General features: G+C 46.5%; 1 protein-coding gene and 1 long non-coding RNA gene across 2 annotated transcripts in view; one reads left to right on the plus strand and one right to left on the minus strand.

Annotated features, from left to right (window-relative positions):
• Positions 1-11,369: 11,369 nt before the first annotated feature.
• Positions 11,370-24,460, minus strand: LOC113620841 (uncharacterized). Its single transcript, XR_003432947.1, has 3 exons — positions 24,223-24,460; positions 12,596-12,718; positions 11,370-11,863 (listed from the first exon to the last, which is right to left on the minus strand). It is a non-coding gene; the product is annotated as an uncharacterized LOC113620841 (long non-coding RNA).
• Positions 24,461-57,627: 33,167 nt separating this feature from the next.
• PLXNC1 (plexin C1) overlaps positions 57,628-72,089 on the plus strand; it is a 141,906-nt gene continuing 127,444 nt past the window's right edge. The window contains exon 1 of the mRNA XM_027107196.1: positions 57,628-59,028. Coding sequence (XP_026962997.1) covers positions 57,970-59,028 — 1,059 coding nt within the window. The 5' untranslated portion in view covers positions 57,628-57,969. The remainder of the gene's footprint in view (positions 59,029-72,089) is intronic.

A 72,089-nucleotide genomic window follows, 5' to 3' on the forward strand; every position in this document is an offset into this window, starting at 1 on the left:
AGGAATAGCCTTGCCAACACCTTGACTTTAGCCCAGTAAGACTGCTTTTGGACTTGTGACCTCCAGATCTGTAAGAATAAATAAATTTGTATTGTTTTAAGCCACTAGGTTTATGGTCATTTGTTGACCATTGGTCTATAGGAAAAAATGCAGATCCTGTGTAACTTACTCCACTTCTCAGAGGTTCTGTTTCCCCATCTCTAAAATGGGATCATCTGACGGCAGTAGGGTAGTTTTGAGGGTTAAATACATTGATTAGAAACAGAATGCTTGGTACAATGGCTTATAAACAGGGCTTACTGTGATGACCATGGATAGAGGTCTCATGAGGCAGAAAGTGATGTGAGCAGAGAGACTTCCAGCTGCGCCCAAGTACATTTCTACAGGACAAGGGATTGAGGCAAATGGAACAAAATTAGCAAAGGCTGGTGCAAAAGAGCAGCAGCAGCAGGATTTCTCAGCCCGTTGGCCTTTGGGAGATGTTTGCACCTGCCTATTCTGAACATCTGACCATATTCCCAGAGCTGTTGGGTCTACCCCCCGGACCTCATCTCCTTCACTGTAAAATACACACAGCAAGAGAGAAAAGGGATAGGCATCATCAAGACGCCAAAAAGACTCTACGATACAGGTTCCCCAGTATTTCATTCACAGTCCATATCCAGCCAGCAGGTCAATTTCTGAGCTTATAGACAATTTGGGGTTCTTAAACCCTCTCAGGAATAAAATATGTTTTCTACCTATTTAGTTTTGGTGGAATTATAACTAGTAATGTGTACTGTACCACTCACTAGACTCGTGATCTTGGACAAATGACTCTGTTCCTCAGCTTCGTCATCTGTAAAATGGGGCCAAGGATAACACCCACGTGTAGCGTTGTTATAAGCATTAAATGCTTTCTCCATGCAGAGGGCATTGTGAAGTGCCTGGCACACTTTCGAGTGCTCAGCAAGTTAGCTATTAACTTTCCTATCAGGGTTATTTTTATTTGGGGCAAAGAAGTGAGGACAGGTGAAGGGAACCACCCACTTAGAAGAGCTGACATGAAAAACAGTAATTTCCGACACCCTTTGATTGTTTTACTCAATTTCTTTTAAGGAGCTACAAGAGAAAGTAGTCTAAAATCAGAGCCATATACAGTCACTTGTTGAGTGCCTATCATGTACCAGGAATTCTTCTAGGACCTGGGAACCTAAAGATAAACAAGATCCATTTCCTATTCTCAAGGAATGTCCAGTCTAATGGTGGGAAGAGGCACAGTGAATTTCCATCACAAGACAGCAAGATACATGCTAGAATTGGGGTAGGTAGGGTGTGATGAAGATGTGCTTAGGAGAGACCTAAACCTTCATGTGGAGGAGGGGGCATCAGGGAGGCTTCCTGGAGAAAGGACATCTAAGCTGGTGGAGTGAGATGCTATGCGAAGAGTTTTAGAAGGAACCAGCTCTTCTGAAGACTTGAGGTCAAGAGCAAGCAGTGTTTTCAGGAAACAGCAAAGAGTCAATATGAGCATGATGCATGGGGCCACGGCCAGAAAAGTTGGGGTGAAGGTGGGGTATTGAGAGATTTGGCTGGAGATCTAAGTGCCATTCAGACAGAGCACAGAGCAACTTAAGAACCATGATAAGAAGTTTGGATTTTAGCTTGAGGACATTGAGGAGTTGCTGAGATTCTGTAATAAGACACGAACTTCAGAAAGATCACTCTCAGAGGAACAGTGGAAGAGGGACAAGATGAAAGTCAAAAGATAATGGGAGGTGACTGCAATAATCCTGGTGGAAGAGAACGGACAATGGAGCCAAAGTACTGGCAGTGGGGGTGATCAGAGGTGGATAGATTTAGACATATTAGGGCAATAGTGCTGCAGAGTGTGTGGTGAGATAAGAGAAAGGGAGGAGAAAACCCCCTGATATCCACTAAGTCAGGAAATGCAGGAACCAGCAGTTTGAGTGTCAAGTGATAAGCTCCAATTTAGACATGTTGATCTGAACACAATGAAGACCTGGAGGACCTTCAAGTGGTTTTATGTAGTTGGCAGTAAGACATGAGTCTGGAGTTCAAGAGAGAGATCTAGGATGAAGACCTAGGTCTGAGAATCATCAGTCCATAGGTGATCTACTTGAAACTACAGAAGTAATGAGACCACACAGGGAGAGTGAAGAGCAGGTAGAGAAGATGGTCAATGATCTAAGGTCGGGCAAAGGAAGAAAGGACAGTCAGAAAAGGGAGACTAAGCCTAAACACCCCAAGAGATCGGGGCAGCCAGGAAGTCCAGGAAGTGAGTGCTTTAAAGGAAGGAGTGGTTCACAGTGCTGAGTGCTTCATTGAGGCCAAAGGAAACAAGGATATGGACTTGACTAATTCAAGGCCATTACCAACTTTGGCAAGAGTGGTTCCAGTAGAGGGATTGGGGTGAAAAAGCCTGATGGATGTGGGCGAGAAGTAGAAGACAAGCAAGTGGAGAGGGCAAATGGGGGCCTCTCAAGACGAAGACATGACATTCTCTTGCAAGAGCTTTGTCTGAGAAGGACAGCAGAAAGATAAGGTAGTAATTGGAGGGAAGCAGGAGGTAGAGGGGTTTTTTTTAACATATGAAAAACTTGAGAATATTGAAATGCTGCTGATGAGGAAAAAGGGAAGAAAGGAAGGGTTGATAGTACCATGGATCTTCATTATTATCAGATTCTGTATTTGCAAATTCTCCTACTTGCTAAAATTCACTTGTAACCCCAAAAGCAATACTTGCAGCACCCTCATGGTCATTCCTGGACATGTACATGCTCAGAACAGCAAACAATATGAGTCTCCCAATACGCTTCTTTCCAGCTGAGGTTGAACAACTGATGTTCTGCCTTCTTGCTTCAGCTCTCATGCTGTAAACGAGCATCCTTTTCACAGTATATATAGTGCTGTGTTTTTCACATTTTGGTGCTTTTTGTTGGTGATGTCACTTTTTAAAGTTGCCTCAAGTGTGGCGCTAAAGTATTATCGAGTGTTCCTTAGTGCGGGAGGGCCATGATGTGCCTTATGGAAAAAATACATGTGTGAGATAAGCTTCTTTCAGGCCTCAGTTATAGAGCTTTTGGTTATGAGTTCAATGTTAATGATTCAACAGTATATATTAAGTAAGGTGTCTCTGAACAGAACCACACATAGAACTAGGTTATATGTTGAATGGTTGATAAAAATGTTGTGACCAGAGGCTCACAGGAACCTAACCCTGTATTCCCTCTAGGAGCAGTGGTGCAGGATTCACGAATTCAGTGTTCACGGTGACCTTATAGAACATAAATATTGTGAATAATGAAAGTTAACTCTGTAAGAGAAAAGGAGAGTCGGGAAGAGGTCTCAGAAGTGGACTTGGGGTGGGCATGCCTTTGGGTAATGGAATGGTCATCTGGAGTCCCCGATCTTGTCATCCAATAAGTTTACTAGACCGACACATTCCTTTCCAATAAAAACACAGGCAATAAAAACACATGGATAAAGAAGATGTGGCACATATATACAATGGAATATTCCTCAGCCATAAAAAGGAACGGAATTAGGTCATTTGTAGAGACATGGATGGGCCTAGAGACTGTCATACAGAGTAAAGTAAGTCAGAGAGAGAAAAGCAAATATCGTATAATAACGCATGTATGTGGAATCTAGAAAAATGGTACAGATGACCCGTTTGCAAAGCAGGGATAGAGACATAGGTGTAGAACAAATGTATGGATACCAAGGGGGAAAGGGGTGGGGAGAGAGGAATTGGGAGACTGGGATTGACACATATACATTATTGATACTAGGTATAAAATAGACAACTGATGGGAACATACTGTATAGCACAGGGAACCCTACCTAATGCACTGTGGTAACCTAAATGGGAGGGAAGCCCAAAAGGGAGGGAGTATCTGTATGTGCATGGCTGATTCATTTTGTTGTGCGGCGGAGGCTAACACAACATTGTAAGGCAACCATACTCCAAGAAAAATTTTAAAACACAAAACAAACAAAAAAAAACACAGGGAGATAGTTGTCAACTGGGCTTACTCTGAACAAGCGGTCCTGGTATATGAAGAGCAAGAGGATGAGGAAAGGAGGGAAGTGATATCAATAAAAGGACATTGAAACTAAGACGTGGGGAGAGAGGGGAGGTCTCCTTTTGTTGTTCTCTCTCTACATTGTACAATTTATCAAGCTAAAGTTTATCAAGTTAAAAATCCTTTTCTGAGGATTTCCCAGGGAGTCTCAGGTTTTACCTTCCTGCCCTTCTGGTGACACCATATTTGTTTTGACCCCTCCTCTAAAACAGTGTTGTTCAGTCTTGTCTTTGCCCATACCCGGATTAAGGAGGAAGTTAACCGCAGACGTTGAGACTTGGTGTTACGCAGTAATCTCTTTTTTATTAACTCATCCCAGTAGTTGAAAGCATTGGAAAAATACTATTAAAACACTGGAAACAAAAACAAAAACAAAATACTTCGCAACCAAGCACATATCCTGTGGGAAACGCTAAGAGCCTTTCCCTTCCCACCACCCTTATCCTATATTACAAGAGCAAGTCTTCTCTAACTACTCCCAAAGTGAGGTCAAGGGAAAAAACTACTTTGTGTTAAATGGTGTCGTGCACATTTTGAAGAAAGGACAGGATGTCAGACAGGAAGAAAATGAGTTCTCAAATATTGATCATCCTTGCTAGGCTAGCTGAAGTTACAGTGAAGTTTTAATATTGGGGGAAACGGACACCTGATGTATTTCCATGTCAGGTCACAAAAGGCGGATTCCTTCTGTTGAGAAGTATAGGAAACCACACTTAATCACACTTAAACCACACAGTCATAAATTGTGATTTATGATTATTCAGAGAGGATGGGCCAAAGCTCACTTTTGTTCTACTGTATAAAATCTTTTCTTAGCAGATTAACAGTGTAAACAAGTTCAATTTATTTAACAAAATATACCTTTTGGGGGAAGATCATAAATTTAATAGACTGGTAATACTGAGGAACCTTTTTGATCTTTTTTAATTAACAGACTTTATTTTTTAGAGCAGTTTTAGGTTTATAGAAAAATTGAACAGAAAGTACAGACAGTTCCCATATTCCCCTTCTCCCTGCCCTCAGAGACAATTTCCCCTACTATGAACATCTTGCATGTCCAAATGTGGTACATTTGTTACAATTGACAAACTGATACTGATACATTTTTATTATTAAGAAACCAGGGTCCGTAGTTTACATTAGGATTCACTCTTTGTGTACAAAATATATTTTTAATGTGTTTTAGAAGCATAGAAGTCAGAATAATAAAGCTAACCATTTATAGAGGCATCTCTAGGTCGCAATGCACTGTCACATAAAGGGAGCTGAAGTTCAGAGAAGCCAGTGACCTGCACACAGCTGTTTAGTAGGAGAGACAAGATAAGAACCCAGGTCTTCTTACTTCGTCTCCAGTTATGCTGGTGCGAATATTTAAGATACCAGTCTTAACCCCATGTCTTCCTTAAATTCAGGTTTACATTTCTAAGCAGAGGATTTAGGTGCACTGCTAGTGTCTCCACTGAGAAACCACTGTGACAAGGTGAACAAGATGACAGTTGGTCAAAGGCTTGGCAGGTGGGGGGACACAAGTGTTAATCCGTCTTTTGGGCTTGAGTATTTAGGGTCCATACTTGCTGCCAATTTATGTGTCTGTTTCCTCCTCTCCACAGGACACTTTAGGAGAAAAGGAACCAGGTCTATCTTGTTTACTGTTGTCTCCTTTTTGCTTGCATATTACTTGGAATATAATAGTACGCAAACAGCAGTTATTAAGCAAATGAATGGAAGGATGAATGAAGCATGTATATTAATCAGGGTTTTCCAGAGAAGTGGAACCCATAGTGTGTGGGGTGTGTGTGTGTGTGTGTGTGTGTGTGTGTGTGTGTGTGTACAGAGAGAAAGAAAGAGAGGTTGATTTATTATGAAGGATTGGCTCACCTGATTATAGAGGCTGAGAAATCCCGTGATCTGCCATCTGCAAGCTAGAGGCCCAGGAAAGCTGATGGTGTCGCTCCCACTCAAAGCTGAAGGCCAGAGAACCAGGGGAACCAATGGAGTCAGTCCCGGTCTGAGTCCCAAGGCCCAAGAACCAGAAGCACCAACGTGTGAGGGCAGGAGAAGGTGGATGTCTCAGCTCAGGCAGACAGGAAATTCACCCTTCCTCGGCCTTTTTGTTCTATTCAGACCCTCAATGTATTGAAAAATGCCCACCCGGATCCGTGAGGGCCACCTTCTTTACTCAGTCTCCTAATTCAAATGCTAATCTCCTCCAGAGACGGCCTCACAGACACACCCAGAAATAATGTTTGACCAACTCTCTGGGTATCCCTCAGCCCAGTCAAACTGACACAAGATTAACCAGCACAGATGAATACTGTCATCTGTAAGTGATAATGGCCATATGTAATTGCCCCTGGGATCCCTTTCTGATATTTTCCCTTTTGCTTTTCTGATTGTTTTCCAATTACTATTTCAAATGACCTTTTCTACTTCTTACGATATTTTGGTCCTTACAATTTCAACCACATCCTATAATTGCAAGATAACTTGAACCAACACCAAATTTCCCAGTCATTTTCTTTCCTTGCTATATAACAAGGTTCAGACACAAGCTACCATTTCTCTTAAGATAATATTTATACCTTTGAGCTGCTTCCAGTACCAAAATCCATGTGCATGTGGGCACGTCAATGCAAATAACTTTTGCCTGGTGCCCTCTCGTTACTATGAATGGCAGAAGGAGCTGATGGAAGACGTACCCTGTACAGAGTCAGCAAATCTATGTTCTAAATCTAAGTTGCACTTACAGCTCTCTTAAGTAATGAAAACTTGTTTCCCTTTGGTTTCCTTAGCCACAAAATAAAGATAATATCATGCATTCTTAGGATACCCCCTAAAACTATTTTTCCCATATAAATGTTCAAAAAGGGATGTTAACATGCTTTGGGTGTTTCATTAAGCTGTTTATTAGTTTTAGTAAACACTGACTCCAAGGCGCTAAGGCAAAGGTTACAAACTGGTAACCTGAGGGACCACATTGAGTCAATAGAAGTGTTTTGTTGGTCCAGTAGTGCTAATTTTTAAATTTAAGTCAGTTACTGAAAGGTTTAAGATTTGAGAGACTTCACATTTATATTCCGGCTTCCTTTGAAAAATCTGAAGATTTGGAGCCCTCAGTCCGCATTGCTGCTTGGCAACAACTTGCTGGAGCTAAGCAATGATTGCTTCCTTGTAAAGGCATAGGAGCGCTGTAATTTGCCACAGCCCCCACCACTCCGTAGTCTACAACACCTAGTCTTGACCACAGTCCCCACCACTCCCTAGTCTACAACACCTAGTCTTGGCCACAGCCCCCACCACTCCCTAGTCTACAACACCTAGTCTTGGCCACAACCCCCACCACTCCCTAGTCTACAACACCTAGTCTTGACCACAGTCCCCACCACTCCCTAGTCTACAACACCTAGTCTTGGCCACAACCCCCACCACTCCCTAGTCTACAACACCTAGTCTTGGCCACAACCCCCACCACTCCCTAGTCTAAAACACCTAGTCTTGACCACAGTCCCCACCACTCCCTAGTCTACAACACCTAGTCTTGGCCACAGCCCCCACCACTCCCTAGTCTACAACACCTAGTCTTGACCACAGTCCCCACAACTCCCTAGTCTACAACACCTAGTCTTGGCCACAACCCCCACCACTCCCTAGTCTACAACACCTAGTCTTGGCCACAGCCCCCACCACTCCCTGTTTTACTGCATCCAGTTGCTCAACTTACTTCTTTTGCTGTCTGGTTCCTGAAGGCATTTGAATTTGGAAGTTTCCTGTTTTAAAGGGATATTACACAGCACATAGTTGACTGCCCAATTTGCAGCCATCAGATTGATCCTATTCACAAATAGTTCCAAAGAAGAAAATCTATAATATTATCTGGTAATCCATTGGGACATTGGAACGTCTCCCTTATATCCAGAAATTTTTCGTCACCATAAATAAACCAACAAGAATAATACAAGTTTAGAGCTAGATGACATCTTCTAGCTCATCTGGTCCAATCCCTTTATATAACAGTTGAGAAGACTAAAGTACTAGATAGTGAAGATGCTTGCTTAAAGCCCAGTAGCCCAACAGATGCAGAACTAAAGCCACAACTAGACCCCCAGTGGAAAGCTTTCCAGGGTAGGCATAGAAAACAGCTGCTTACTTTTCTTTATGAAAAACACATTAAGCTTGGACTCAAGAACAATAAGTGTTTTTTCTCTTGTTCTAGGCTTTAGATTCTCAGACAGCTGATTTTCCTAACCTTAAATACCATGAACACTCTCCTTTGAACCCTGTATTCGTTTCCCAGGGCTACCATAGCCAAATGCCACAAACCAGGCAGCTCAAAACTGCAGAAACCTGTTCTCCCACAGTTCCTCTAGGGGCTAGAATTATGAAATGAAGATGTCAGCGGGGCCACGCCCCCTTTGAAGTCTCTCAGAGTGACTCCTTCCTTGCCTCTTCCTAACTTCTGGTGGCTTCCTTGCCTTTCTGGGCTCGTAGCTACATCCCTCCAATCTCTGCCTCTGTTGTCACACAGCCCTCTTCCTTGTGTCTGTCTCTGTGTCCTCTCTCTCATAAAGACATCAGTCATTGGGGCTTCCCTGGTGGCGCAGTGGTTGAGAGTCCGCCTGCCGATGCAGGGGACACGGGTTCGTGCCCCGGTCCGGGAAGACCCCACGTGCCGTGGAGTGGCTGGGCCCATGAGCCGTGGCCGCTAAGCCTGTGCGTCCGGAGCCTGTGCTCCGCAATGGGAGAGGCCACAACAGTGAGAGGCCAGCATACCGCAAAAATAAGTGACTAATTTATTTGATCTTCTCGATACAATAGGCATTGTTTCAGAGAAATAGGTTAAGTAACCCAAGGTCCCATACAAATTAAGGGCGAATGTCAACATCCCCCAGGACAAAGCTTTAGAGCCCCAAACCTGGTTCTGTGGCCAACCTGTGTCTCATAGGTGCCCATGTCAACTCAGACCTCCAGCAGGCTACTTCAGACAGTTTGGTCACTGAACTAGGTATGCGATTCTTAGGGTTTTTTCTTCCATGGTTGTAAACATCTCTTCCCAGTTAGCAGAACATCCCAGATGAACGTTCTTTAAATTCTACCTCTGTGTTAACTCATGTCATGAAAAAGCTTACATTCTATATTATGCTACTGTATCTCTCTGCAGACATGTATTCATTAAATGAGTACCACATACCACTGATATTAAGGGGAGCTTTTTCACATTTTAACGCCTTTTAAATTAGAATGCATCACCGGCTATGGGAAGTCATAATTTATTTGGCAATGTTTTCCCTTTCTTAGTGACACACTAAATAGTAGTGTATCTGTTATCAGTGGTGTCTTAGATCCAACAAAACATGGTATTTAAAAATTTAACTCCAGTCTTTTCCAGGCTTGATATAAGAAATAACTCCCTGAAGACTACCTCCCCGCTTTCTGCAAAGTTATTATTACACATCATACAATGTATGTTTAATGCCTCGAAAACAAATCTGTCACAATAAATCTCATAGAGTTCAATGCTAAGGAAAGCACTCTGTCTCCCACTGAACGTCCTGCCCCTCTTGCTGGATAGTCATAATAACGGATTCTTGCAACTCTCTGTTTTAACAAAGACAGCTAAAAAGCTCCAACCTAGCTTCTCCCTCTGATCTTCCATTTACCATCTTTACCTTCATTTTTTTTTTTTTTTTTTTTTGCGGTACGCCGGCCTCTCACTGCTGTGGCCTCTCCCGTTGCGGAGCACAGGCTCCGGACGCGCAGGCTCAGCGACCATGGCTCATGGGCCCAGCTGCTCCGTGGCATATGGGATCTTCCGGACCAGGGCACGAACCCGTGTCCCCTGTATCGGCAGGTGGACTCTCAACCACTGCACCACCAGGGAAGCCCTACCTTCATTTTAATCATGGTGAAGAAGGTGTTTTTTTTTCCTTTTCAGAAGTAAGTGGGGCACAACTAAACAAATAGACTATGCATGTTTCCTAAAATACGCCAGCTACGGATGAGATGCCCTCCTAGATCCGTGATCCTTGATCTTTCCTCTAAACACGCACAGCACCCTCCTGACGGTACCACCCATCACCACCACCCCCCCCCCCAATAAATCAAGGTGAGGGTGGAGAGAAGATGACACGTGACAGTCTGCCTACAGGAGCACATCAGAATCCTCAGGGCTGTGCCAAGAGCTGCTAGTGATTCTGACCTACATCCAGTCCTGCTTTGGTCTCCTTTCTATGCCCAGGAGAGCGACTTGCACACAGTAAGCCTCAATAAATTGTTCCCGGAGATGACTGAGAATAATACAAAATTAGCCATAAACATCTGGAAGGGACCCTGGCAATGAACAACTCTGGGGTTTGAGCTTCATTACCCTCTAGGTGTAAGCGTATTGTCTGGCCAATGAGAAGTGAACAGAAGTGCCGTGTGAGACTTCCCAGAAATCTCCTTAAAGGGAAGGAGCATGCCTTTCTTCTTTCCTTCCTCCACCTCACTGCCTGGAACTCACCTATGACGGCTGGGGCTCCAGCAACCATCTTGGGCCAAGAAAGATGGGTCAAAGGACCCTCAAGAGCCCAAATGGTAGGACAGAAAGTCGAAGGATTTCAAGTCTCTGATGACTTTGTGAAGCTGCCTACAGCCCCAGGCTGCTTCCCTCCCAGACTTCCTTGTGTGTGAGAAGAGAAAGCCTGGGGGTCTTTATTCTTAGGACTCTCTTATAGTCAGCCGAACACAGTTCCTCACTGATACAGCATCATAAAATGATCCGTATAGGAAGGTTATAGATCAGGGAAGGGATGCAAGTCATAAAACGAGCCCAGGCCTGGAGGTTAGAACCCCTCTTTGCGGTCTTTGCTATGCTAATTATGCCTTTAGCTCCATGAACTTAAGCAACACACTTCACCTCTATTTACTCAAATCTTCTCTTTAAAAATAAATAAATAAAACTTCCTCCCACAGAGTTATGATGGCTAAATGACATAAAGATGTGAAAGTTGGGTTTTTTTAAATAAGTTTATTTATTTATTTTTGGCCATGTTGGGTCTTCATTGCTGTGCGTGGGCTTTCTCTAGTTGTGGTGAGCAGGGGCTACTCTTCGTTGTGGTGCACGGGCTTCTCATCGTGGTGGCTTCTCTTGTTGTGGAGCACGGGCTCTAGGCGCACGGGCTTCAGTAGTTGTGGCTCGTGGGCTCTAGAGCTCAGGCTCAGTAGTTGTGGTACACAGTCTCTGTAGTTGTGGCTCACGGGCTCTAGAGCGCAGGCTCAGTAGCTGTGGAGTGTGGGCTTAGTTGCTCAGCGGCAAGTGGGATCTTCCTGGACCAGGGCTCGAAGCCGTGTCCCCTGCATCGGCAGGTGGGTTCTTAACCACTGCGCCACCAGGGTAGTCTCTGGAAAGTCTTTTGAGATGGTAAAACCATTCACCATTGTTACGGTTGGTTGTAGTATTGATGCTCTACAGAATAATCCTTCCATTAGCCCATTTCCTGTTAAATGGGTCAATTCTAGACTCCCATGTTCTGGGCAGTGATGTTGACATTAAAACTGAAACCATAGAGCTTAAGAAATCACAAGTCATTTTGATAGAGCACAGACAGTTTTGCAAGGACCTTTCTCTTCACTGGGGAGTGACCGTCTTCTCATCAAGGGAGGCAGAATCATCAACGATGATCAATCCTTTTATGCTGACATTTACATGGAAGATGGCTTAATAAAGCAAATTGGAGACAGTCTGATTACCCCTGGAGGAGTGAAGACCCTCAAGGCCAGTGGGAAGATAGTGATCCCTGGAGGCACAGATATTAAAAAAAAAGAACTGAACAGTGGTTAACAAAGCTAGAATTCTTTCTAAAGAAAAGAAGGTGGGAGAAAAGCGGGCATTTTAAAAGTCTTCACATTATAAGGTAGTTGTAAAGAGTGATCAGCTGTTTGCTATGACCTCCAAGGATGCAGGCTTCTGGTTAGAAGAGTAAGTGTTCCCTGCTTGGGCACTGTCTTCGACCTGGTTCCCTAAAAGCAGAGATTGGTGGTCTTCTGGGAGAGATTTCGGGAGGAGAAAGTAAGGCACTTAGGGAAGTGGGTTAGAGCAGGAGAAGAAGATAAAGATGTGGGTTCCCCTCAAGTCTAGCCTCAGCCTGATCCCAGAGGGAACTCTGGAGCTTATATAACATCAAGGAATTGTGTCACCTCAAGGCAACAGGACCAGAATTTTAGACCTCAGTATCAATCAGGCACTGGGGCAGACCACCCCTGAGAGGGTGAGGGGACAATAATCTCCCAAGTGTCTCTGAGTGAGGAGGTCCCCGTGGGCTGAGGACAATTCTTGAGGAGGGTGCAGCTGAGATCCCATAGCCAACACTTACAGCAGCTGTGGGATGCATGCACTGGCCCATGACGGGGGAGCTGGGTTGTGTCCCCCAGCGTCTACTATAGGAACAGAACACTGAAACACTGGAGTGGGTTATGGAGGAAGCATCTGCCTACTTCTCTAGAGACCCTGAAAAGTAGAACCAACTCACCTGTGTGGCAGAGTCAAAATAAATGGGCTTGCCATGAAGAGATGGGTGGATGAGACACTTTCACAATAGACCGTGGGGCTCTGCAGTTCTGTTTTCCGGCATCCTGGGAATTCAACTGCAAACCTGGCAGAAATGAGAACATGTGGGACTCGAGAGCTCCATCCTGAGAGTGCCCCCCGATAGAGAAGAGAGATGAATCAGGGAAGCCTTTTCTCCTTATGCCTTATTCTTCTTTCCCCGATGGTCAGTGGCCACTGTCAGAGGCAGTTTGGAGTAATCATTAAAAAGGCAAAGTCTACAGTCAACCCCCTGTTTGTTCTGCCCTTAGACTAGTTAGCTCAGCTCCCTAAGCCTTGCTCTCCCAGCTGTAATAAGGACAGTTCTTGTGGCAGAGGCGGCTGGCTGGCCACCCATCCACAGTGCAGGTGTGTGGCTGCCCAGTCAGCACCTACATTTCCAAGTCCCCCTTGTGGCCACATGTGACCGATTCTCACCAATGGGGTGTGAGCAGAAGTGACTGTCCCTGACCAGAGTGGTTAAGAAGTGGGTGATTCCCCTACCAATTCTTTCCCCAACCAACTACTGAAAGGAGAGAATTCTGAAAACTTAGAGGAGAGCATAGGCATAGGTGGAAGGAGCCTAGATTCCTACATCACACAGAAGGCTGCGTACCCAGGATTACTCAGAATAGACTGAAGTGAGTGAGAAATCAGCTTTTCATCCTGTTAGAGCTCAGAGATTTGGGGATTTGTTAAAACTAGTGTTAACCCAAAACAATTGTAAAACAATTGTAAATTCCTACTTTAAGTTTGTCATGGATTGAGATGACATCTGTAAAGAATTTTAGGCCCCTTGATAATGTCTATCATCTTTCCTCACAAAGTACCCCCAAATGAACTGAGTCTATTGAAAGGTGATAGGTGGGTGTTTCTCAATATTTTGTTGAAGAATATGCAAATGCGGCCACAAGACAAATTCCCTAGCCCCTCTTAAAGTCTGATATATAGAAATTCTGGAGCACTGAGCACTGCTTAGCAACCTGGCGGATAATCAGCACTTATAATTGTTAGTTATGAGTATTAACAGAGAAGGGATAGAATTTTTATGCAAACAATAAGAAAAATCAATAGCTACTGAATGTTTACTATATATTAGATACCATACTAAGAAGTTGTGTATGTTATTTATTTAATTCTAGCCATAAAGTGATTGAGGGAGAGATATTTTATCCCCATTTTACAGATAAGAAAACTGAGATTCAAAAAAGTTAAGTAACTTGCTGAGTTAGTAAGTAGCAGAACTGGCTTTGAATCCAGGTCTGTTCATTCCCGAAGCTGTGTCCTTTCCTCTCTACTATGATGTATCTGGTTCCAGGGCTGCCCCTCAGAGTGTAAGGACTCTAGTCCCTGGGGGTAATTTAATCACCACAAAACCATAGCCAGATCCCTGTCCCGTGACAGATTTTTTTTTTTTATCCCCTTAAAGTCAGCCGCCAGTCCCAGAAAGTTTTTTTAAAGTCATGATTTATATAGGTCAGCTCACAGCAACATTTTCAATCTTAATTTTAATCACCCTCCCCGCCACGCCACGAGAAAACTTACAAGGGGAAAGCTTGGAGAGGTTAGTGATTTCTGACCCCCACATTAAAGACACTGTCCTCAGAAGTCCCCTCTGGCTTCCCAAGTGAGCTCTTGGCGTCTGTGATTTTCCGCATCACCGCTGAGAGCTGAAAAGGTTTGGACTCTGCCAGACGTCTCTGCACGGGAGGGTGACCTAGACAGGCCCTTGGGCCAGCTCAGTAAATCAGAGGAAAACAGAAGGCCCAGATGCTCTATGTCACATGGAAAAGGTAAAGGCCTTCTCAGACCATGAGTGTATCTATCACGGGTGGCCCAGTGTGACAGACAAGAGAAGATGGGTGGAGGGGGCAGGGGGCCAAAGCACTGTCTCCTCCTAAAGAACACAGGGGGCAGCGTTCTCTGCAGAGAACCTGGCTTGAGTCCACCGAGCTTTCCTATTCCAATCGTTTGTACCTTTAAACCTTCACAACATTGCTTTTGTAGAGAATAGGTGTGCTCTCAGTGCTAAATTCTGACCTTGGTCTTTAATAGCAACTCAAGGCAAGGGAAACAAGGAAAGTGTTACTGACACTTACACTTGGCATTTCACTTCCTGAGTTTCTCCACAGCATTGGGGATTTGAGGGTGTAAATGGATCCTGTTTCTCCTCCCCTCTGGATTCTGAACCAATGGGGAAGTAATACACAAGAATCAAAGATCACATGGATGACCTTCTTGCCGAGAAGGCTGGTTTGAAGACCTGGCTGGGATCCAAGGCCCAAAGAAGCGTCTTCTCCTCCCACTAAGAGGAAATCACGCACTGGTCACAGGATAAACGACCATGGGGCATCGCATACAGGACCCGCGGCAGAGTGGAGGAAAACTGGGGACCTGTGGGCAGGCAGAAGTGCTGAGCAAGGTGGGTAGGCACCATGCCGCCTCCCCATCTTCCCCAGGAAGCCTAGAAAGAAGGGCTGGGACTGTTCCTCCAGTTATATTCGCCAGGGAGGAGTGGAGGAAGGGTCCGCTCTTTTGTAGGGAGTGGGGCAAATAAGCTTTCCTTCCAACAGACTGCTGAAGACAAGGAGAAAGGATCCTTTAATTCCGGAGGCGGTTTAGAAGCCCTGGTGGACGCCCAGAGCGAGAAAGCCCATCTGGACCTCGGAATTAGCCACACCATCTCCATCTGCCAGCCGCCCCAGGTCTCCTTTTCTGCACCAAGAAGCTGACCAGCTTTGCAACTCTTGGCTGACTAGCTGGGACACATCAGCATCGATGGATCCAAGTCACCTGTGTCAGGCTCCTCCAGCCAGCGCCTGCTGGCTGTTTTTCCACGTCCCCGCTCCTGAAAGCATTGCGCAGCACTGACATTTTGAAGTAGTGTTTTTCCTGAATTTACTGCATTTTCCCTTCTTGGAGGTAATAGATGGGCTGCTTGGCTTTCCTTCGATGCAGACACTGCTCTGTGGTCGCCACAGCTCCAGAATGTGTGAGCAGATTAGGCAGGGTGAGAATTACAGCATCCTGGGCTCCACATGCTTCCCTGATTGGCATGTCATTTTCCAATCTGCTAGCACTTCACAAACAAAACATTATTTTAATTACTTTGAGCTATACTAATGGGTCAGATTTTTCTCTGCTTTTTTTCCTTTCTGCTCCGTGTGGCATCCCTGTGCTGTCTCCCGTAATGACAGACCTCCGGTTACAAGGCGTGCCGTGGGAGGCCAAGGAAAGGCCCCTTCCCATGCCTTCTCCCAGGACCTTGGGATCTTAAGAAACTGGTCCTGGCTCCTGGCCAAGGGTTGCCCTGTTGAGCTTGTTTTGATACCCAGAGAATGAAAGATTTCTGAAGCAGGCTTGACTTGCAGGTTTGGTTGATCTGATCTTCTACCCACCATAAATGATCTCTTACTTAAAATACTGTGCATTTTAAACTGTCCTGTTGCCCAAGCAGGGTGGAATGTGACAGAAGACGCCACATACGTGCAGGGGTTTAACGCAATGGGTTCCTCCTTGTGCGATGGCCATATTCCTGAGAGGCCAGGCTGCTGCTGGGGAGTCCAGGGGAGCCAGATCCCACGGGAGCCAACAAGAATTGTAGACAAATATCCTTAGGCTGAATAATAGCGATAGTATCTTGAGTTTGTCTCGCTTCCAGAAACTTCATAAGAACAAAGGGGTGTTTTACCTACATGTGATCTCCCCTTCACAGATTTTTTTTTTTTTTTTTTTTAATGAGAAAGTATCTTCTAAAGAGTCTTTAAAACACCCCCTCAGCCCACCCAAGTTCAGGCCTGGGCTGTTTCTCACCTGGATTAGCCTCAGGTCCCCCCCCTCAGCTCTTGCCCCCCGCCCTCCCTCCCTCTCACGGATGCCAGCTTCAATCTCCTAGTGCCCAGTGTTAATCATATCTGTCTCCCGGTTAACACTTGTCAGAGGCTCACCTTCCTAAAGGGAGTACAGGTGCCCCAGTGTTGATCCAAGGCCTGCCATGAAGTCGCCCTGACAGCCTCCTCCACTGTGCCCGCCCCACCAGCACTCAGCCCTGCTCAGGGGTAAGACTCCATCTGTCCTCCAGACACGCACCGTGCACCCCCCATCCTGCCTGGACAGCCCCCGGTCCCTCCTCCTCCCAGAATCCTGCCCATTGTTCTAAGCCAAAAGCACCACCCTCTTCCAAAAGCCTAGCCTGTTCTTCTAGGCAGACAATTTCTTCGGGTGTCCGTGTGGATGCACTATATTCTATTTCCATTCTCTGTCCATCTGTGTGCATGTCTTAACCTTCTCTCTCAGGGCATTTTCTCCATCTGTTCATCTCGTGTCCTCCGCGGCATCCAGCACAGCTTCTTACACTTAATTGTTGCTCAATAAGTAGTAATTGAATTGATTTGGACTTAGCGTCGATACTTTTCTTATCATGTGCACTGAAGTACTATCTCCCTGAGTATTTTCTATCCTGGGTTCAGAAATTATAAGACCCATTTCCAAATGGCATCAAGATAGAAAACTTGTACTCTTTAGTTTTGAGAATAATTTCTGTTCTTTTCATCAGATTTTAGGAAGTGGAGAAGCAGGGGGTGGGGTAGGGGGCTAGCAACTTCGTGGGAATTTCAAGAGCTTTGAAGTTAGGTTTGAATCCCTGCTCCATCCCTGACCACCTGTGTGACGTTGAGCAAGTTCCTTAATCTCTCTGAACCTCAGTTTCTCTTCTCTGAAATGGAGACAAAAGTACCTATTTTATAAGTTTATTTACGAGAATTAAATTCGAAAGTTTCTGTTAAGCTCTAACCCAGTGCCTAGTATATAGTAAGTGTAAATCATTCCCATCATCCTCCTAATCCTAGGTGTAAATTAGTTTTCATAATCATCCTACCCTACCCATATTTAATTCCAGAATCAAATGTTGAGCCTTTCAATGAGCATATTGTGTACCTACTATTCACCTGGCCTGCTGCTGACTGTTGTAGGGGAGTCGGGGTAGAGATGGAGATGCAAAAACGGAATATGACAAGATTATAACCTGATTGAATTGGAGGATATTAGCGCAAGAACACTCATTGAACTGTGCCATAGGCAGGTGTTCAAACGTGTGTTAAAAGGTACAAGAGATTTGCTGAAGTCAAAGTGAGATGCAGTATAATCGTGGCAATGAGACACCCTGTTGCTGGGACCCTGCTCTCCCGGGGTCGTCCACAGACTGACTGGAGCCTTACGTCGGCATCTGACTCTGAAGGCGCCTGGCTTCACAGGCCAAGCCCCTGCGGTTGACCCAGCTTGGCCGCCCTCCACTCCCGCACTTAGAAGGACCCCAGGCTTGGCTTAATGCTCTGCTGTCATCAACTTGAAATTCTCCCTCATTTTCTAATGGACTCTGCATTTGCATTTTGCACCAGGCCCCAAATTCTGTAGCCAGTCCTGCTTACAGGAATGTGAGGGGTTATACTTAATTCATTTTCTGCCCCTACTGCCTGACACATCATGTGCTCATACATGGAATGAATGAATTTCACTTCCACAGCCCTCTGGGTGACAGCTGCTCACACACCTGCTTTTACCTAAAGTTTTACATTTAAAACTGACAAAGTTAGGTATGTTTGTGCCTCAGACTTTGAATTTGGTGAAATAGGACATTTGCAATTTTCTGCAAAATCTCCATACAGAAGAAAGAGAACAGCTAGAATGTGGAGGACTTCTCCACCTGTTTTAAACATCTCAGTTTTACCTTTTTTTTTTTTTTTTTTTTGTAAGACCTCCAACTTTATTTCTCATTTGCTATTTTTTTTTTTAAGACACATTTTTGGACTAGATGAGTAGTTTCCTGTCATGGCACATGGCTGAAATTCTATTATTAGATGCATTTCTTTTTTTAATTTAAAGCTTTGACTCTAGGGAAAGTTAGCCCGCTAAACCTTCAATTCAGCAAGTGCTTATTGCTTGCTGGATGGATAAGGCACCGGGAAGATGCTAACGTAAATGATGTTGCACATCCCTGAGAGGATGTGAGTCTGACTGCAGCATTGGTTACCACGTGAATCCACTGAACTGACTCCATTGACCTGGCCGGCTGGACTGGCGTCTCCTTATTTCCTCATATACATTCTTTCCAAAGTTTATTTGGAAAGAAAAGTTGAATTTCATGGACTATTTTTTCATACAAAGTGATTCAGCTTTCTCCTGCCATTAGGAAAGTGTGTAAACAAAATTTATAGGAACATGTAAGTAGTAGTTAATTCCAACTTAAAGGATCATTACCTGTTCTTTTTATTCACTGGATTGTAACCTAGGTTCTCTCCCACTCCAACACATACACACATTCACACACACTCTCCTTTCCTTGAAATTGTTTTGGGACCAACTGGCGCTCTGATGCAAACAACTTTATAGCAGACAATTTAAAAGCAATTCAACTACAATTTCTGACAGCTGCTAGACAAGTAAAAGATACATCTGAAAAGTGATTCAGATATACATTTTTTACATTTGTGGATATATACATTTGTGGTAAAATACACATAACATAAAATTTACCGTTTTAACCATTTAAAAGTATACAACTCAGTAGCATTAAGTACATTCACATCATTATGCTATCAGCATTCCATGCATCTCCGGAACTTTTCCATCATCCCCAGCTGAAACCTTGTACAATAGTCCCCCATTCCTCTCTCCCTCCAGCCCCCGGTGACCACTATTCTACTTTCTGTCTCTATGAATTTGTCTTCAAAGTTTATCCATGTTGGAGTATGTATCAGAATTTCATTCCTTTTTAAGGCTGAATAATATTTTACTATAGGTACATACCACATTTTGTTTATCCATTCATCTGTCAGTGGAAATTTAGGTTGTTTCATATATATATATATATATGCATGCCACAGTATTCCCTTAGAGCCTTTAAATTTTACAATATGCAAATCTTTCTGATGATGTGTCCCATTTCTCTCAGCGCCAGTGAGCCAGACAGCCCTTCTTTCCCCCTCACAGCCTCAGAGGTCTTCTGTGATAATGAAGAAAGGAGAAAAGAACACCTCTCCAGAGGGAGATCTTTGGTCAAACCTGAGCTTATTAGAGGTGTCTCAGAAATGTCCATTTACAGGGAACTATATTCAATATCTTGTAATAATCTATAATGAAAAAGAATATGAGAAAGTATATATATACACACATATATATGTATATATGTGTGTGTGTGTGTATATATATACAATTGAATCATTTTGCTGTACACCAAAAACTAACACAACATTGTAAATCCACTATACTTCAATTTAAAAAAAAAGAAATATCCACCGAGCCCCTACCCAGCAGGAACGCAAGCCTTATGAAATAGACCCAGATGCTTTCATCAATGTCCTTACACTCCCTAGAGATCATTTCCGCACAACCCCAATGGACCCCAAACCATGGCATCAGGTTTGCAATGAAGCTGACTCGGGCAGGTGGGATATGGAGCTCCTCTCTGAGGCAGGAGAGTCGTTTTTCCTACCTGGAGCTTGGGATGCATGTGAGATGGGAGTGGGTGGCAATAGTTGAAGTAAATACCCGTGTCAATGGCTTCTCTGTCCTGGAAGGTGCCAGCTGTGACCACAGCCAAGGCAGGGCGAGGCCTCAACAGGCCAACCACCCACCCGAACATTGAACAGTGTCTTTGACGGAGTTTGGTGGTAGTTCTTCTCCTCCTCCTCCACTCAGTCCCATTCATCACATATCTGCAAGCACCTGCGGCTTACAGGCATCCTTCCCGGCATCCAGACTTGGCTGGTGCCTCTGTCTAGGTGGGATGTGCACCCTGCACCAAGAAGCAAGCAAAGCAGAGGGTCGTTCTGCAGATTCCTGCCCTGCACGGGCAATACTCTGGGGTGGGGGAGGGGTGGGGGTGGGGTGAGCGGGTGAAGCTGCATCGCCTCCTTCATGGGGAATTGCTCCTCCCTATTCCATGTGTTCAGTATATAGTTGGACGGTCACATCCAAAGCTCAGAAGAGAAAATGTATCTGGAAATACAGATTTAGAAGCATAGGTGTAGGCGGCACCTGAAGTCTTGAAATGGAATCAAAAGTCTTGGAGAATGTATGTGAAATGACAAGAGAAGAGCAAAAACTGATCTCTAGGAAACATCAACATTTCAGGGTGAGCGGGATAAGAAGAAACAGGGGACAGGGTAGAGAGGGCCAGGGGAGAGGCATGACCAAGGAGGGGGGAGAGTCTATCAAGAAAAAGGGCATGGCCAACAGTGCCAACTAGAAGTCCACCGCCAGAAGCTGCACTGTGAATCCAGCTGGTGATCCAACCATTGGCTGGTACTCACTGTTGCCCAGGCAACGACATCCTGTTCTTTGAATAGGTCTGGCTTTGTGTACTGAGGTAGCAGGGAGAACAGGAAGATACCAGAGGTGTAGGACATAAAATTGGTGAAGATTCTGATGAAGGTTAACCTCAGCAAAGTTAGTAAAGGACTGTAGGAATTGGCCAGCTGCCAAGAATGGAGGAGAAAATATTCCAGACTGAGAGGGTGGTAAGGAAACATCCTGGGAACTGCCAGTAGTCTAATGCGCCTGGATTGTTGGGTGCATGTGGAAAAGGCATGAGAGATGAGGCTAGAGAAGATACTGGGGTGAGATGACAACAGGGCTTTTAGTCTTGCTAAGGAGTTTGCATTTTCTTTCAAGGCAATAGGGATCCCCAAGGCATTTTATGCAGAGGGCTGATATGAGCACATTTGCATCTTGGACTGATCACCCTGGCAACAGACAGAGGCCGTTGAGTTAATGCAAGGTGAGAAATTACGAAGGGCTGTGGCATTGAGGATGGATTTGTGGTATATTAAGGAAGAAGGATTGGCAGGGTATTTTATACGTAGTGGCAAAAATTAAAATTTGACCCCTTAAGTCAGGCTGAATGGCAAAGACTGCTAGTAACAGAATCTGTAGTTTTGACTCCCCCGGATAAAACCTGTATATCCCATCTTCCTTGCAATTATAAGGGCCATGTATCTAAGTTCTGTCCAATAACTTATAAGTGGATGAGTCTTATTCTGGGAACCTTCTTTATAAGTTATCTACCATCCACCCTTTGCCCCTCTTCGTTATCCTTTTCCCCCTCCTGCTGGATGTGATGGCTGGAACTGGAGCAACCGTCTTGGACCTTGAGAAGACCATGACCTTAGGAATGGAGGTTCAGCATAGCAGGGAAATTAGACAGAAGGAGTCCCCGGGTCCCTGAGAGCTTCTTGGAGCAGAGCTGCCCCATCAATCCGAGAGTACCTAGCTCCAGACTTTCACAGTACAGATCAGCTTTTTTCTACCTTGTTTAAGCCACTGTTATGTTGAACTTCTTTTAGCCTTTTACCGAATTAACTGGCCCTGATCCTAACTAATAAAGCTCTCACTTTTAGCTGTTCGCAGAGTCTCTAACCCTGGGAGCTGTTAGTCTGTACCACTGCTCAGCCTTTAGCATATTCCTTTTGTCTCCAGTGCTTTTTTGCATCCTTGGCTGAACATCCAGCCCTATTCCTAGTAGGTGCTTAATAAATACTGAGGAGAAGGAGGAGGCAGTACCCAGAATTGTTGTTTTCAGACCTTGTTAGTCATCAGGCCTCAGGAGAAATTTGTAATGTAAATTTCATCATGCAAACTAGTTAATGCCTTGCCTAGTGGCCCTCAGCACAGGAGTGTGAAGGAGAAAAGAGGAGAGTCCAGCAAGAGTCTGACTCTATTACCTCACCTGGAGATGTGCAGCCTTGAAGGCACTGACTCATCTTTTCTGGGGCAGGGGTGGGAGACATGATTTGTATCAGTTGGCAGGGAAGACAGCATCAGGGTGAATAAGGAGGAAAGTTGTGTCTAAGATTCAGGTGAGGGCTTCAGCTGGTTCCCTGCTGGCGCCCTCTCCCAGCAGCCTCTGCTTCTCCTTTGTAGCATATCTCTCAAAACAAATTAATGTTTCCTGCAATTATTTGTTCAGTATATCTCCCCTACTAGAGCATTAGCTCCACCAAAATCAGGAACCAAGCCTGCATTCTTCACCCCGGTATCTGGAGCACAGAAGGCACTCAATAAAATACTTGTTGAGAAATAAATGAATCAGTCCACCTTTTCACGCAAAGAGGAAAGAGCTTAACAAACAAAAGGTTTACATGGGAAATCTCCTTTGCAAATTTTAGAGGAAAGTATTGTATTGATAGAAAAGATTTTTCACTCTGTGGATGAGCCCTAGCAGAAGTCTGGACCCTGAGCCAGCTTCCTTAGCTCCACTTCCATCCAGTCAGGTAAGCTCTCGATTACCCAGCGCTGTAGGAAGTGCAAAGGAATTTTAATATTCACTTAATGTTCACAAGATGAACAGTTAAGTCTGCTGGGAGCAAAGGAAACAAGATATTCAAAGGCTATAAGCAAGGTCTGACGGAAGTGACTTTGAAATTATCCCCAGGTTAGGGCTGCAGGCACCTGGGGTTGGAGGTCCAGCCTGGACCAAGCCGGGCCTGGGGCGGGTGACCGGGGAGTGGGTTTGCCCAGCGGGGAGGGGGCGCGGAGGGGGTGCGCCCTCTGCCGGGGGTGAAGGAAAATGCGTCCGCACAGGCGTTGTGTCCGTCCTGTCTGTCCCGAACGTCTCGAGGGTAAATATTAACTTATTCCAGGGGGAAAAGTGGAGGGGAAGAAAAAGCGTCTCAAACTCTCGCCCAGCAAATGTTCTTCACAAGTGTTTTCCGACCCCCGCCCTTACAGCCCCGAACTTTTCCAGGCTCAAGGGGGACTGACTGCGGTTAATTGCAGGTACTGACGGCCCAGGTCCCGGGAAGCCGGAGTGCTCCCCCCGCTTCTCATCTTTGAAGTGCAAAGAAAAAAGAGACTGCTTGAGACGATCAGAAATGGCAGGTCTTATCGGGCCCTTAGGACCCTCTTGTGACCGCGTCATCTTCCCCTTTCTGGGGTCTGGGGCGCAGAAGCAGGTGCCTTTTCCGCGCCGGAAAAGAGGCTAAGAACGCCCCCAAGCCCCTGGAACTGGTCCTGGGGGCACACCGCGGTGCAGGCCCCGGGACCAGCCGGGACACCCTCTAGGCCAGGAGGCGGGGCCCACCTGTGCCTCCTGGCAGCAGCCCAAAGCTGGGAGGGGCGCTCGCACCCACGTGGGCGCCGAAGCCGGCTCTGTTCCCCGCCCTCCGCTCTGGTTGCAAAATCTGGAGACTGAATTAGATGGTCAGGTGGCCCTAACCCTAGAAGTTCTCGATTCTGTTGTCCTTTTTTTAGACCCAGACTGTGTCAGTGGAGGGAGTTGAGGAACAGGGGATGCCTTGGAGTGTGAACCAGAAGAAAACAATGGGTGGGGGTCATCTAACCAGCTCCCTTCACTAGAAAAGCCTAAACTGCTTTCCAAGATCCGGGGCTCTCTTTACTGAATCGGGAGTGACACCTAGTGGCTGGTTCTCCGCGGGATTTCCGAGGCGGCACTTGCCCACTGATCGCTAAAAGCCTTGGGAGCACCGGGTACCATTGATGTTTCCCGTTTTCTGGCCCCCATCAACAGCACTTTTCGTGCAACTTAGGCAACTCTAATTAAAATGCTCTTCTTACCTGGAGACCTGGCTTGGGCAGCTGGCTCACTCTCAGGCAGCAAATACAGCATGTATTGAGCTGGATGCTGTTGTAGATGCTGGGGATACAAAGATGACCAGGGCTTAGTTCCGGCCCTCAAGAAATTCACAGCCCAGCTGGGGGGAAATGGAGAGGTTAGAACAGTGGACAAATTTTAAGTGTGTTGGATGCTGTGGGGGAATCAGAGGTGGACCTAAGTGCCTAGAGGCATTGAGGAAGGCAGAAATCCTTGAGCTAAATTTTGAAGATCAGGTGGTATGGTAGGCAGAATTCTAAGACGGCCCCCAAAGTTCTCAGCTCCCCCTGAGCCCCACCCCCACATTCCCCCAGTTATTCAATCAAATACCAATTTAGGTGCTGTGGTAAGAGATTTTGCAGATGCAATTAAGGTCCCAAATCAACTGATCTTAAAATCTGGAAATTATCCTTGGTGGACCTGACCTAATCAGGTGAGCCTTGAAAAGCAAGTAGGCTTTTCCTGGCAAAAGAGATTTGAAGCACGGAAAGGATTTATCATGGGCAAGATTCTCCTTTGCTAGCTTTAGAGATGAAGGGGGCCAGTGGCAAGGAAACTGGGCAGCCTTTAGGAGCTGAGAGCAACCCCTGGCTGACAGCCAGCAAGGAAAGAGGAGAAATTAAATTCTACCAACAACCAGTGAGCTTGGAAAAGAGCCCTGAGCTCCATGTGAGAACACAGCCCTGGCTAACACCTTGCCTGTAGCTTTGTGGGAACCTAAACAGAGAACCAGCCACACTGTGCCCAGCTGCTGACTTTGTGGTAATTTGTTACACAGCCATAGAAAACGAATACAGATGGTCATTAGAAAGAGAGCAACTGCCTGGACAAAGGTTCAGAGGCATAGAGCAACAAGGTGTATTTGGAGAACTGAAGTCATCCGGTACAGCCGGACCATGGGGAGCAAAGGAGATGGTGAAATGTAATATCAAGAACCTGGCTTTGTCACAGAGAGACTGGTCCCTCGGGCTAGTTAACTTAGCTCTCTGTGCCTCAGTCTTCTTAAAGGTAAAATGGGGCTAATGATAGTAGTTAAAATAAAGAGTTGTTTAGTGGGACAAATGCACATGGAGGATTCAACACAGTCTGCAGATATGGTGAGTGTTTAAGAAATGTTGGGTAGTAATAGTTGCAGTAATTAATCATGTGGAGAATGGACGAGAACAAGAAGAGGCTAAGTGATGTCGTTTCTTACAGAGTCATTGGGGACACCCATATTGCGATCACCCAGGGGGGCTTATTAAAAATGCAGACGCCTGAATCCTGAGTCCAGGCTGAACTAGACTCTCTGGGGCTGGGGACTGAGAATCTGCACTTTCAAGAAGCATCCCAGGTGATCTTTCTGAGAATCACTGAGCAGGAGATAAGAAGACTTGTAACCAGGCCATTGTAATAATCTAGGGGAGAGTGAGTGACAGACGGAAGCAGCCAGGGCATTGGCGGTGAGAATGGGAAGGGCGGGGCGGCAGACTTTGAGGTGGGTAGAATCAACGGGGCTGGAAAACGGATCGGAAGGGATGGCGAGAAAGAGGGAGGGCAGAGGACGAGAAGGTAGGTGGAGGCGGTCATGTTGACTCAGATGGTGTCACAAGAGTCCAGGCATCCGTGGGGCATCCAGGTGGAAAGTCAGGTAGACAGTTGGAGAGTCTAAAATGGAGGAGATAAGATGGGGCTGGAAATGCAATTTGGAATGTCCATGAGTACAAGAACCATGGGCTGATGCCCACAGAATGAGAAGATGGCCAAGAACAGACCTTACAGTGTACCGGTGTTGGGGGCAGGGGTCTAGGATCCCGAGACAGGGCCATCAGAAAGGCTGACGGGGTGCTCTGTGGGGAGGGGTCCGAGGTGGATGTCCCCAGTGTCCCCACCTTGGAGCAGTCCAGATGGAGAAAGTGTGAATGCGTCCCTGAGCCCCAGCTACTAGCAGCTCCAGGGCAGGATCAGTGAGGCCCACTTCAGTGGGGTGAGGAGGGAGGAGGCCAGACCCATGGGAAGCGAGGCAGGGGGTACTGTGCTTCAGAAACGTGGCTGTGAAGAAAAGGAGAGGATAGGACCTAGAGGGCTCGCAGCCCTTCCCCTCACATTCCACGCTGTGAACCCGACACAAAACCCACATACGTGGCTGCAGCTGGGCCTGTGCCTGCCAGACTGTGCAGGGAAGCGGGCAGGGGAGGGTCTCGAAGAAAGAAGGGGTGCCTAGATGCCAAGGTCGAGGATGCAGATACATTTATGAGTGGGACCCACGAGGCAGAAAGAGGAGTGAGGTGGAGACATCCTTGACTCTTTGGAGAACGAGACGTGGAAAAGATGAGAATCAACAGGCCTGAGGATGGCTGAGCTGCGTCAAGGGCCCAGCTGGGCTAAGAGAAAAAGAATCCTGTGGGGAGTAACTGTGCGATTTGGGGGAAAGTGCCTCGATTATGCTTTGCCTCGAGTAGCTCAGCGGTACTGTGGGAACAAGGGTACCACTTACCTTGGAGCGTTGCTGCAAGGATTCCCTGCTGGCACCCGTGGTGACTGGCACAGCAGCGCTAATAAACGGCAGCTGTCCTGAGGATTCTAACAGTTGTCATTTCATAAGTCAGAGAATGGCCGTCTGTTCAGGACCCTCTGATCGCTTCCCATCCCACACAGAGTGAAAGCCAGTGTCCTTAACTCTGACCGGATCCTACTGTCTCTGGTCAGTTCTCTCTGCTCCAGCCACGTAGGTCTGGGTACCGTTCACCAAGCATGTCAGAGCCTTTGCCCTCACTGTTCCTTCTCCCTGCAACACTCTTGTCCCGGTCATCCCCCTGGTTCACTCCCTCCCCTCCTTCAGGACTTTGCTCAGATGTCACCTTCTCAGCGACACCTTCCTTGATCTCCCCAGTTTGGCTCGCAACACCCTTGTCCATGCCCCTCCCCCCTCCCCTGCTATATTTTGCACCAGAGTGCTTTCCGCCATCGCCACGCTCCAGGTTTTTTTCATCGGTCTCTCCTCAAAGGGACGCGCATCTTCTGTTCACTGCAGTAACCCCAGAGCCTACAGCAGTGCCCAGCATCTAGTTGGCACTCAGCAAATATCTGTCGGGCAGGAAGGAGTGATCCCTTCTCTAAGGTCTTGGCTCAAATGTCACCTCTTCAGAGGGCCCTCCCACTGCCATTTAAATAGCACCCCCTGCTGTCACTCTCTGTACCCTCACTTTACTTTGCTTTTCTTCCTCAAACTTCTCCACACCTGGTATTATTTTATATTTGTCTGTTTGCTCATCGTCTCCTCAGCTGAGTCAGCTCCCAGAGGGCAAGGATTTAGTTTAGTTCACTGTATATCCCAAGTGCCCATCACAGCACTGGCTACAAAGTAAGCACGTGACATGTATTTGTTGAATGACATTGGGGTTTTTTTTTTACTATTAATAATAATAGTAACAGTTTTACTATTATTAGTAATAATAATTTACTGTATTGTTGGAAAGCAGAAGGTAAGGAGCGGCTGCCCTGTGAAGAGTGGACCAGGGCAGAGGGAGGAAGGCGGCCTTCGGGCAGGACATCGTAAATGCATTGTCTGGTGGAAACTACGAGAGGGAACGAGGATCCTCACCCCCGTCCCCAGCCTGGCTAAATCCCCACACCCAGCACCCTGGGTACAAAAGGCATGGACGACACCACAGGCAGCAGCCAGAGGGGTTTCTTTTCTCTTCTCCTTCTCCTGGGAATCCTGGAACGGCACACACTCGTGCTCTATAGATGTTCGTGCATTGAATACACAGCAACTCCCTGGAATTTTTTAGAAGGAGTACCATGAACACCAACATCCAGTCGGTCTTCTCTTGGACAGGTACCAAGCAGCACTTCATTTTCAGAGTGAAATTCAGTAGCTAAGGCAAGCCCTGGGGTCCCCCACTCAAGAGAGGAGAGCAAGGACGCAGAGAGCAGATACGAGAACCCCTGCCTTGTTCAAACACTAGATCCACTGCCTACCTGGATAATGTCTCTGTGTCTCAGCTTCCTCATCTGTAAAATGAGGATAATAGCAATACCTACCTCATGAGGATGTGAACAAATATATGTTATATATAAATATTTGTATACTGATTTTTTAAAAACAGTTCCTGGTATATGCCAAGAACTATGAAAGCCGTGAGGATTTACCCTACTCGTAAGCTAACAGAATTGCCTGCTACTCTTTTGTAAATGCTGACTGATGACACAGGACTCCTGGTCAGAGGCAAAGAATGAAGGACTTTATTACTTAACAACAATAGCAATAGACAGAGCATCAGCCCTTGTGCCAGTTCCCTGACTTTGATTCCCACAGAGGAATGCAAAGACGGTAACTGCACATACAGTGGGATGCATTACAGGAGTGGAACCCTGGGCTTAGGGAACCCAGATATTTTGTAACAGGCAGGAACCACGCCTGCTCTTTGCTCCAGAAGGAGACACAACCTCTAACTCCCAAGGCTGTTCACTAACAAATATCTTTGAAAAGATAGGTCAGAACAAAGGGAGTCAGTGCCCCTGCTTAGGAGATACGCAGAAATACAAGAGATTCATGGAGAATTGTTTCCCAAGAGCACGTGGTGAGAACTATTATTATTAATAGTAATAATACTATGGGAAAATGTACCCATACTACATAACTTCACTTCTTTTGGTGACTCTGAAATTATTACGAAGCAAGACATGGACTAAAGAGAAGTTACAAAGAGTAATGACAAGTCATGGCATTCGAGTTAAGGTTCAGCGGCTAGACTACCAGATGCATTTCACAAATGGGTTTCTGTGGGGGGAAAAAACTGCTGTCAGTAGTTGATTATGATATTGGGCAAATAAGTCTGCAATTTCATGCTGAATAATCTATCACTCCCTATCTTAAAAACTCAGGCACTCACTCAATCTTTTTTGACAGGCAGCATGTATATTCTATTGCCAGAAAGGAAGGCAGTCGTCAAATTCCAATTTTTCTCTTTGAAAAGTGAACATTTAACTCAAATATAAGATCTGGAGGAACACATAGACCTTAATTACAAAGCGCAATTCAAGATCTGTGATAATTAATAAGCTGATGAAAAATTCATTGGAATTCAGAGAAGAATGAAGGGGATAAATTGGCCAGTGTTAATACTGAGTTCAAGAAATGTTTAAGTCTATTCAAATAGGCAGCTACTCCTCTGTCATAATTTAATCATTCATATGATTATTTCATTTTGCATATCAAAAATTACGCAGAGAGGGACTTCCCTGGTGGCACAGTGGTTAAGAATCACCTGCCAATGCAGGGGACACGGATTCGAGCCCTGGTCCGGGAAGATCCCACATGCCACGGAGCAACTAAGCCCGTGCGCCACAACTACTGAGCCCGCACTCTAGAGCCCACAAGCCACAACTACTGAAGCCTGTGCGCCTAGAGCCCATGCTCCGCAACAAGAGAAGCCACCGCAATGAGAAGCCTGCGCACCGCAACGAAGAGTAGCCCCTGCTCACTGCAACTAGAGAAAGCCCGCGGGCAGCAACGAAGACCCAACACAGCCAAAAGTAAATAAATATAATTTTTTTTTAATTATGCAGGGAGAATATTTCTTTAAACTTTGTGATTTCTAACAGTTATACTACCATGTTAGAGATTTTTGACGAAGACCAGCTTAGCTACCTGAAATAGGAACTTTTTTAAAGAGGTGAGAGAAGACATCAGTTTGAATCCTGGCTTTCGCCATTCACTAGCTGTGACCTCCAGCAAATTCTCTGAGCTCTTCGAGCCTGTTTCCCTATTCAAATGAGGATGATAGAGATGCATGAGGTTGTGATGAAGGTGAATGATTGTTATTGTGAATTAATCACATGTGAATTAATCACATGTGAATTAATCCCTTCCAGATTCTTAACCAAACCAGACCAGGAACCAGATGGAGATTGAAATGTAGGACCTGGCTTGTTATCAATACAGCTTGATTGCTGAATAAGATGGTACCCAGGCTGAAACTGGACTTCCTGAATCCACCCTCCCCCTCCCACACCAGCTGCCCACCCACCCATCCAGTCCTGGGACCTGGCTGTGGGGAGAGTGGGTCTGCGGCGTGACATCCAGACGGCCGCAGGGAGAGTGCTAGGCTGTCTCACCCCTTGTGGGGAGCAGGAAAGAGAGCAGCCAGTGAGAGGGTGAGCCTGTTATTTTTCTGTCCTTCCTGTAGAATGTTCCGTCTTCTTGAATATCCATTGGTGCATTCAATTTCATTCATTCATTCAAATTATTGCAGTGTTTCTCCAAGAATCAGTAGAGGAGATTATACCAAAAAAACAAAAAAAACAAAAAAAAAACAAAAAAACTGTGAAACACCAAAAGTACCTGGCCCATACTAAGCACTTTTAAGTATTGGGTATTATTATTATCATCATCATCATCATCCAACTTTGTGATTTTGCCATATCCTAATAGCACTTGGTCTATCGTTAATATTTTCTTTAAATCAAATTCACCAGCCTCAACACATATATATGGAGTCCAAAAAACATGATTCTGAAGAACGTAGGGGCAGGACAGGAATAAAGATGCAGACGTAGAGAATGGACTTGAGGACACGGGGAGGGGGAAGGGTAAGCTGGGACAAAGTGAGAGAGTGGCATGGATACTACCTAATGTAAAATAGATAGCTAGTGGGAAGCAGCCGCATAGCACAGGGAGATCAGCCCAGTGCTTTGTGACCACCTAGAGGGGTGGGATAGGGAGGGTGGGAGGGAGACACGAGAGGGAGTGGATATGGGGATATATGTATATGTATAGCTGATTCACTTTGTTATACAGCAGCAACTAACACACCATTGTAAAGCAATTATACTCCAAAAAAGATGTTTAAAAAAATAAATAAAAGGGAAAAACAAATTCACCAGCCTCCTGAGCAAGTGTCTGAAGTTGCAGGTTGGAAAGGCTAGTTATGTTATATAATACACAAGAAAATAAAATACATAATTATTGAAATAAAACCTGATCATCTGAAGACCTTCCACAATCATTTCCACTCCCAGCACACCTGGAGAAACACTATTCTATGCAGCAGTTCGATCACACGTCCATCTGCCTGCAGAGATGGTACGCTGCGTGGGGACCGGCACCAAAGCTTGGTTCATTTTTTAGTTTGCAAATAGTTTGCAAGTACACGTGACAATTCATCCACCCTCAATAACTGTTTGTGGGATAAATGAATGAATGTAATTAAATGCATCAACCGATGTTCAAGAAGCCAGAACATTCTACACAAAGGACAGAAAGTAACAGGCAGATCAAGAAGCGCAGTGAGGCACCGTCTCCCTCTCGGCACCACCAGCCCCGGGAAGACTGAAATGACCTGCCCTCCCATTTTCTCTCTCCTCTTACAACAAACTAACCTCCTGGCTTATTTGACAGCAAGGTGGAGGGGGGTTTAGGATGGAATGAATCTTGCAGTTGTAATGAATCAAAAATGGGAGGAGGAATCAGATTTCAGCAATAGCAGAATACTCTCACTGTTTAAAAAGCCCTCGCCCCGGAGGCTGGAGAAGATTAGAAACTGATAATTTATGTTGAAATCTGGCGAAGCCCTGCACAAAGTCCTAGTGCTTGTCCCTGCCTTTTGACTGACAGATATGAAAATAGAAACTGATTTGAAAACCTAGGGCTATTTAACTAGAGCAGCATTAATTTCTCTGTTAGAAACAAAGAAATTGCCTGGGGGGGGGGGCGGGCAGTCACCACAAAGAAACGGATGACGCTGGTAGAAGGCCACGCCTTTTTCCAAATATTACAAAACTCACACCAGCTCTTCAAGTTTGCGTGACCTTTCTAAGCTTCCCAGACCTCACATTGGCAAAAATCATTTTTTTTTCCATGCTAGTTAAAATGCCCTCAAGCTACAGTCATTAGATCTGCTGGACAGCGGCATCTTTCTGATATTATCGGCTCTGTCTTCCTGTTTTCATGAATAATGTATAACAAGGAGCTATCGGAAATGGATTCTTCCACGGCTGACGGTCTTGCCACCAGACAGGTCCCTGAATTCTCAGTCATTTCATCTGCAGCAGCAGCAGACCTCCTTCCTCTCCTCCTGGCTACCTCTGGCTGCTTGCTAGGCACGGAGACCCTTCCAAAGACACCCCATCCCTGCTTCTCCCTGGATAGTAAGAAAATTGGGGGGCGCAGGAAGCGGTGCCCACCACCTTCCTTCCTTTTCATTGTTGCTCCGTGTCAGAGGAGTAGTGCCGGAGCTACTGATGCCAAGCTCATGCGGTTTCATTCCTGGCCCTGCCCTGTGTGGGCCAAGCCAGCCTTGCTCTGTACTCAGAAGCCTGCCAAGAAAATGCTTCTCCTTGGGCACAGGGGCAGCTGCAAGAGAACCTCTACCTGTGTATTTTCATCCATGTCTCTATGTGCTCGCATCTGTCATATCTTCACAAAGAAGAGAACCATCTTTCAGCCCCATCCCTTCACCCACTCGTTCATTCAACATATTTTTATAACCTGCGAGGCTTGCAGTGACCGTAGATTACAGAAATGACTAGAAAATGTACAAAGAAGAGCATCGATTGTGAGAGTGTATAACAGAGGGAAGTAGCCGAGTCAGGGAAGGCAGTAAAGGATGTGAGACAAGGGCCCGTAAGGCAGTGGATGTGGGTTAGGGGTGGCTAGGCGGTAGCGTGTGCAAAGGGCCTGCCGCGGGAGGGGCAGGGCCTCGTTACAGGAACTAGAAGAAGATGCGGCCCGAGGGCACAGTTTGCGGACCGGTGCTGGGGCTTCTCTGCCCCTTTGATCCTGGTCTACTTTCACCTTCCCGACACTCTCCCCACCCCTGGAGTCTGAGAACTGCTGAGTTCTGACTGAGAACACGAGCATGGTCTCCATCCTGAGGAACTGCTTTTATAAATTTTTAAGTAAGTTTTCTAAAACAAGATGGAAGAACGGAGCAGCCATCATCACTCCAGGAAAACAAGGACGCCTTCTCTGCCCGTGTCAGGAGGGGAGCTCCAACCAGCAGCTTCGTGACATTACCTGCTAAGGGTGCCAAGGACTGAACCTTGAGGAAAGTCTGTGTGTCATTTGCACCCGAGGCAAGGTGCTGGGAGCAAGGGCTCCTTCTTGTCCGCGTCTATTACTCTGGAGTGGAACACTCTTTGTACCGTTCACTTTATAGAAGCTAGTCCCACCCCGTACCCCCGCCGGCCCCGCTCGTTCACAGTCGCTTCATCCCAGCCCTCCTGTGGGTCCACTTCCAAGGAGTTTCTTCCCCTGGACTCAGCCCTCAAGCATTCTAACTGAAAATGCCACCTCCTCCAGAACCCCGGGTCTGAAGCCTGGCTCCGCTACCTGCTGCTTCGTACCCAAAACAGGGGCTTCTGATTAAACCACAGAAAAAGCGCCAGCCAGCGTGAGCAAGAAAGCAGCAGGAGCCCGAGGCCTCCTGTGAACAAAGAGTCTGATTGTTTTCATGCAAATTGTTTTTAGTAGGAGGGAGATAACAGGCAAATGAAATATGGGAGATAGGCAGAGATTTTTTTTCTAAACCAATGGAAGGGGCGGGGAGTTTTTTAATGAAACCACAGCTCGTCGTTTAACAGTGAAACATCCAGCTCCCACGTTTCTTATCAAGTGGAAGAGAATTTCTCCTCTCTACTCTGCCTCCCCTTCCTCCCCTCCCAGCCCAGCACCATCATGTCTCTTTCTGCTTCCCCGACAGTCCGTCTTAGCCTTGTCTGAAACAAGTCTGTTTCAGAATGTTAGTGCTTTCTAATAATGAAAAGTGTAGCACGAGAGAATGATTTGAAGTTGTAGGCAGAATGAGCAATATTAATTCTACTAGTTGTTTATTTTTAACGTACTTAGGAAACACTGTGTCTAGCACATCAAATCCGTGATTTTATTATAGGCTGTGGCAGCCTCCGTTTTAAAAAGTGCGTTAATATAGAGCCAATAAAGAGAAAAGTATTAAATAAATCATGATACGAGTGGTATACAAACGTGCTAAAAACTGTAAAGTGGTGCATACGTGTATGACGGTTGGAAAACATGAGTGGGAATTCTTCTGCACATCCAAGGCGGTTCCTGGGGAACGGCCAGAAAAGCCCATGGTTCGTTGCAGTAACTTAGATGCAGACATTTGCATTTCCTTTTGGATCCTAAGTGAGTCTTTACAATTATGAATCCCGGGACATCCTGAAGTCTAAGATCTGAGTTCTCAGGCTGGTGGAGTGTGTCTCAGCAGGGAGGAGTGTATTGTTTTAAACCTCAGGGCATCTCACATAAAATTCAGGTTTCCTGTTCTCTTTAAAAACTGGAAGGTCGGGCTTCCCTGGTGGCGCAGTGGTTGAGAGTCCGCCTGCCGATGCAGGGGACGCGGGTTCGTGCCCCGGTCTGGGAAGACCCCACGTGCCGTGGAGCGGCTGGGCCCGTGAGCTATGGCCGCTAAGCCTGCGCGTCTGGAGCCTGTGCTCCGTAACGGGAGAGGCCACAGCAGTGAGAGGCCCACGTACAGCAAAAAAAACCACAAAAAAACTGGAAGGTCTAGCATGCTGGGTCTCCACCCCTGCACGGCAATAATCAGGTGACCACAGGCCCTGGGTGCCGCTACTCTTTGATGCAAGGCACTGTAGGTTCACTTGTGTGACCGGGGCTGCCCGAAGAGCAAGGGTAGAAAGAGGGTTCCTCTTCTGTAAGTTTCCTCTTCCCCTGCTTCTCAACTTTCTCTTTCTTTCTTCCCTAGCAGTCCGTCCCACCCATATACATGCACTCATAAATGCATCTCCAGGAAATGGATATGAGAGTCAAACTTCCATCTTCTTCCACTGGTTCCCATGGCTATACTTGCCTGAGTGGTGGCCCAAATTCCCTGACAGTTTCTAGGCTGATGATTTATTATCTCTTAGCCATTTGACTCGCAGAAGTCATTTGAAACCACTTTATATGTTATTTTGGTATAGGATGTGGGGCAGAAGTAAAAATTTAATTTTCCTCCTACTTGTTACATCGTAAGAGAAAGGACACATGATTTGGAGCCAGAGGGTCTGAGTTCAAATCCTGATTCTCTCATTTCCTGGCTATGTGATCTTGGGCAAATTATTTAACACTCCAGCACCTCAGTTTCCTCATCTGTAAAAGGGGATAATAGTATCTATTGCCTAGGATTTTTATAAAGATTTATGCGTGAATATATATAAAGTACTTAGAAAAAAGTCTGGCTCACAGTAAAGGTTATAAAAATATTACCTATTATATGAGTAATAATCTTCCATGCTATGAACTATCACCAGGATAAGCTTTAACTCTGTGCCCTAGATCCAATACTATTAGTCATATTTCTTCTATCCAGCAGTGCTTTATTGCTGTCATGTAAGTGTCAGGCATTACCTTGAACATTGAAAATACCAAAAATTAAGATAGTGTCCTTGCCCTTCAAGGAGCTTCCCATCCCTAGTGGATTTGGAATTTAAGATTGAGTTAAACTAACATTATATGATGAGTTTAAATAAATATAAGGTTAAATTAAGCAAACGTCATATGACAATTGTTTAAATAAGCAGGAGTCTCCCAGAGAACAAAGAATTGACTTATTCTAGATTCAGTCTACAAGAATCAGTCTCCCAAAGAATTAGAGGCAAATTAGCGTTTTGAACTTATGACCAGAAGAATGGGAGCCAGAGGAAGCTGGTGGGGGCTATCATGAGAGGATGACCAAGGGTATGTGAGACAGACACACACACACACACACACACACACACACACACACACACACACACACACACACACACACACCCCATGTTTGAGGGAACACAGGCTGGGTTAGGGATTGGGGGGAATGGATCCAAGGTTCAGAACAGCTGGGATCTCTTCAGTTCTATTTCTTTGTGTGACTTAAAGTCAATTGAATTTCCTCTACCTAAGTTTTCCAATAGCAATGGAAGCACGTTACACATGCTTCCATTGGAACATGTTTCTTGTTTATTTGTAGCAATGGAACATGTTTCTTGTTTATTTTTAAGTACTTCGGAATAATCAGGGTGATACGTTGCATCTGTCAGGTGGTCACTACCAGGAATGCATAGTCTGAGGGAGGTCAGCTAGCGTTGCATCAGAGACAGCCAACTTCAGAGGCAGCTAGAAGTTTTTCTGCGATCGGTACGTCAATCAACAATCAATGATTTGCGCATTGTTTGCATGTTGAATATCAGCATTTGTTTTCTACTGCTGAAATTAGGGACTTGTTAATTTGCATGATTCATGTGAGAAATAATTCTCATCAAAGACATCTGATTAGGTTTAAATGGTTCAAAGACAGCCCCCCTCCACCTCCCCACTCCCCACCCACACACACCTGGAATGAATAGGGAATAAGAATCCAGCCAAGCCCTAAAACCCTCACCGCTGGGACAGCACCTGAGGCTTGATCCCTAATCAGCTTCTGACCATTGGCGTCGGGCATTTCTGATGGCATGATGCCTGCTGGGGCACAGCATCCGGCCTCAGTAACCAAAAGGGACAGAGAGCTGGAACTTCACAATGACTTCATCAAGGTTTTAGGCCTGTGTGGCTAAAGAATTTTGGTCTGAAAGTCGAAGTGTGGCAGAACTTGGCTTGAACTTTGCCTTCGGTTCAGCCAGGGCGTGAGGTCTGGGGGTAAGAGAGAATTCTCACCATCTCGGCTTCTTCAGTGGCCGCTGTTACCGTCTAAAGAAGATCTAATGTCGGTTCCCAAGAAGGGGTGGGACGATGCAGCCTCCAGGGCCCTGCCCAGATGACCTTCTTTGATTTTTCTCGGGCTTCTCTTTCCACCCAGCCCTACTGTGTGGGTCCTGAAAGGCTCAGAGATGTGACAGCACCTGGCAGAGGTTGGCTGGTGTCTTTCGAGTGCTGGTATGTGAAGGAAAGCTTTCTGTGATCATAATTTGGTCTTCAAAGGTTTTCCATTTGCCCCTGGCTGTTCCCAAGGGTTCAAGGAAGGTCCATGCTGTCCTCGTTGAGACCAGAAAGTCCCTTCCAGGGCTTGCATGCTCCAGCTTTACCCAGTGAGGGGCCCACATCAGTGCTTCTCAGTCCATCTCCAGGCTGAATCAGAGAGGGGGTGGGACAGGCCAGAAATAACAGTGACTTATCCCAGCTTGCCCAGGCCTCCCAGTGCACCAACGTTAGAATGCTGTTCTCTAACTGAAATCTGGCCACACTATGGGAAAGATTAACCTCAGTCCACCCCTCAGAAGGTCCAGCATCACCATCTAACAGAAATTTCCACCATGATGAACAAGTTCTCCATCAGCGCTGTCCAATATGGTAGTCACTCTCACACGAGGCGATCAAGCATTAGAAATGTGACTAGTGTGACTGAGGAACTGAACTTTAAGTTTTATTTCATTGTAATTAATTTAAATCGAATAGCCACATGCGGCTAATGGCTACTGTACTGGGGACCAAGCCCAGAGCCTGGCCACTGTCCCCATCCCTCAGGACCTTCTCTCAATCCTGAATCAGTTTGATCTGCCACCAGACTCTGTCTCCCAATCTCTTGTTGTGACCTGAGTCACCTAGCTCTGTCTTCTCTCTTCAACTCTCTGGAGTGTTCTGGCTTGGGTGGTTAAAGGAAAGAGACCCAGTGCTTCATAAACGTTCTCACAACAGAGACAGGCAAGAGGTTAGGCCTCTAACAAATGGGATGTTAATGACATATGGGACTCATAGAATGAACACGCCCCACTTGGCACTAAGGAATCCAAAGGTGTTATTCATAGTAATAGTAATAATGCCTAATACTGGTATTTTTGTATAAATATGCCATCACAATGCATCCTGCATATAAGGCAAGCAGAGAAAGAATTAGACTCCCCATGTCAAGGATAAGAAAACTAAAAGTCAGTTCAGCTGCTAGGATCACATAGCAGGTAATGACAGGGATGGGACCAGAACCGGTGTTCGGGCTCCTAACTCCTCACCATTGGAATAGTTGTATCCGCTGTGATTAGAGAGGAAGCATGCATGGAAGAAGAGAGAAGACCATATCAGCCCAACAGATTGACAGTGTCTTTAATGAGGCTCTGCTTTGGGACCTGCAGGGAGCCAGTCTGGATATACTGCACATTATTTCATTCTCTGGCATTGTAGAAACCCAGTGGAGTTAGGGGAATCTAGGTGTGTATCTGCCTTCCAGAGCCTCTAATGGTCACCTCGATCCCTCTTGGATTCTTACTGTATTCTTTGGCATCTTATTAACAAATATCCTTCCAACAGGATATCCTGCCCTTTGCACAACTCCAGAGGGCGCCTTTATACACAATACAATATGCAACGCAGTAGTATCGCTCTAATAGAATTTACTTCTAAATTGAACAAACCAGGTTTCTTTCCTTATGCTTCAGTTAAATTCATTTTCATATTATCTTGGGTGCTCTGATAAAGCACGTGTTAAACTAAGGGTTTGCAACCTTGGCTATTCATCTGAAATTATAGTGCTTTTTACAAAGTACACATCCCATGTTCCATCCCTTGAGAAGCTGGTCTTGAGCCTGAAAACCATCTGGGTTTTCTCTAAGTTCCCGAGGTGATTCCAGTGCTGAGAGCTGAGACTCACAGAACAATGGACCAGGAATCAGGACACTCACGTTCTGATTTTCCCCCACGACCACCTCCCTGATCCTGTTTCCTATTCTGTAAAGGAGAGATATGAGGTCTGCCCTTCTTTTATTAGTTTTAAGCATGAGAGCTTGTGTGAAAGAACTTTCAAAAGTAATCTGTGTATTTATGGTAGGAGGGAGTTAGCAGCTAGTGGTCAAGCCCCACCTGCAAACAGGCCTGGGGTTCAGTCACTTGGAGACATTTTCACATGGCTTCCCACTGCCAGCTTGCTCCGTCACACCATGCTAAAACTGGGCAGAGAGTGGGTGGAGCTCAAAATACTTTGACTAGAGTGTAATTGTGTGGGCAGCTTCCACTTTGGCTAGGTAGTTCTGGACAAATAGAAGCTAGCCTGCAAGCAGCTATATTTATTTCCCAAATAGCTGGTGAGAGCCCGTAGGAATTTTAGACATTCATTTCAGTTTTATCTGTTTTGAGACCTTTAGGCCATGGGGATTAGAAAGCTCCAGGCATGAATCAGGAGAGAGAAGTACACAAGTTGTTTATCACCAACCTCAGAGGTAATACTCAGGGTAAACCCACAGCCATTTGATGTGGGAATGTTTTAAATGGAGAAATCAAATGCAGGAAAGATACTACCCCCCTTACTTTTCATTTCAAGCATCTCACACACACACACACACACACACACTCTCTCTCTCTCTCTCTCTCTCTCTCTCTCTGTCTCACACTCTCACACACACACACACTCTCTCTCTGTCTCTCTCTCTCTCTCTCTCTCTGTCTCACACTCTCACACACACACACACTCTCTCTCTGTCTCTCTCTGTCTCTCTCTGTCTCTCTCTCTCTGTCTCACACTCACACACACACACACACACACACACACACACACACACACTACCCAGAATCGGGCTGCTATTGAACCCTAGCTATATACATAGTATAGACTTACACAAATACTCAAAGATGTTCACAATACTTTCTTTTCTTTTGAAACTTCATAATTTTACCTCACTGACAAACAGATCTGTTTCATTTCTGTAAATTACATTTTGCACATTCAGTGCATCACAAATTGGGCATAGCAGGAAAAAGAAATGAATTAAGGATCATAATTTTGCAAAAGATGAAGATACAGGAACCCCTCCATCCCCTCCAGGGCAGGCTCCATGTGCACTCTGGGCTATAACATAGAAGTGGACCAGGCAGTCTGGCTTCCTGTCTGTCAGTTTCCAGGTGGGACCATTTTATTCTGGTTTACACGGCAAGATCAGAAAACTTCACTTCCTCTTTCTCTTTGCCGTCCTTCCCTAAGTTCTGTTTATGTTTCCCAGTAATCCAAGGAGATTCGCTCTAGGATTCCCTTTTTCATTTTTCCTTTCCTTCGCATCTGGGCTTTAACTCCAAGACATCCAGTCCATTCCTATGTCTCACCCTGGGTGTCTGAACCTGTTTGGGGATTTTAGGGTGCTGTTGATAACCCAAAACTTTGAGGTTTCGGCATGTACTTCCTGCCTCCTCAGGAAGTTTCAAAAAGGAATTGTTTTTTTACCCTCAAATTCTATCTTTCCCTCCACCTTTACACCCCAGCTGCTGTCAGGGTAACCTCCCCTTTCATTTCCACCCCTTCTCTTTGTAAACCTGATCAAAATAAGGAAGTATATGGTGAGGTAGGGCTGGTTTAAAATTCTCTGGAGGTGGAAGACACAAATCCTAGGATCCTGGAAGAAGCTGTAAGAGAATACAGTGTCTGTTTTGTAATTGTGTGTGTGTGGGGGGGGGGGGTCACTCTTCTAAGTGCTGTTGTGCTTTTGAGAGACAAGTATCTTGTAGACCAAGTGGATGCCATGCTGGCTGGTGGTAACCTCCTACAGCATTCATTTATTTATTCAGTCATTTATTCCATTCATTCCATTCATTTATTCATGTGTGAATAAATGATACATTCGTTTGTTCCATTTGTGCACTACAGGCACACTGATACATTCATTCATTCACCGAGCATCTAGTATGTGCCGAGCATTTTGCTAGGAGTTGAGGATAATGGGTAACACAACCAATTCTGCATTTAGGGAGTGAACAGTCTAGTGGTAGATATGCTCAGAGCTGGGTAAACAAAGAATGACCCATGCAATTACACACCATATTAAATGTTCTAAAGGGAAAGAGGGAATAATATGAGGGAACCTAATATGAGTGAGAGGAGGCATGTCTGAGCAGATGCTGAGACCCGGAGCCTGCCGCGTGAAGAGTTGGTGACACTTGTTCCAAGCAACAAGGACAGTAATACAAGGACGGAACTGAAAACCTCTAGGATATAAGTTTCTACCCTTCTTTCTCCCCAACTCCTCAGGTTTCTCTTCATCCTGGCTCTTCGTTATTTCTACTAGTAAAGTACAAGAAACACTGAGCACCATTCCTGGCACGTACAATAACTAACACTATATGCAGGTGTTAGTCTAATTGTGTTACGTGCATTCACTCATTTAATCCTCGTAACAACCCCGTGATGGACATTCTGTTCACGTCTCCATTTTACAGAGGAGGAAACTGCACGAGGCAGTATGCAATCATGGTCACTATTAATATGAAAACTAGTAAGTTATTCAACAGGGGCATATTAAGCATTGTCAGGTTCCTGGCGGACTGCATTTTGTTCATTTCTAATCTGTTCACTGCCCATTTAGACCCTTTGGAAAATCCATTCTTCGAGTTACTGGTGGTGGAAAATCTTTTAACACTGCTGATCAGGTTTTACAGACAAACCATTTGCTGATTTGTCCAGCCAGCAACACCTTCTTTAATTACATTCAGTTCAGTAAATGTTTATTGAGAACCTAATAATTGTCCAGGAAGACCCTAGAGATTGCCAAGACCGGATCCAGAAATTCAAAATCAAAAAGAAAGAAACACACATAAACAGCTGTAATAGGATAGGATTTATGCTCCGCTTGTCTTATAATTTAAATACCAATACAAGTGAAGACTGCTGACTGGGAAAAAAATGTCCTACATCCAAGTAGATGACCACCCAGCAGATGTGTTCTTTACTTTAGGCTACTTTTAAAAAAAATAATAAGTGTGTCACTGGTCAAAAGACTTTCCAACGTGAAGCTGTAACAACACCATATTTTGGAATGTGTTGCCCTCATAAATCTGATTTGTCTGAGAATTGCCCCTCCAATCACCTAGTTTTTCTTAATTACCTACCGTTTAGATATAGATTTACCATCGAATAGATTTTTACCTTTTTAAACAAAATTTGCAGGTGTGGAAGCTAATCTTTGAAGACATACCTTCTAAACGAAACAGTAATTGTTGAAGGAGAATTGGTGTCTGGTGTGCTTATTCCTAAGTGGAGAAGGAACTTCATTTTTGCAAATCCATGAAATAGCGATCCACCCTTCCCAACTGTGTTAGGACACTTCCCTTTGCACTCTCTTCTCCTCTTCTCATTTAGGTAAGGACTTAAAATAAACAGGAAAGGGGAACTGTGCACCAGCCCCATGGCAACCAGCCTGGTCAACTATGATTACGGCTTTGTATTTGAAAAAAAAAAAAAAGATGAAAAATTACAGGAGTTCCTCATTTGTATTTTAATGCACACAAAATTCCCCTTCCAGAGGGACCTGGCCTTGCCGCTCATCCATTTTCAAAGAAGCCTAGCGTCTCTAGGCTAAGAGCATGAATTTCTGCTTCCTGAATCATTGCCTATGTCGGAGATGTCCACATCTGATGAGGCAAGGATACCACAAGGGACTGTCAAGGATCCAGCAACTACTAAATCAGCAGAAAACACAAGAACACCAGTGGAAGAGAAACACATTCCAAGAAGAGTTAATGGGAATGAATTTAATAAAGGTCTTTCCCAGCTAGCATCCTCGAGGGGCCCTTTCTCTATTCCTGTTATTGAATCTATCTCCCTAAGAACCTAATTTTTTTAAGGAGCAGAATATAAATTGTAATATAATTACTTGATGAGGGAAATGCCATTCTAGACCTGTGTCCATCGACAGCAGGAAAACACACACTGACTCTGGCTCTTAACTCCGTCACCAGGTGTTCAAGGGACCTCAGAACAGCAGTTTTTAACTGGGGTCTGTGAACGTGGATGGTAAAGCAAAATGACGTCTTTATTTTCTCGAACTGAAATTTAGCATTTCCTTCCATTACGATTGTCGGCAACAAATTGGAATAGCAATAGCAGCACCTGTGACTTTGTCAACACGAGAGAGATCACAGATCTTTTCAAATCACATGACAATTGTTGCCAATACCTTGATTCATACTTATCTCTGCTTTACATCATGATTAAATATTAGAGGTGCTGCTAGATCTCGTTATTTATAATGTTACTAAAAAAGCACATCTGTACCGTGTCATGATTTTATTATTTTGTAACTGTATTTTAACATAGTTGGCTTCCTTTGTAATCCTATGTATTTTTTTAATTTTGGGGAAAAAAGTTTTAAGATTTAAAAATAGTGTGAGAAGAGGCAATACACTTCACTAGATTGTCAAAGAAGTCCATGGCCTTCCCCCTCCCACACACACACAAAATGTTAGGAGCCCCTTAGACTCTCTGCATCGTTCCCCTAGCTTTAGGTGATTTCAGTATTGCCCCATTGCAAAAGCAGAGCTTCCATGCAGAGAGGGGCCTATAAAATGAATCATTTAGTGCATTTCATTGTGCCTTTCACTTGGTTTAGTTACCTCTTTCCCAATAACACACCTTAACAAAAACCTCAAATGCAGTACAATTGTGAAATACGGAATCATTTGATCTTCAAACCGCTGATTAAAACTGCATCAGCCTTCAGCTGTTCAAGAGCTGACTATCTGAGCGGTGAATTACCAAGGTCCCCTTTTCTCCCTGGTTTCCTCTTTGGCTGTTTACCATGTGGTTCTTTTACTACAGGTCACAGGTGCACTGACAGATAGGCAGGGCACCCGAGGGGAAATGACATTCAAATCTGACAGTTTTCCTACATCACTAAGAAGTTGTGAATGGGCAGAGGTTGAAAGCACTGATTAAATTAAGATTCTTGGATTACCTGTGGATTTTAATTACCATGCCTTCCCTGTCCCAGTGTGCTCTGTCTCCCCCACCACTGAACTCCTGTAGCTCTAATGAGACACTTATCAGATGCTATTTTGCATCTCTTATCTTTGCAGTGCATACGCTCTTTGAGTTCACGGATCCTGTGTTATCCTTCTCTTGGGTTGCCTCTGGTGCTTGGCAGACAATAGACCTGCCACAAATATATGTGGCTGAATTGAATAGCTGTCGACTGTGCATATTATTGGGCCTTCATGCTTGAAGATGCCAGTGCTAACATGATTATTTTCTATCGCGGATTTGTTTATGCAACATCTATTCCACAAATACTGAACACTTACTATGTGCCAGGCATCATGCTAGACATTAGAGACAAAGACGAATATAACTAATTCCCCCAAGGAGTCTAGAGCCATAGGGACACCAGATCAATACATATTGCAATGGAAGGTAATGAGAGAAAAGATAGGGTTATGAACCAGGTGTGTTGGTGAAACCAAGGAGAGGATGGTCAACTCTGGAAAAAAAAAAGAGAAGATGCTAGAGTGAGAACCCAAAGGATGAGTTGGAATTTAGCCAATGGGAATAGGGAATGAGGAACCATAAATCCATCAGTATTGGAGCAGCATTCTTTACCTACCCAACACCCATTTCCTCCCCTTCCCTCCTACTTCCCTGCTAATAGAACCTTAGTTTCCAATCTGGGATGATCTCAAGGAAGGTAAGCTCCTCCCCCAGACCCAGGCTCATGAGCCAACCAAGCACCAAACACGGTCATCCCTTTTCTCTTTGCCAGTGATTGGTCCAGAGTGGGCACATAACCACATTCTAGTCAATGAGTTATAAGGGGAAGTCGGCTCAGGGCCTTGCATTTGTACATAGAAAGACAGACGGAGTCTGGCTAGGAGAAAACTAGCTTTCTCCTTCTTGTCTAGAAAACTGTTATGATATTTGCAGCTGTGGCAGCTATCTTGTGACAGCAGAAAGATAATAAGAGCCCGGCGGGGGGCTCTTTGATAGTAACACTGAATAGCAACCAATCCTGGCAACTGGACTCCTTGTGTGGGGAAAAAAAATTAACACCTACTTGTCTGTGCTACAGGTATTTAGATTTTTTTCCCCCTTATAACTAAACACATCATAACATATACATAGCTTTTGTAAACTATTTTTCACAGGTCTCCCCAGTGGATGCCAATGAGGTCACATGACTAATACCCCTGAGTTTTATTGTCTGATTATCCTCGACCTGCATAATTCTAGATTCAACTCCTTTCTTCTTCAATCTCTCCAATCACTTTAGGAAGACCCGAGGAAACATATTTGAAAGCGGCTTCCTCCCTGCTACTCTGTATCTCCCCTGACACTGAAACAGTATTCTCTGCAAAGCTAGCAAGAAAGCCCTTCTCTCTGATTTTGTGTTTCACTCTATCACTAGACCCCAAGATGGTGGGGACGCATTGAATGTCATAGGCCTCAGTCAAAGTATACCTCCTAGGGCTTCCCTGGTGACGCAGTGGTTGAGAGTCCACCTGCCGATGCAGGGGACACGGGTTCGTGCCCCGGTCCGGGAGGATCCCACATGCCGCGGAGCGGCTGGGCCCGTGAACCATGGCCGCTGAGCCTGCGCGTCCAGAGCCTGTGCTCCGCAACGGGAGAGGCCACAACAGTGAGAGGCCCGCGTACCGCAAAAAAAAAGTATACCTCCTAGCTCCTGCCTACCCCTGCGCTCTACAGGGGATTGTCTGAGGAACAGGAGTCATACTGTTTTCATCTACTTTTCTTTGTGTCTTTCCACAAAAGCCTAACGTCAGCCTCTTCCTTTAGGCAGAACAGAACAAAACAAAAGCCCCCAGGCATATCAACCAGTGCCAACAGATGCCTCAGAGTTCAGGTTTACTGGCCCTGCACAGTTACTCGCCAATTAGCTCAGCCCAGAGCACAGTTACAGGTGCGCATGAAGGCATGGGAACAGAGTGTTGCAAAGACGGGCAGTCGGGGACATTATACGTCAAGCTAAGAAGTGTAAGCAGTAATTTCTAAGCCAGAGCTTCCCCACAAATATGGCATATGGTATGCCAAGATACTACCCTGCCCTCTCAGCCCTTGGGACTGCTGGGCAGAGCCTGGAAGCCAGCACCCTTAGGTTGATCACTTCTAGCGGCAAGTAGCCTTGTGTGGATCTAGGATGGTGGATCCAAGCAGAGTGGAGCCTGATGGGGCCGTGACATGAAAAGACTGGAAAACAATGCAGAGGCATTGAAGGATTTTTTAACAGTAAGAAACCTAATCAACTCTCCATCTTGGAAGAGAATGAGAAAGCAATGCGAAAGCTGGACAGGAGGGGGTAGACAAGGAGCCTGAGAGCAGGAATACCAGTCTCACCTACAAAGGCCCAGATGTGAAGCGATGAGGGGCTGCACTAAGGAGCAGGAATGAGAGAACAGAAGGGATCTGGGATATGAGAAATTGTAAGGAGATAAAAAATCAACAGACTGGGGCTTACAAGCTGATTAGATACATTGAGGGACGTATCCAGGATGACTTCCAGTTTTTGGATTGAGAACCTGACTGGACAGTGGTGTCATCCATTAAAACTAGGAATTTGTGGGGGAAAGTAGAAGAAAGCTGGTTTGAGATGCATGTGTAACGTTCAAGGAAGGTGGCCACTAGGCATTTAGACATACAGATCTAATGCTCGAGAGATCACGCTGGTGTAGGGATTTAGAGTCTTCAGCAGGTAAGTGATGGTGGAAGCCCATTGCAATTGGTGATATTAAGAGGGAGGACAGAGCCGGCATAAGAGAGGACCAGAGACAGAGCAAGGGAGAGAAGCTCAACCCAAACCAGCTCAAGTCAAAGGACCAAGACTGAGGACTCAGCCCGGTGGGCCTCAATCAACCTGTGTATGTGTGTGTGTGTCTGTGTCTGTCTGTCTCATCTCTGCTTCTCCTTGAATGTTTGCCTCGTTGCCTCCTATTTCAGACTGGACTTTTCTACTAGGTGGAGAACAAAGTCACTGGTAGCCCCAGATTAAGCTGTCCCAGTAAAAGACCTTTTTCTCTCCCACTGTTCATATAATAGTCCCTGGAAAGAACTCTGATTGGCTTTGCTTGGGTCACATGACCTATCCTTAGACCAGCTGTGGGGCACTAGCATTTGCCAGACCTAGGTCATGTGCCCTCATCTGGCTGGGGGTACAGGGACGGGTTCTATTACCAGAAGAACAGTGACAGTAAAGCTTTCAGGGCAGATAAATATAGTTACCATGGTTGCCCACACATCAACACTTAAAGAGGTAGGTAGAAGAAGGGGACCAGTGAAGGAGACAGAAAATTGACATGTCAGAGTAGATGATGGGCTTTTCAGAGGCTGAGAAATGTGTCTTATTCATATCTCTTTCCTCCTTCCCCCCTCTGATATCTAGTGTTATGCCTATAATCAACAAGTGTGTATGGAATGAATTCATAAACGTTCTACATGGCAAGTAGTGGGTATTTTTCAAAAGACATAACAAAGACTGACACCCAGAAAATCTGATTTGGACAATATACAAAAGCGCTTTTTTTTTTTTTAAGTAGCTGACCACCACCGACATAGTTATTAATAGATTCTCTGAAAAGAGCCAATCTTTTTCATGATTCGGTTGAAGGCACCATATCAATTTGGACCAAAATAGTTACAGTTGAGAATTTGATTGTCTAATGGAAATCAGGTGGTGGTATCGTAAAGCATGTTCAGTTTATTGCTCTGTTCTAAGGCTGACTGTAATTTCATGCTGCATTTGCAAGCCTGCAGGCAGACACCTTAATTACTATGGACACTAGACAGAAAGAGGCGTGCTAGTCAAATCTTTATTAATTGGTGACATACTTCCAACTTCGGGGAACAGATGCTAGGAAGGGATGTAAGAAAGCTTGTAATCCACAGCACCCACCACCTCCCCTCAGGTAGTGAATATGGATGTTATTTTCTTATCAAGTACCTTTTATAACCACTAGGGGGAAGCCTAGGGTGTATCAAAACTTGGCTTTTTCTAAGCATAATGGAATGATGTACCCTTGAAAACTTACTTGTCTGTTGGTGGGTGTGACCTCCATGCTGTAAGGGCTCAGAGATCTGGCATATTGTCATATTTTTCAAACAAATTAGAGAATATCATTCAAGGTATGTTAAAGGGTGGCAACTATTTAAATTCTCACTGGATTTAGGCGGCATCCACTAACAACTTTAGATGAAAATTTGTATTATAAACAGAAGTTTCTATCCTGAAAAGGAGGGTCTTTATTTGTTAGAATCTTTGCTTATTAAAAAATAGAGAATGCTGAATCTGTGCCCTTTCGATTTTAAAGAGCTTAATTTTAAATACCTGTTAGGCACTAGTGTGACCTTAAGGTTCAATGGAGTTCTTAAAGTATTATTGGCACTCCGTTGATAATTATTATACTTCTTCTAAGCATGTCTAACATAAGTACAGTATAAGACTCTTCCCTTTTTAACACAGAGCCATTTTCAAACAAAGTTTGAAAGATGCTATAAATTAACAAATAATCCAAATACAACGCTTGGACTTGAATTCAGTGGTTGCTCCCCCATAGTGTCAATAATATTTTTGTGTGTGTGTGGCTGGATATTGCTTTTTTCCTTTTCTGTTCTCTGCCTCTACAGAGATAATAAATTCACAAACTGGTAAATATGTATTGTACATAAGCTAGATTAAGTCGTTGTATCTGGGGCTGTGAGTTCCCCAAAGAATGACTCCCTGACCCTAGAGTTTACAGTGTGTAGAATGCAATTCAACCGATATGTGTTGACCACTGTGCAAGGCCCAGGAAGCTCCACAGGGAGGGAACCATCGGTCTGGCTCACTGCCACAGCCACAGCCATGAACACGTGCTTAGCACATGGTAGGTTCTCAGGAAGTATTTGTTAAAGGTATGAGCAAGTAAATGAAGGAAAAGTTTGAGGCATAAAGGGAATTATGGCAATAAACTGAATAAGACACCATCCCTGACCTCAAGAAATCTACAGTTGAATAGAAGAACTATATACACAACTATGTATAGTGTAGAATGTAAACTGCAAGATTTAAATATTTTCATAGACTGGCAAAATGCTATTCAAGTTTGGGGGAGGGAATTCACAACCAAGTGGAGAAATCAGTTCGGTTAAACAAATGCAACAGGCAGATTTAAGTACACTGGTAGAAGGGAGCCTGGCAAGGAAGAGATACTCGTTACCATTTTGGAATAAATGAACAAACGTTTACTATACACCAGGCCCTGTGCTAGTTCCTGGGGGCACAAAGATGAATTAGAACTTGATTTCTATTTTAATTTCATTTAAAAAACCAAAACAACAAAAAAGCTCATAGTCTAGTACAGAGCTTCTAGTACACTTTCAAGAATGACTTCCAGGAGAAAGTGGCTTTTAAACTGGGTCTTGAAGGATGAATAGGAGTTTGCAAGGTGGAGAAGAGGGAAAGGATGTTTTAGATGAAAAGTACAGCATTTGCAAGGGCATAGAGGCATGTAAGGGCCTGGCTTGTTTAAAGAATATCTCATTGCTAAAAATGGAAGATAGTACCAAATATATCCCTAGCTCTTAGCAAAAAAGCCCTATATAGGGAAGTTCCTTAGTAAATACTAGTTGTTTTTGACAATAATGATGGTAAGAGCCAGGGGATGAGCATAAGTCTTAAGTACTTGTCAAACCTAAGTAAATGTGCTCAGTACTGGGTATATGCCCAAGAAATGCTGTTAAAATTCTTTCCTAAGGATGAGACTTGAAATGAGTGTTATGGGCTGAGTTGTGTTCCTCCCACCCAAACCACCCCCAAATTCATCTGTTGAAGTCTTAACCCCCAGTATCTCAAAATGTGACTGTATTTGGATATGGGGTCTTTAAAGAAGTAAAATGAAGGCATCAGGGCAGACCCTAATCCAGTATGACTGGCATCCTTACAAGACAAGGAAATCTGGACATTGTTAGGTACAGAGAGAAGACTACGTGAAGACACAGGGAGGAGATGGCCATCTACAAGCCAAGGAGAGAGGCCTCAGAAGAAACCAACTGCCACACCTCGATCTCAGACTTGTAGGCTCCAGAAACTGTGAGGAAATAAATAGATTTCCGTTGTTTAAGCCACCCAGTCAGTGGTACTTTGTTATGGCAGCCCTAGCAGACTAATACTGGGTTAACATAGCATTAGAGCCCTGGTATCTAGTAATGGTAATAATAATGATGATGATGATGTTGTCATTTAATATGCTTGAAAACCCCATGAAGTTAGATGCTACGATTTCCAGGCTACAGTGAGGGTGCTGAGGCTCAGAGAGCCCAAGGCTACATGGTTTTGGGGTGGTAGGGTCCCTGGGTCTGGAACCTAGGCCTGACTAAGGCTACCACTAGCCTTATAAAGCCTTTGTACAGAGAAAAGGCATCTCTTCCTCGGGGCACACCCAACCCCACGCCAGGGTCCAGGGCTTGATGAGCAGAAGGCAGGCCAGATTTCAGTTCCTCTTGTCCCCTGGGCCGGAAGCCCTTGTACAGGTCTCACCCTTTGCGGTGGCCCACTCTGCAGCCCAAGCACTGAGTCATTGTACTGGGCTTCCCAAGGGGCTGGGGTGGCTAGAGGTAATACCACCAAGGAAGGAAGAGGTGGGCACATAAAGTGATTCTGAGAGCTGGGATTGCAAACCTCACCTACTCCACGGTTGGGCATGCGAGAACTCAGGTCCATGAGTTCTGGGTTCCAGTGGGTGGGCTTCCAGTGGTCCTGCATCCACAAGGGGGCCTTGATTCAGCCCACTTCTGCTAAGTGGCCTCAGAACAGCTCCGTCTCCAGTTCTCAGTAAGCAAGAAATCCAATTTGCTGGGATCACGTACCTATCCTATCGCCAATACCCAACCCCCAACCCCCAATCAAAGAGACTGAGAAAAGCATCTTTGACTATTTTGACAATGAATGTAAGTGTGCCTCTCCTCACAATTAAAGCTGAATGTTCCAAATTGCAGCTTTTGTGGTGGGGAAAGAAAAGGCCTCTGACAGTGTAAATATTTAATCACCATTAAGAATGTCCAATAAAGGAGGGGAGTCTGGTTTCAGATTGGCTGGTTCAGACGATTAAAGCACAGAAGTCATAGCAGGGTAAAAATAAAGTACCCTCTAAAAAAGCACCGGCCTGGGCTTCCCTGGTGGCGCAGTGGTTGAGAGTCCGCCTGCCGATGCAGGGGACACGGGTTCGTGCCCCGGTCTGGGAGGATCCCACATGCCACGGAGCGGCTGGGCCCGTGAGCCATGGCCGCTGGGCCTGCGCGTCCGGAGCCTGTGCTCCGCAATGGGAGAGGCCACAACAGTGAGAGGCCCGCGTAACGCAAAAAAAAAAAAAAAGTACCGGCCTTAAAACTCAAGATGGTTTCTATTTCTACTCCATAGAACACTGTGTGGGTCACCTGTCCTTGAGCCATGAAGGAACCAAGAATATCTGATTTATCTTTAAATATTAGTGGGGGTGGGGTGGGGTGAGGTCTGGAGATGAGGAAGGATGGCAGTCTCTTAATAATCCTGTTTTGGGAATCATGAATAAAAATGGAATTTCTAGACTGTATGGAAGGGACTGCTGAAGTTCAGACTTAAGGAGAAATGTCTAAAAAGGAAAAAGCAGTATGTTCAGTTTCGTGTCTTATTTGAAAATAGACTTCAAGTGTTCAGCAGTGTTTTAGAGATCAGAACCACCGCTGCCCCCCACCACCTCTTGAACCCTTAGCCCCCAGGAGTTCTCGGTTTACTTTTAAGGTAAAGCTTTTAGTTTTATGATTTAGCTGGAAAAAATATATAATCCCACTCAGTCAGGTTGCCATTTGTTTGTATTACCAGGTTGAACTAGCATAGGACAGCCTGTGCAAAAGGAAGAAAAATGGAGTTTTTCCAAATCCAGATTTGGGGGAGCCAACACTTGGAAAGAAAGACCAGGAGTTCTATTGTGCCTAGCAGTGTTTCATGCATTCTATCAGTGGACAGACAGAAAGCACAGATCTAAATAGCCTTCTAGGTCACTTCTCCATCCACGCTTGGAGGGAGGTTGGTGCATCGGTTAAGGTCCTGGCAGAAAACAGGTGACACAGGCAAATGGGTTCGTTAATGAAGGGATGGTGGCAGAGGTATGGATGGGATGAAGAGAAACCTCCAAGGGCTGGCAACAGGGGAGGTGTTGGTTCCCACAGGCCTGAGGAGTAGGGTGAGGGATGGTGATAACCCAGAGAAGGCTGGGACTGTAGCTGTGGCTGTAGGATAGGGCTGCCCAGAGGATCTGTGGCCTTTGAGAGGGACACAGCCAAGGCCAATGGACAGATCACTGGGAGAATAAATATCTGGATGTTACCCTAGCCACCCACCCCTGCATTTCCTGCTGGGGCCTCGCATTGGCTGAACCCAACCGGCAGCCAGAAAGCGAGGGAGATGTCCAGAAATGTCAAACTTGTGGGTATAGAGCAGGATGGAGAAGAGTGGGGTCTGTAGAGGTAAATGGAGAATATCCAGCACAAATGGGGAAGAACAAACAAATAGGGAGGATTAGAGAAGGGGCAGAGGGCGAGGTAAATGCTCAGCCTTCCACTGGGTTTGCGCTTGGGATCTGTGCATGATGCTGTTTGGATGTCCATACTCCCAGCGCCTTCCCCACGGCACATGACAAGTGGGGTCGCCCTCATCACGGGCACCACATGCTGAGCTTCCCAACAGCAACAACCCAGGCCCAGAGCTGATGCCAGTTGCTTCTTGTCCACATTGGTGGAAATATTTTCTAGGGAGCAGCAAGGCCATAAAAATGAGAAGGGGGCGCCCGCTTGGTGGCCAGCAGCAGACCACTCACAGCCAAGTCCGGCTACTTTATTGTCAGCTCAAGCATCTCCCTGTCAGAATCTCAAAGAAATATGGGTGACTGTGATGTTATCCACGTGTTTATCTTATCTTCTGCTATTTGTTTCAAGAATTCAAGTTCTTTTTAATATGAGAGCCTGGTTTCTGGCAGCTCTTCTCTTTGAATGGGTTTATGCCAAGCTGCCAGTTATCAAAGGATTCAGGGCCTAGAATTACGCTGACGGGGAGCCTCAGAGCTGTGATGGCAGAACAGAGACATGGGAAAAGACACTGTATTAAAGAGGGATCGGCGTTTCGTGTCTAGTCCATGATGCCCTTTTGGCTCCGTATTTCAAAAGAGCAGCAAGAAAAACATGAGCAGGGATAGACCTGAACCTTGTGAAAATCAGAGACAAGCTGGTGACCAAGAGACTGCTCAGCAAGTTACAGAGGTCCCCCAAATCCGGGGTAATAATTTACAGATGACTTTGTGCGCTCCATGCAGGTGAACTCCAGTCGGTCTGGAGAAAACACGGTGATGGCTGATGATCTAGCGTATTTTGCTTTCAGCTGTTAATGGTCTCAGACTCTTAACCACTGATGGTTTTGGTGAATGTTTTGGAGAAAGGGATCAAGAGAAACTTCATGACACTGAGTATATTACATGAGAAGGGGGGTACTAGGGTGGCAGGGTGATGTCCTGGACACCACTGTCTCTTAAAAACATCTGGCCTTTTACATCCTTTCCATAGGCAATAGTTCATCTATCCCTAAAGCTGAGTGAAGGCCCTTTTTTAGCTTAAAGGGAGTCATTGGATCTTGAGTAAAGAATTGTTACTTTGCACAATTGTATGTCTGTTGGTGAATGACCATGAGGACAACATGATGTCCAAAGGGCAACTGTAATGTTGGGAGTGAACCCAAATTCCACCTACTGAAGGAACACCACTGAGCCTTCATCTCTTTAACCAAAGGCACGGGCACCATCACTGAGGTTAAGGGTGATCAGCAATTGTCTGGGGCCATGTTGGGTGGGCAGGGAAGACGAGGCACCGTGTTCCTTCAGCCACATCTTAACTGTGCCTTTGACTGACTTTCCATGTCGATTGAAGTGTATTCACCTCGTCTCTCAGCATCAATTCAAACTTATTAAATGGCTCTTCATCTTATCTGCTTTCAGCCATCTACTCATCAGCAGACTAGAAAGGAGCCTGGCTCATTTCTTTTTCCTGTCAGTCACAAAGGGGGCTAGAGGCTCTGATAAAGTCCTCGATGTGGAAGACCACATAGACTTAGCAAAGCTGTGGAGAAGGGAGTGGCCTGTCTTAAGTCCTAGACGGACAACACTGGAACTATTCAACCCACTGGGTGGTGTTTCCCAGATGCCTCCCAGGGGGTTGTAGCTACATAAATAAGGTATAAAGAGAATTCATTGGCTGCCAGAACTAATATTCTTGGTGACTTTTCATCTCTGCTGGCCCAGTCATCCCTACAGACCACTGTCAGAATTTTTTACGTCAGAAAGTAAACTGAAGCACCAATGATAGCCATTTTACGACTGTGACCAACTGCCTGCCGACCGGTTCTTAATGTCCTGAGCCTCAGCAGGAAACCACGGAATCTATAAAGTCCTGTCCGGCAGAAATGAGTCTGGATGTGGATGGTTTGGTTAACCCGGATTGCCTTTGGTGCCTAAGGGGGTTGATATTTTCTCATCATGAAGACTTTCCCATCTAGTGAACGCTACAAATAAAAACTGCTCCGAATCAGTCTGAACTGCCTGTTTCCGTGGTAGCAGGCCTCTGTCTGGAGGATAAATCTGCACCATCTTCCTTTTTTTGGGTTTCAGCCAGTTGTGTTACAAGGAGTTCTGAATGTACGATACGTGACACCCAACAGGATGGGCTCCATCAGCTGGAGAGGGGAGTGTTGTCACCGATGGGATTTGCACCCTTGGCCAGACAGCGGTGTCCAAGAGAAAGGGATCAAAAACATACGGAATCCACATGCCTAAATATTTATTTTGGTTGTTCATGTTTCCCACCGTTTTCAAATGTGAACTTGTGTCCTGAAGGTGGAGCTTTAGTACACAGGAAAATTGGAATGGGGCAAACATGATTGTACAAAACAGGGTAGAATCAGCAAAGAACACAATAATATGCTTCCTAGTCTTCTATATTTTTCTTGCCAAAAAGTAGGCACAGATTCTGATTTCTTTCACCATAGGAGCCTGCATACAATTAAATGGGAGAGAAAAGAAGCCTGCTCTCAGGAGCGGGGCTTATGCCCAGTAGAATGGCAGGAAGCTGTAGCCATCAAAGCCACTTATGCTTCTTGCTGGTAGTATTTTTTGAGATGTTGTTTCTTTTTCAAAACGAGGCAGGAATGAATTGAGTAGTGATCAAAATGCCGCACCACAGAGTATGTTTAATCCAAATAGCTCCCAAGATGGTCGGCTCCTGATTGTACCAACTCTACGGGACTTAGAGAAATGACTTGGTTACCAGTGAAGTCAAACTATCTCCAGAATGGAATTGAACTGTTGCTTCTCAGCACATAACAACACTGCCACAGCCGGCTCATGACAGCAGTGAAGCTCATTGTGTTTCTTCATCATTCACGGGGAACATTGTCAAAATACTGGCACGTACATCCCCTACTATGCTGTGAAGGGTTCTATGAGCTTCTGCAGATGCTTCTGAGATTTCCGGCAGTGCAGAAATTCTTAAAACATTTCAGGTGGGTAGGGAATGGGGTGAGTAAGGCCTGATTATTCTGGAGCAGAGAGCATCTGATTAGCCTTGCCTAAGATCTCCTGATTCACATCCACCTGGTAGCTCTAGGCCTTCCCCTTCCTCTCTCCTCACGGGTACCCCACCCACTCTCACTGTAGCAGAAGGAGCCACCTGACACTCGTGGGAAAGCATTTGCTGCCTCCCGGCAGGCAAACATAATGTTATCCAACTTCAAACAAGGAAATGATGAATGGAAAGATGACCACTCTGAATTCAGAATATGAGCGCTACTGCTGGAATGATGTGAGTCTTTAACTGCACGTCTAGGGCCGAAGCCCCAGTTCCTCTTCTGCTCCTTGCTTCACCTCACCCTCCTTTCCTCAAGCCTTCCAGACCTCCTCCTCCTGCCCTATCCCTCAGCACTGGGGAGAACTTGGAGCCCTGCTGTAGAAGTTTCAAACCTGCAACAGCTGCTCCTTCAGGAGCATGTGGAGGAAGCCCACGCACCCCGCCCCACCCCCAAACAGATTCTACCTAGAGCTGGGAAACTGGGAGGGGAAGGAAGAAAGGGGTTGCCACCAATTAACCTCCCTAGGGGCTCTGGCCTGGAAATAGCCTGAGATGGGACAGAGATCCTTTCTCAGGGGTGCATAGGGTCCTCGGGGTCCCCCTGCTGCACCCCCTGGATCACCCGCTAGATGGTAAGGGTGCTGGTGGTGCCATCAGCTGCCTCAGGACGCTGGGAGGTATTGTGCATCCTCTGGGGCCCCCTTCTGAGAAATCATGAACCTACCCCCAGGTGTGCAATGATTCAGATATTCACTGTGCTGCAGAAATTCTTGGTGGTTTGGGGGGCAACCCAGCTGGCACTTGCCCCCTGGGTGAGTTGGTGAGACCTCAGAGTGTCCAAAGGAAAGAGGTGGGAAAGGAGGAGACAGAGGGAGAGCCTCTAGGGAAATAAGGGTACTTGGCTCTGAGATTAGAAGGCTGGGCTGGCGAGGTAGGTTGGACTATTTAACTTGGGGAACTTTTCTGTCTCACCTGCTAAGAATGATCTCCAGGTAGTACTGTTAAGATCACAGGTGGAACTGTGGCTAGAGGGGGTGGTGTAAGCCCTCCTGGAGCTAGATGGAATTCGAATCTCAGTTCCGTTGTTTGCCATCAGTAGGACCCCGGTAAGTTCTGTAACCTTTCCGTGATCATTCTCCTCTCTATTAAATGGAGGTAATAATAACAGTCACTAATTAATAGGGTTGTTACGGGTATTAAACGAGTCTTAATCCACGTAGTGAATTTAGAGCAGGGCCCGGCAAGCAGTAAGTGCTCAATGAATATTAGCCATGATCATTCAGGTTAGATGATGAGTAGAACTTCCAAAGTGCTAGGCTTGAAAGCCTGGGACTCCGTTGCCAAGGGAGATTGGAGAACCTTTTCAAATATGGGAGCTCTGGCCCCAGGGATTGTCCAGACCAGAATCTTGGCGCCTGCCTTTCCTCCACCCCATTCCTCTGACCCGGGGAAACCCATCCCCTGTCACAGGGGCGCCTTGGCCCCTTGAGCCTCCGGCTCGCCACCGTCTCCCGCGCTCCTCCCCAGGGCCTCCCTCCCGCCGCTCCACACCTGTCAGCCGCCCTCGCAGCCTCCCAGTGGCCCGAGATCCGGGCCTCAGCTGCAACCCTTCGGGGTCCTGGGTCCCAGTTCCCCGAGCCTTGCGTATCCCCCCGCCCCCCGCCTCGCTGCTCTCGTAAACAAAACCCGAACGTTGGAACAGCCCCGCAGGCGGACAGGCGCAGGAGCCAGCTCGGTGCACTGTTAGCGCGCCCCGGGAGCCCCGGGCGAGCCAAAGGGCGATGGTGGCGGCCGCGGCGGCAGCGGCAGGCGGCTCAGCTTTGTTATGAATAGATGAAAGAGGCCACCTACACAGTAACCCAAATTACGAGACCTCCCTCCTCCCTATCTCACCGAATCAAGAGGGGAGGGAGATGGGCGTGGAGGGAGGGAGGGAGGGCGGGCGGCTAAGAGGCGGAGGGCGGAGGGCGGAGGAGGAAGAGGATGAGGAAGGGGGCTAGTTGCATCCCACTTTCACAATGGGAAAGTGAAACGCACAAGCGCACCGAACCTCTCCAGCCCTCCCCGCTTTCCTCGCTCCCCTCCGCCCGTCCCCTCCCTTCCCCTCCGCGCCTCCCCTCGAGCGCCAGCGCTGCACAGAGAGGAACTCTCCGGAGAAGGAGGGCGAGGAGGAAGCGGCACCGGAGCGCGCAGGGCTTGCCGCCGCCGCCGCCGCCGCCGCCACTGCTGCACAGGCTGCCGGAACGAGCCCGCCGCGCGCCGCCCTCCCCGCTCTCCTTCCCGGGCGAGCTGCTGGGATGGGGCGGCCGCAGGAGCCCGAGCGCGCGCAGGAGCCGCCGCCGCCCGCGTCTCAGTCGCCGCGCGCCTGAGCCGCCGTCGCCGCCGCGCGCCCTGCCCGGGGGCGGCCCCCCCAACCCCATGGAGGTCTCCCGGAGGAAGGCACCGCCGCGCCCCCAGCGCCCCGCCGCGCCTCTGCCCTTGCTTGCCTATCTGCTGGCATTCGCGGCGCCCGGCCGGGGCGCGGACGAGCCCGTGTGGCGGTCGGAGCAAGCCATCGGAGCCATCGCCGTGAGCCGGGAGGACGGCGTGTTCGTGGCGAGCGGCAGCTGCCTGGACCAGCTGGACTACAGCCTGGAGCACAGGCTCTCGCGCCTATACCGGGACCAAGCGGGCAACTGCACGGAGCCCGTCTCGCTGACGCCCCCCGCGCGGCCCCGGCCGGGGAGCAGCTTCAGCAAGCTGCTGCTGCCCTACCGCGAGGGGGCGGCCGGCCTCGGGGGGCTGCTGCTCACCGGCTGGACCTTCGACCGGGGCGCCTGCGAGGTGCGACCGCTGGGTAATCTGAGCCGCAGCTCCCTGCGCAACGGCACCGAGGTGGTGTCGTGTCACCCGCAGGGCTCGACGGCCGGCGTGGTGTACCTCGCGGGCGACACGAACAGCTGGTACCTGGCGGTGGCCGCCACCTACGTGCTGCCCGAGCCCGAGACGGCAAGCCGCTGCAACCCTGCGGCGTCCGACCGCGAAACGGCCATCGCGCTCAAGGACACGGAGGGGCGCAGCCTGGCCACGAAGGAGACGGGACGCCTCAAGCTACGCGAGGGCGGGGGTAGCCTGCACTTCGTGGACGCCTTTCTCTGGAACGGCAGCGTCTACTTCCCCTACTACCCCTACAACTACACGAGCGGCGCCGCCACCGGCTGGCCCAGTATGGCGCGCATCGCGAAGAGCTCCGAGGTCCTGTTCCAGGGCCAGGCAGCCCTCGACTGCGGCCACGGCCACCCCGACGGCCGCCGCCTGCTGCTCTCCTCCAGCCTGGTGGAGGCCCTGGACGTTTGGGCGGGCGTGTTCAGCGCGGCCACCGGAGGGGACCAGGAGAGGCGCTCCCCCGCCACCACGGCACTCTGCCTCTTCAGGATGAGGGAGATACAGGCGCGCACCAGGACCTGCAGCTGGGACTTCGAGGCTGAGTACCACTGCGTAAGTCCTAACCCCGTGACGCTGCGGGGAGCGCTCCTGCTGCGGAGCCGCCGGCGAGGCAGAGCCGGAGGGAGAGGGTTGACCTTTACCAGGTCCCGGATTTACACAGCCCGGCGGCGGCCGCCCGACGGCCGTTGTCTTACGGTCTCCGAGACCTCGGGCTACTCTAAAGCACGGCCAGAGGTCCCCGAGGGAGTGTAAGAAGGGAGGTGGCGAGGGTAGGAGTTAGGCTCAAAACTCTGGTGGCTGCATCCCATTGCCATCCTTCTCTGTCCAAACATGGGCGCTTGTTTGGGTCTGAGCCTCGCCGCGCCGCTCCCCCGCCCTTCCCTAATCTCTTCCCCAGGTGTGTGGTCTTAGCGGGCGTGTGGCTTTGAGCCTTGCCCTCAACGGCGTTACCAAACACAGTGCCCTAGGCAGAGAAGCCCCAGAACCTAAAGGACTTGCCACACCCCAGTCTTTGTGCCCCCCATCTTCCCCCCACCAGCCCCGTAACACGTGTGATGTGGTCTGAGGAGTTGGTAGCCTGTTCGACATGGGTCAGCGCTAGCCTGGAACAGAGGCTCAGGCTTGCGGGAACAGAACCCTCAGCGTGACCCCGTGCAAGGGGGCGGGGCTGTGGCTCCGCTGAGCGTGAGCTGTGATCTCCAGCTGGGGGGAGAAGCTGAGCAGGCTGGAGGTGGCTTTGTGGGTAAAAAGCCTCGCCCTAGAGGGGAGAGCAAGAGAAAGTGTTAGGGTACTTTAGGCAGTTTCTGGGCTCCAGATTGCCTGACTAGATCGCGCGGCTCAGAGGCACCACCCTCCCAGGCAAACGGCAGAGGTTTCCCCTGGGTTCCCAGGGCAGCCACAGCTTGACTCTTGAGATTGGCATTTCTTTGACTGGAAAATAAAGCGGCGGTTCAAGAGGATTCAGTTGATGGGGATTATGGAGCCATTGTGCAGTTCTCCGTGGCCGTCTTCCTTCCAAGGCTGCTGGCACGTCAAGTCCGCATATGGCTCCTGAGAGGGGAGCCTGCTGAGCGCCTCCTTTATAACTGGACGGAAATCAGAGAGCAGAAATGAACGGCTACAGGTGTTGCCATTGTTTTGATATGAAATGCGTCAGAGAGGAAGGCGAGAAGTCTCTACTTGGAAAAACGTCTTGTGTTGGTACATTTGTTGTGTAAGCATAGAGGGGACGTTGGCTGTAAGGTATATTAATAAGTGTATGGAAAGACACTCCCATCCCCAGCCACGCAGAGCACATCTTACCAAATATTAGCCCTATTACCCAGAAGGAAAAAACAGGTCTCTTGCAAGACCCCTTAGAATGGTCATTTGCTTCTTCCTCCTTGCCCACTACCTGTGTACTGGGGCACACGCATAATGCCTTCATTTAGTTACTGCTATAATTATTTTAAAGCATACATAACACATAATGCTCCCTAAATGACTCCGTCTTGCTATACAAGTGTCATTTAACATTTAATATCTGTCTTTGTGAGAGCCTTATTATGTAACAGTTCAAGTTTGGCAAAAATCATCACCTTCGACCTCTCCGTTGAAAGACTTGAAAGTAACCCCTACATATTACTTGGTGTCCAGCTTTAGGCACACTTGGTCTCCGGGGTTAATGACAAGACAGCTCGGAGGCCCGCAGCAGGTGATAACAGTGGAAGTCCAAGCTTTGCCATCTGACAGCTGTGTAGATGTGTGGAGCCAAAACATTTCTCTTTACCGCCTTTCTCTACCCACTGGGGCCTGGAGGACTTAGTTCCCTTCCAAACCCAGCAGGCACCCTGAATGCACTCACTCAGAAGCCACATTTTGGCTTGATCAGGTGTTCCTGCTTGCACTGGGACGAGGGGAAGGGAAAGTCAGAGAGCTGTTGATCCATCTTCGCGGGGAGCTTCTGGGAGGTAGCTGCCCCTTGGAAATCAAGCAAGGGATAAACACTTGCGGCCAAAAATCTGGAATTGGAAAAAGAAATAATTAAGGTAGGTCCCTCCACGGCACGCCTTGCTGCTGCTGTTTATGGAGAGCTCCCAGTGTGCTCAGAGCTGCGGATTCTGAAAGACAGGGTCTCTACCCCCTGAGCTTGTCATCCGAGTTAAATAATATACTCCGGTTCAAACAATAGCTGGTCACAGCTGCACAGGTAGGAGCTTGGAGTTTTGCAATGATTCTTTAAGTAAATTCCTTGCTGCTCTTATGAATTAAAAAGCCTTAGTGGGATTGAATTTCAGGAGAGGTTTTGAATGAAAAAAAAAAAGGCGGTCGTTTTGATGAAAACGCTGACAATTTTCTAATCTATTAAATAGGCAGGTAAGAGACTTCCACAAATATTTGTGCTCTGTGCTGGGTGCCACTGATTCTGCCATTGAAAGGACAGTAGCAGGTGGCAGCCCCGTTTAATGGGGTTATGGGATCAGTGTGCCCCCCGGTTGTCACTCAGAACAATGATGTCATTGGGTTGCATTTGTTCTGTGTTTTATTTTCAGGTTTTCAGTGTGTTTTGGAAAAGGCATGCTGAATTACAGGTGCCTAAGATAGACAAAACTTGAAACACTCCAGAGGGAGCCTCAGTAGATTCTAACAGTGATTCCTCCAGAGCAGACACAGTCATTTTAACGGTAATCCACAGGCAGCAAAGCACCAGGGGCTAGATTTGCTTCCCTCCTCCCGCTACCCCTGGATGACTCGCTCTTATTTTCCATCTTCAGTCAACCATGGGTAGGAAAGTGACAGGAGTGACTGGGTTGTGTTTTCTCATTTCTTGGTTCTCTCCTTATCTCTTGTCGGCTGATTTGCTGGCCCTCAGCTTCTCCCGCTAAAGATTAATTTACAAGATGCTTGTGCAATGAGTGTGTCCTCAGCCGTTCACACGTTGGGCCGTGACTTTTTCTGTCTTGCCTCCAACTTTGAATCTCCTTTCACAACTATCGCGGGAGAGCTTCAGCCTGTGAGCGTGCCCAGGCAGCCGAATTCTGTAGACACTCTCTAATAATCCGGCACTTCCTCATACATTACTTCTTTTGAGGCCCTCATCAAGTCTAAGGTTGATTCTCTGAGGAACATTCTCATTTACCTGATGAGGAAGCTGATCACTTAAGCAACTTGCTCAAGAGAGCACAGGAAGCGTCAGAGCCTCCTGCGTAAACCCAGGTCTCACAATATCTACTTCTGTATTCTTTCCACCACTTTGGTGCTTCAGACTTTCCCTTCAAAGTCCCCTAATTAGAGGCAGTAACCAACCTCCCCTAGGCTATGGGGCTGAGGCTGGAGGGTGCCCCTTGAAGTGTGTTTTAAAACTTAAGGTGATTTTTTTTTTCATTCTATTCCATAACATATCTATGTGCTTGGGTTAACATAAAAAGTGAATGTTTCAAATGATGTACAAGTTAACTTCCTCTTGTTTCTGAACTCCTGTTACCCTTGGCATATGGTAGAAAAGTGTGTACACTTTTCAGTTTTGAAGGCTGATTGTTCCAGATTGTTTGGCCACCATAGTTGGGTCCTGGGGTTGCTTGTGGTTTAAACGTGGTGGTCACCCCCTCTATAGTTACTGAGGGTGGCATGTTTCCTACTGTGTTGGCCAACAGGACTGACTCTTCTAGTTCATTCTACCACTTGTAGAGGGACACACCTGCTTCCTCCACACTCACATAATTCCAAAGCCTGACATAATTTAACTGTCATGCAGACAACCACAAAACACTCACATGCTCTCCAGCAGACAGTAACCCAAGACACTTCTAGCTACTGCATGCAGAAGTGATGTCCCAGGGCCACTCAGCAGTGACCCCTATTGACCTCAAAATCCACAGCCTTCCTGCAATGTTTATTTCTTCTTTAGTTTCTGTTATGATCCTGTCTAGCCACTTTGCAGTCTACGGACTAGATGGTGAATTTTACCCCCATACACACATGTGATATGCAAGGGAGATTTAAAAAGCCCAACAACCACTTAGAGGGAAAAGCCATCATAGCTCCTACTGCTGGATGACTGTTATGGCCAGGCTTTGTGCTAAGCACTTCACATGCCTTAGTTTTGGTTGATTCTCATAATCACCCTATGGGGCAAGGATTGTAGTTTATGTTTATGATTTTATGATGAGGAATTGCGGCCTGGAGAGCTTTGGTTGGTTTCCACAACTGATACATGGTAGAGGATTGAGGATCTGGGCCTGTAACACACAGCCGTGGACAGTCCAGCCTCACAGACATTGGGTTCTGGTGTCAATCCTGTCCTACATGGAGCCTGCTAGGCCCTTGCAACTGCTCTGGGATCAGCTGTTTGCTGGGCATAAGACAATAGAACAGAGAATCCTTGAGTGCCAACGGGGTTTCTGGGTCTGCATGTTTGAGCACTTGAAATTCAGACTTTGGGAGGGTTGTAGTTCCTCAGTGGTCAATTTCTAGGTAGTGCTGGCACCTTTTGTATTCAGGCTTATAAACGACCTCAGAGAGACTTACAGGACCTTAAAGGAGGGCTCCCAGCTTTTGTTCTCAGACAGAAGAACTAGCTCATAAACTAAATCCAGAAATCTCAACCTGTTAAGTCTGGGTTACAGGTGCTCTTGTCTTTATTAGCAGCCACAGTTAAAATACAAGCCCCAGAAGGTCAGGAACCTTGTAACGTTTTGTTCTCTGTTGAACCCACAGTACCTAGCATAGCACCTTAGGAAATACTTGTTGAATTAGTAAACGGGGGATCATGTTGGGGATGCTATCTGTGGTTGGCAGCCACACTTTCCTGAACCTGGCCACCTCATACTCCCTTAACCATTGTCTTTTTCTTAGTGTCTGATGTGTTGGGGCCTCTTTCTTCCCTAGTCCGAGCCTAACTGGCATCCTCCACTCCTCTGAAATCCCCATTCATTGGGCTCACCAGGCTTCTGGTCCTGCCAATCTGGGAGTTACCTTTGACCATAGAAACCCAGCATGGTTGCCACTTTTGTGGTATAATTTAATTGCGTGATCGTGCTTTTCAGCGGACAAGAGGAGAGGGCTCTGTGCTGTAGGGCACAAAGCCCCTCAAGAACTTGTAGGGTTCTCAAGCGTAGTCTCTGGACCAGCAGCATTCAGCATCACCTGGGAACTTACTAGAAATACAAACTCTTGGGCCCCAATCAGAAACTCAAGAGTAGGGTGTGGAACTGGCAATCTGTGGTTTAACAAGCTCTCCAGGTGATTCTAATATACATTCAGCTTTTAGAACCACAGCTGTAAGGTATCAGTTTCCCTTGTCCACCTAAGGCACCTGGGATGAGAATTTGTGCCACTGTTTTCACTGCAGCTTTACTTAGGGTCATCTAAAGTAACCAGCTAATTCCACTACCCTTATATTCCTTATCCTCTTCTAATTGCCCAAAGGAAATACCTAGAAAAACTTCTGAAGTCTTAACTGTTTTTGAGTTTAGAGTCGGAGTCTCAAGAATCTATAGGTCACAGTTAAATTAGCTCCTTCACCCTTTCGGACAGCAGTCTATTTGCATTTCATTCCAGGATGTGGGGTGCGGGGGAAGATGTCTAGAGCCTTCTACTGTGCTGTACACCACACCAAAATTCTCTTGAAGGATCTGGTCTTTACAAAGATCAATCCTGATACCAGTTTCAATCCTAATTAGGCACGGTTGGTTGCGTGAAACAAAGATCTACATGAGCAAGCTCAAACAAGGGGATGGGGCATTTAGTGGATGGAAACAGGTGGGATTACATGGAGATCTAGGAGGAGAAGCAGTACTGTGCAGTGGTTGTCTGCACAGACGCGAGCCAGGTCGACTGGGACCACAGCTGCCACTTCCCAGTTGTGTGAACTTGGGCAGATTATCTAACCTTTCTGTGCTTGTTTCTTCATCTAGAAGTAGGGGTCCTATTTGTTTCATAGGATTTGTGTCTGGATTAATGAGTTAATATGTATGAACGCGACCTGACCTATAGTAGATGCTGTGTGTGTATTTACTATCATGACTATCATGACTGTTCAGGAGTGCTAGGATGGGGCTGGTACAGAGCGGGAAGGGGGTCTGGACTCCCGGCAGCGGAAAGGGGTGTAACAGCAGGAAGTGTGATGGGTGCTCATTCTAAGGTTTCATCGTCAACGTGACTTAGCGTGGCTGCTTCCCTCAGTCCTGCTACGTAGTGACCACCTCGGCTTCCTCACACATCTGCCCCTCACCCCCTCCACCTGAATGTGCCTCAGCCTGACCCGATCCCCCCACTCTGCCTTTCAATAGCATTTAACCCTCTGCATTGGCTACCAACTGGCAACAGCTTTCTCTGTTATTTAGTTCAAGTGACCAGGAAAGAGAGAGAATGGGGTCCAGCCCATCCTTTCACTCCAGATTATGAGCCCTCGTTCAGGGTAGGGATTCATTGCCCTTGGGGCAGGTACTGACCCCAGGTGCAGTCAGAAGAAGGAAGCCCATCATGCAGTGGTCCCCAGTAGGTGTGTGGGCGGGCTGCCTTGGAATGGGAAGGTGGAAGAGCCACACCGTGATCGCCATGTTGACTACAGCAGCATGGAATCATCTCTACCTCCCTTCAGGCTTCTCCGTGGCCTACCTCTGCCTTCCTTGAATGTGTGGTGGCACATAGCTGATGATCACTGAGGGCTGCTCAGAGAACAACCGAAGTCCGCTGGGGCACAGTCTGTAGGCATCCTGGGCCTAACTTGTTTGTGGGAGCAGGGCACGGTAGTGGGAAGATTTTTTTTTTAATCAATTGCGCGCATAGTTTTTCTTAGCATTTTCATCAAGATAGAAAATTAATACTAATTTATATACTATCACAAAACCAAATAGAAGTGTGACTTAAGTTTTACTGTTTCTGTAGTTGATGGGTTTGACTGTCTAATCAAACAGTGTCTCCTCAGAGGAGTTACGAGGGGGATTTGACCCCAGCAGTCCCCACCCCACCTCTCTGGCCAATGTTCTTATCGCAGAAGTCGGCAAACTTTTTCTGTAAAGGTCAGATCGTCAATATCGTGGGCTTTGCAGGCCACATACAGTCTCGGTTGCCATTGCTCAACTCTGCCACTGAAGTGTGAAAGCAACCCTAGGCAACATATAAATGAACAAGCACGGGGATGTTCCGGTAAAACTTTATGGACACAGAAATCTGAATTTCGTGTATAGTTTTCACTTGTCATAAAATATTATTCTTTTGATTTTTTTCAACCATCTAAAAATGTAAAAACGATTAGCTTGGCAGGGGGTCGTTCAGAAAAACAGGCAGCAGGCTAGATTTGGTCCACAGCGGGTGGTTTACCGACGCCTGCTGTAACAGAAGGGGTGAGAGTAAAACAAACCTTCACGTTGCCCTAAGACATCGTGAGAGATTTAGCAAAAAGGTGGTGCAGAAACCCCAAGAAGGAGTGTCACACTCAGCGTGGGAGGACCTGGGAGGCTTCAGAGAGGTGATGCTGGAGCTGTGGCTTAAAGCCAAGTAGAAGAGGCAAGAAAGGGAGTTCCAGAGACAGGGCACAGCTTGTGCACAAGAGGGAAGTTGAATAAGCTTGTGAACCGCAGGTAGCTCGCCCTGGCTGGGGAGTGTCCAGAAATGAGCATGCAGGGCCAGATGGCAAAGGGCTTAATAAGACTGGCCAAGATGGCTGGATTTTATCCTGATGGTCAGTTGTTTTCAGACTTTCTAAACCTGGGCTTCAAATCTTAAACCAGAGGCTCAGTATGAGAAAAAGGCTAATAAATCATCATTGACCTGCTGTTCTGGGTGAGGCCGTTGCCAAGTGCCGGGGCTCAGGGTGAAGCAGGGGTGGGGAGGTTCCCAGAATCCTGCAGCTCGCCCTCCCCCCACCCCCTGCCTGTCCCTGTGGCATCTCAGAGGAACTTCTGGGACTCTGCTGAGCAGGGTGTGAAAGCCATGGCTGATGGAGGACAGCAGCAGGGCTCTAGGCAGACGTGATCTGATTGTGTTCTAGAGAGATCACTCAGAAGAATGGATGAGGCAAGATGAGAGGCAAAACCGCTGATTAGAAGGACCAACAAATACTTCTTGAGTTCCTACTATGTGCCAAGCACTGTGAGGAAATATTTGTACCAACGATCAACAGAGTAGACAATAAACATGCAGCAGATAAAGAGGTTATTTTTATATTAAAATGATAGCTAGCACTCCTAGAGCACTCACTTCATACCAAGTATTGTCCTAAGTCAGCACTTTACCAATATGAACTCGTTTAATCCTCACCACGACTTTATGAGATGGGTAATGTCATTACTTCCACTTTACAGATGAGAGAATTAAGGCCCCGGCTGAGATGGGGGCCCTGAGAGAAATAACAGGACGTAAGAGAGCTGTGTTAGTTGAGGTGTTGGGGAAAGTTCTCTTTAAGGAGGTTGTGCTGCCACCAGGAAGATGAGAAGGGATAGCTGTACACGTCCCCAAGGGGAACTGAGGAGCAGTGCAGGGCCTCGAAAGGGGAAATGACTTGGTCATTCTGAAGAAGCAAAGGCTAGTGTGGTCGAGTTAGGGAGGTGGAGAGGGGAGAGTGTCGGGGAAAGAGGTTGGGGAAGGAAGCGGCAGCGGATCCTGTAGTCCTGGTGGGCAGTGGGAAGGAGCTTGTATTTTTTTCTGAAAGCTTAGAAGAGCCTTTGAAGGGAAGCGACACCACTGGATTTGAATTCCTAAATAAATGGCTGCCCTTTGGGGCATGAATGAGAGATTGGCCCCAGCAGAGGCAGGGGGCTCTCGAAGTAGTCCAGGTGAGAAATAACGTTGCCTTGGTCTAGAGCAGTGGCCGCAAGGAACGTGGAGAGAAAGAGGTGGATTGCGTGGGCTGCAGTAATCCACGTGAGCGTGTTGGAGACCTGAACTGAGGTGGTGGCAGTGCAGGTGGAGAGGAGGGGTTCAATGAAATAGCTTCTTAAGGTGTAGAATTGAGAGGTGTTGGTGACCAATTAGTTTAATTTTCGTCGAGTTTTAGATATCTTTGGGACCCCCCAGAAAGGGCCATTAAGCAAGCGGTTGGCCAGGAACTGAGGAATTGGGGATCCGCTCTGTCAGCCTCTATGGAGTGCCAGCCGTGGGCCAGGCTCTGTGTTGGGCTCAACACGGTGCCATTGGGGCTGTAAGTGCCTTGAGGGGAGTGGCCAGGGGCGTCTCATCAGTGTTTCCCAGGCATCCAGAATGCCGTCTACTGCACGGTGGGCCCTCAGTAAGTATTTGTTGAACTGGAAGGAAGGTGCTCTCCATCTAGTGGAGAAGATGTGGTTACGGCTCGGCGAGATAAGAGCGTCCAAGAGGAGCCCAAGCCCCGGGAGCTGTGTTTATAGGAGGAATAAAAGCCAGGTAGCCTAAAGAGAGGGGAGTTTCCCTGTGACTCCCTCACCAATGAGGCCGGATTCCTGGTCTTTCCCTCCAGCCTGGTCTTAGAAGAGTCTACTCGAGAAGGAGATTCTCTTAACACATCAACTGTTCCTAATTATTCTGCACTGACGTCCTTCTGAGGTTCCTTTGCCATCAGCGAGCAATCTTAGAAATTGGATTCCACGTGCTGGTCCTTGCTCCTCTGAGGCATCAGGAGGGCTAGGTGGCCCAGAGCAGCTGGTAGTTATAGGTGTCACCCAGTCTCAGTCTCCTGGGCTTAGCAACATCTCTGTGCCCCTCCCTCCCGTGGAGCCCTTGTGCTGTGGACCTCTGGGGAAGCCTGTAGATCCCTCCTCAGAGCAGTGGTTTTAAACACATAAAATAAAAAGAGAGAGTTGCAAAATGAACCAATTATATTGATCTACAGATATATCAAAATGTTTTTTCCAATTTGAAATAGAGTAATATATCTTAGCACATTTAAATAGCAAGACCTAGCAGCGGTAACTACCATCATTTCAAAGTAGCGATAAGCACAAACGATATTTTGAGATACCTGCAACAACTATAAAATGATATGAAAATATCTGATTTCTTTTGATGACAAAGTCACAGGTTCAGTTAATATGACTCTGGTCTGCATTCATAATTAAATGAAATGCTGAATTTCAGTCAGAGTTCGCTAAAATAGGATTTTTTTCTCCTCCGGTTTCATGGATTCCCGGAATTCTTTGCAGGAACTGTGGATGTCAGTGCGGTCCCCACTCGAAGCACTCATTCCGTTACTGTGTGTGTCAGAAAACCAATGACAAGATGCTGCATTTTGTTTCAAAACGCATTTGATTGGCTTAGTTTGACAATAGGGAGTTCAGTCCCACCTGGATTTTTACAGGTCAGGCACTTGGCCAAGAGCCAAGTGCTCCATAAATGGACTGGATGGAGCAGGTGGGTGGGTGGAGAAGCCTCAGAAAGGTTAAGTGACTGCTTAGAGACAGCTCATAAGTAATAGAGCTTGCACTTGAACCCACATTTTTCTTTACCCTAAATCTCTTGTTCTTTCTACTCTTGCATGCTACCACTTTGTTATTCAATATTTCTATTTTAAAGAGTTAGCCAAATGCAGCAGTTCACAGGTTATGCTGTTCTAATCATGGGACAAGAACAGTGCTATTATTCTTCACTTTGGTTAGAGGATACGAAAATACCTAAAGTATTTTGTTTACTTAGAGCCTCATTTTAAGTACACTGAGTCTATAGACTGTCTATAGATGGAGATGGCAAAAGACCTAGGGACTGTCTTTTGCAAACTGTCAGTGAACTATGGATGTGAAATTTAGAGAAGGCCAAGCTACATGGCAGCAGATGTGGGGTAGTTTAGTATTGTTCCCCAAGGCAGAACCAAGGCCCAGTGCTTGCAAGGGACAAATTTTGTAATGAACTTTTGTAGAACTTTGTAATGATTAGACCTACTTAGCAATGTACCAGGGTTGCCTGGTGAGATATTAACTGAAAGCATTCGAATACTGATCCATGTATTCGTTCATTCAGTCAATAAATGTTTATTGACAGCTAACAACATGCCAGATGCTGAGGTGTATGCTGCAGAGGGTAGAGTAAGATAAACTATTGTAGAGCTTAGAGTCTACCGGGAGACAGACATTAAATAAAAAAATTTAAAGCAATGTAATTATAATTATTTTCAAGGAAACAAATGGAATATTATGATTCAGAATACCTACTGGCATAGGGATAGGATGATCTATAGTCATGTGTCCATGAGGAGGTGACATTGAACTTGAAACCTGAAGGACTTAAAAAAAAACAGCCTATAAGGTGTGAAGAGAGGGGAGGTAGCAGAAATAGCATATGCAAAGGCCCTGAGGCAGAAAGATGGGAACATGTTAAAGAGTCTGAAAGAAAGACACTGTGGGAGCTGAAGTAGAGTGAAGGAAAAGAGTGACAAGGGATGAGTTTGAAGAAGTAGGCAGGGACCAGATCAGATAGGACCTGGGGAAGCATTTGGGTTTAATTCTAAGTGTGATAGAAAGCCGTTGAAGACTTTTAGTCAAAGAAGTAACGTGGCCTACTTTATACGTTAAAGAATCACTCTGGCTACTGGATGGAGAATAGATTGTAGGTTGAAAGAGAGAAACCAGGAGGCTCTTGCTGTAGATCAGGAGTGAGATGATGGGGGCTCGGACTGGGTGGAAACCATGGAGATGGAGAAGATAGATGTAAGATTGCTGGGAAATTCAGCTGAGATTTTTCAGGTATTGGGTGTGGGGACTGATGGAAAGAGAGGAGCTGAGGGTGGATGTTGGTACCATTCACCATGATGGGGAAGATAGGGAGGGAGAGAGTTGGAGGGAAGAAATGTCTAGATAATCAATTTCTAGCAACTCTGAAATCTTGGGAGAGATTCCACAGTTTCTCAAAGAAGAGGATGCCATTTATTTAGAGGGTATTTAGCAGTGCGAGAGAGGGAGGTTTTGCAGAAGTCAAAATGATGGTGGGGGGGCACTACTGGTATCCTTGGGCAGGTGTCAGGGATGCTAAAAGTCCTGCATCATGGAGGACAGCCCCCATAGTGAAGAAATATGCCATCTAGAATGCCAGTAGCTTCCTCATGGAAGAACATGGTTGAACGGTGTCTCTTCCTACTCTAAGAATCTAGGAGAATGCATTTTTTTACACTATCAGCAATTCATGTATTTTTGTGAATTGTTCGAGTCAGGTTGTCTTTTTGTAGGTAATTGACTGAAAGTAGCCACATGGAAGGGATGGAGATTTAGATGGGGGATGGAGTGTAAAGCAGGAAAAAGGAAGGATAAATCTTGGAGAGTAGGACTTTGGCAGTAGGAAGGCCTGGGAGGTTGGAGGACACTGGGGCCTTGGAGGGAGGGAAGCAGGTGGAAGAGCCCGTGGGAGGATGTGAAATACAGACCTCACCACTTTGCATGTTCCCCGTGGCTCAGTTGCACGCCCCCCCATGCTTGCCTGGTATAGAGGCTGCCCAGGTATGTCCCTAAACTTCCCTTCTTTATTCCTCCTGCACACTTTGAACTTCTCCTTTGGATCATTTGAGTCCCCAAGGTTAAGTCTTCCTTCAGATCGTCAGATGCCGTAAAGTTAGAACCCGATCAGTGCGGTATACTCTAGAAGAATAAGGAAAAGCGACAGGCGCCTTTAACGGCCAAGAAAATCACTATCTACCTTGGGTGAATAGTTGTTCTTTCCATTCTCTAGCTTGATACAGATAGTTTTCCAATCATTTCCACACACATGATTTCATTTGGGCCTCACAACAATGCTAATAGACAGGGCGTGTGTATTATTGGGTCCATTTTACAGATTCGGTTATTGATGTTCAGGGACTTGCCCAAGTCAAGCAGCCTGTCAGGGACGGAGCAGGGCCAGATCTTGGGCATAGGACTCCTGCTGAGGTTTCCTAACTGCAAGTAGGCCCCTGGGTAAGTAATGATGAAGAAACTGCTTCCCTTAAGTGTATGCCAAAGAGGAATAGACTACAAAATTAACCGCCCGAGAGGCTTTTTATCGATGTGTAAGAAGTCCCAGTTGGTATTTGCCCTGCCCCATAAAGAAGACCCAAAACGAGGGAGTCCTTTCATCACCTTGGGGGATCAAAGACTTGACTTTTGCTGTCTCCCCAACACTGGAGGGGCCACTTTTGTGCACATTTCCTCCAGCTGTTCCCATAATAGCTACAGCGTGGCTGTGAGCGGCTGTGTGAT

The sequence above is a fragment of the Aethalodelphis obliquidens genome, unplaced genomic scaffold (assembly GCF_003676395.1).
Source record: "Aethalodelphis obliquidens isolate GAN/ISIS:26980383/991018 unplaced genomic scaffold, ASM367639v1 scaffold8, whole genome shotgun sequence".
Lineage (NCBI taxonomy): Eukaryota > Metazoa > Chordata > Mammalia > Artiodactyla > Delphinidae > Aethalodelphis > Aethalodelphis obliquidens.